General features: G+C 37.9%; 2 protein-coding genes across 2 annotated transcripts; both read left to right on the forward strand.

Annotated features, from left to right (window-relative positions):
- On the forward strand, window positions 3,541–10,773 carry LOC109227473 (V-type proton ATPase subunit B 2). Its single transcript, XM_019392649.1, has 15 exons — window positions 3,541–3,679; window positions 4,144–4,209; window positions 5,274–5,329; window positions 5,447–5,545; window positions 5,693–5,752; window positions 6,183–6,294; window positions 6,374–6,582; window positions 7,068–7,196; window positions 7,317–7,454; window positions 7,626–7,776; window positions 7,873–7,955; window positions 9,655–9,702; window positions 9,791–9,844; window positions 10,002–10,085; window positions 10,186–10,773. Exons 2-15 carry the CDS (start codon window positions 4,152–4,154, stop codon window positions 10,369–10,371), a joined length of 1,467 nt encoding a protein of 488 aa, XP_019248194.1. The 5' UTR covers window positions 3,541–3,679; window positions 4,144–4,151; the 3' UTR covers window positions 10,372–10,773.
- Window positions 11,793–40,098, forward strand: LOC109227474 (transportin-1-like). Its single transcript, XM_019392650.1, has 29 exons — window positions 11,793–12,284; window positions 12,689–12,976; window positions 13,327–13,416; window positions 13,526–13,603; window positions 13,687–13,767; window positions 13,950–14,000; window positions 14,446–14,531; window positions 23,291–23,360; window positions 23,465–23,521; window positions 23,615–23,644; window positions 23,737–23,796; window positions 23,896–24,009; window positions 27,757–27,870; window positions 28,133–28,231; window positions 29,031–29,156; window positions 30,518–30,592; window positions 30,673–30,744; window positions 30,917–31,027; window positions 33,167–33,250; window positions 33,735–33,842; window positions 34,263–34,364; window positions 34,491–34,553; window positions 34,638–34,718; window positions 36,796–36,867; window positions 37,061–37,185; window positions 37,975–38,026; window positions 38,570–38,638; window positions 38,731–38,790; window positions 39,152–40,098. The coding sequence occupies exons 1-29, from the start codon at window positions 12,099–12,101 to the stop codon at window positions 39,233–39,235; spliced, it is 2,688 nt and encodes an 895-aa protein (XP_019248195.1). The 5' UTR covers window positions 11,793–12,098; the 3' UTR covers window positions 39,236–40,098.

Raw genomic sequence — 72,089 nt, forward strand, 5'->3', positions numbered from 1 at the left:
TACCAAATGAATTAACAGCAAATGATGTATCATACCAAATAGTCATATACCCTATAAAAACTCAAAATTTTCAAGATCATATATTGCTAAATAATTAGCTTCACTTTTTTGGATCCTCATTGACTTCTACAAATGTCAGTAAAGCATCTCTTATTTATGGAGCTTCAAATCTTGTTGCTCTAATACTCGGCATCACAATTTGTGTGATGGTGTTTGACTGGGACAAAGTTTAAAAATGAAAGAAAAACTTTTGAAACTTATAGTAAAAAGATAATCCATTGAAATTTTTGTGGCCGTAAACCATCATAATTAAGGATTAGATGAAAAGGTTAAAGTTATATTATTAGGAAATATAGAAACTAGAAAGGTATCTTCATTTTGGGATTGACTAAAAAAAGAGTCACATAAATTGTAAGAGATTGAGTAAAACTTTTCACCTGAAGAAGAAAATATTGAAATATTAAATGTTGTACCACACCAATGAATAATATGGATGTACTATATGAATTAGCCATGCCATAAAGTACCAAATTTTTGGGATGAGATGCCCGAAGAGCGGAGGTGGAGTACAATAATCCGATTGTATAAGAACAAAGGTGATATCTAAAATTGTAACAACTATATGGGTATCAAGTTACTTAGTCATACTATGAAAGTTTGGGAGAGGGTGGTAGAGGCGGGTAAGGAAGATTATGTCTGTATCTGAAAATCAGTTCGGATTCATGCTAGGACGTTTGACTACGACAGCCATCCATCTTGTTAGGAAGTTGGTGGAGCAGTATAGGAAAGGAAGAATGATTTGCATATAGTGTTTATTGACCTAGAGAAAGCATACGACGAGGTCCCTAGGGAGGTTCTTTGGAGATGTTTGGAGGCTAAAAGTGTTCCTGTCGTGTATTAGGGTGATTAAAGACATGTATGATAGGGCTAAAACTCGGATGAGGACAGTGGGAGGAGACTCGAATGATTTTCTGGTTATGATGGGGTTACACCAAGGATCTGCGCTTAGCCTATTTTTATTTGGCGATAGACGCATTAACGCGCCATATTCAAGGGGAGGTGCCACGGTGTATACTATTTGCAGATGATATAGTATTGATTGATGAGACGCGAGGCGATGTCAATGACAACCTGAAGGTTTGGAGACAGACCCTAGAGTCTAAAGGGTTCAAAATAAGCAGAACTAAGACATAATACTTGGAGTAAGTTCAGTGACGCGACGGAGAGAGAGGACATGAACGTGAGGCTCGATTCACAAGTCATCCCCTAGAGAGCAAGTTACAAGTATCTTGGGTCTGTTATCCAAGGAACTGGGAAGATCGACAATGATGTCACACGTCGTCTAGGGGCGGGGTGGATGAAATGGAGGTTAGCATCCGGCATCTTCTATGACAAGAATATACCACCAAAACTTAAAGGTAAGTTCTACAGAGTGGTGGATAAACCGACTATGTTGTATAGGGCAGAGTGCTGGCCAGTCAAGAACTCCCGTATCTAGAAGATAAAAGTAGTAGAAATGAGGATGTTAAGATGGACGTGCAGTCATACTAGGTTTGATAGGATTAGGAATGAAGATATCTGGGTTAAAGTGGGCGTGACTCCCATAGAGGACAAGATACGAGTTGCACATGTAGAATGCTCATGTTTATTGTCCTTTACTGATGTCCGAGGAATATTTTTGATGCATAAATGTATCTTCATACACATTTTCATCTCTTAATTACGCTATTTTCGCTTAAAAAACCTACTAATTGTGATTGATTTTTTGGCAAACTACAGGAATATCAAGCCAAAGAGTATTCTACATGGTTAGGGGTGGCAAAATGGTTAAAAGAAAACAGTTAACTACCCATATTATCCATTAAAAAATGGGCTGGATAATGAACTTTTTAAAAACGGGTCAAATATGGATAAGAACCATATTATCCATTTAGAAAATGGATAACCAATGAGTAACCAATGGATAACCAATGGGTCTAACTTATACATTTTTAAAGCCTCAAATTAGGGGTTCCTCAAGTTAGGGAGACTAAGAATTCTCCCAAAAGTGATCATATATATACAAGAAGTCATGGATAATATGGGTTACCCATATTATCCACTGGCTAACCCGTTTTTTATCCGAATTAAATATGGGTCGGGTCGGATAATTGATCCGTTTTTTCATTACCCGTATTCGACGGAGAAATTCAAAAATAGCCAGATTTACCACTGGTTGTTGAAAAATAGCCAAGTTTCAAAAGTCATCAAATTTAGCCACTTTAAATCTGAGCGAAAACACTGTTCAAAATCCGGAAAAATACGCCCGCAAATTTTACGGGAGTTCCAGCATAAGTATGCTTGAACTCCCGTAAATTTTACGGGAGTTCCAGGATAACTATGTTGGAACTCCCGCAAATTTTACGGGAGTTCAAGCATAATTATGCTGGAACTCCCGCAAATTTTACGGGAGTTCCAGCAAGTATAATTGTCCAGTATAATATACTGGAGTTTGGAGCACTGGTGCTCCTGGACCGGTCCCTGTTGCAGCAAAATAGTGGCTATTTTTCATTGACTTGATAAACGCTGGCTATTTTTCATCGACCAGTGTGAAAACTGGCTATACCATGATATTTTAACCGTTTTCGATCCGAACCATATCCGACTCGACCCGCCCGTTTGCCACTCCTATACATGATGCAACTCGCGCTATCAACTACGTCAGTGAAATATGTTTGATCGGTACACTTCGAAGATTATAAGCCAAAGAGTATTCTAAATAGTTTGCAAACGAAGGTTAAAGATGAGCCATTTGAAGACCATAAGGATATTGTTGAGGCTTTTCCCTATTTTCAATATCAACGTGCAGGTCTCACACTATGGGTCCCACACAACTAAGCAATCAATTGGTTGGGGGCCTGATGCAAGAATCACGTGGCCGTAGGTGTACCAACGGCGAAATTACACTTGTCTACTAGCGCTTCACTTCCATGGTTTTACCGGTGGATAACCACAAATGTCCTTGTCTTTTTTTGTTTTTCCTTGTATTACATCCTTGTCAATTGTTTGAATGTTGAATTTATGAAGAGTTAATTTAATCAACTTACAAATATATTGAAAATTACCACTTTTGTGTAAAGTTTTTCGGTAAATATTAGTTAAGATGAAACAATATCATATTTTAATATGTTAAAAAGAATATCATATTTTTATATAAACTCTAAAAAAATATGCTTTAGCATATTGTATAATTTTTAACTAGCTTTTCATTTTAATTTTAATATTTTAATTTTACTTTCAATGACATTCCGTTATAGAAATAGTATTACATGTTTAAGACCGTAATTTTAAAAAAAATATTTTTAACTTAAGATATTAAGATTCTAAACTATTATTATATTTTTAAAATTCATATTCAATCAAATAGATACAAAAAGGAGGGAGTAAATGAGAAAATGTCATCAAATTCGGAATATTACTTTAATTTCCAATTTTAACAAAACAAAACCAGTACTAATGTTATTACTAATAACATAACAAAACTACCTCTATCTTCTCATTTCATTTCATTTACAAACTGCTGGAGTAGTATTAATTATTTATCTCCACCATTAGATCTCAGTTCCATTTCTCTACGGTCCACCTCTATCACTCTCTCCTCTATTCTCTTGGCTCTGTCTTGGATTCAGAAGCAGAAAAGGTACTTACCTTTTTCTTACAGATCCATTCTCCAATCTTGGATTTTTCACCTTTCCATTTAGTTAACGCAATTTACAACCCTTCGATCTCACTACGACACATCTCTACACAATCCACTGCCTTTGACTTTACTCATAATAGTTTCAATTGTATATATCTCCTAATTGCTCTGTTTTATTACTGTTGATATCTCTGTTTGTTACTGCCCTAGCTTTCTAGGCCTTTGGCTCACGCTTTATGTATAGTTGAAAATTTATCTATACTAAATAGTGAGTGTGGTAATAATTAATATTTAGCACCTGCTGCTCATTTAAATTTTTGTACCCGTCTCTGCTGCTCAGCTTGGCATTTTGATGCTTTCTTGTTTATGTAATGAGATTTGATCTGATGATCAATTGTAAAGTGATTTATCAGTACTTGCGGGAATAGGATGTTGCTTCATTTTCTTTGTTTGTTAATTTTCAGGTTAAAATATGGCCGCGGAAAACAACAATATTGACATGGAGGAGGGAACCCTGGAGGTTGGAATGGGTATGTTTATTTCTTCTTCTTGGCTCGCCTTCTGTTCAGAGGCGGATTCAGGATTTGAGGTTTATAGGTTCCTACCGGAATTTCAAATTAATATGCAATAATAATCGTGTTCACATTTAGATATTTACAAATATTTAGTTAATTTCTTAATATAAATACATGGTCTAGCCAAGAGTTACTGGGTTCCCGGGAAACCATAGTCAATTCTCTAGGTCCGCCCCTGCTTCTGTTTGCTAGAGGCTTATTTGACATGTTCCACTTATGGTATGCAGATGTGGTAGTTCTTTTTTCTTAAGTAACAAGTCTTGGAAATGAGTCCTTAAACCCGTGTTAGCACTTTTTCAAATGAATCAAGGAATTCTAGGAAGACTGAATTGATGAATAGGCGATTCTAAATAAAAATATGTGGTGCGGGTTCATTATGATTGCAATGATCTTCAATTATAACTAGAGCTGAGTTACACATGCTATATTGAACTAGGACTAACGAGATGAATGTCTCACTTGTGGTCCTAGTTAGTTTGTAGATTTAAGAATTAGAGTGTTCCCCAGGTGGCAGAGAACTGTTTTCAAAGCCCGTGTGATGCCTTCTGCCGATGATTGGGCATGAACACGTATCAGCAGTTGAAACGCTGATGGCAGTAGACCTTTTTTCCCTTATAGTTTCAGTAGGTATTAGGATTTGATGGGTATACTTAATAACTCTAGGACTCTTGAGAATATGTTGTTTGGTTTTATCCGCCCAGCAACTGAAGACTGAAATAAATATATCAAAATTTTGCTGTACCTTCTGTCTATACACTACAAGGAGGATATTCCTACTTTTTGAGGTTTCAGGATTCAATATATCCATTGTCATATCCATTTTCAGTAACATGGCAATCTTGTGGATCATCACATATAAGTCCACATCTTTTCTGGTTTTTTGGTAGTTTCTACTCAATCTAAAATCAAAATTTACTAAACTTGTCATTCTTATCAAAAAAAAGAAAGAAAAAACTTATTCAACTTGTCATTTGTCTAAGATAAAAACTGCTGACTTCCAATACTATGTACAATTGCAGAATATAGAACTGTCTCAGGTGTTGCTGGACCACTTGTTATTCTCGACAAAGTTAAGGTAATCCTTGTACACTTTGCTATACATTTTTATTATTTCTTAAATTTGATGTTGTTTATTGTTGCATGTTTCTGTTAATGCTTTAGAATAATGTGTGTGTATATAATCTCTTGTCAGGGACCCAAGTACCAGGAGATTGTTAACATTCGTTTGGGAGATGGAACAACAAGACGTGGACAAGTTCTGGAAGTTGATGGGGAAAAAGCTGTTGTTCAGGTAGGTTATCTTTTGGCATCACTCTTTGCTTGATATAATTGTTTGGAATTTTCAAATATGTATCATCTACTTTAACTTTTAATATTCACCAATTTTTCCGTAATTCAATCTGCTTATGGGATGGTTATTTTCCCTTTTTCTAACCAGGTTTTTGAAGGAACATCTGGAATTGACAACAAATACACAACTGTGCAGTTTACCGGGGAGGTATAGTGTAGCTCATATTTGCTCTAACTTCATTGCATAGAACCCAAAAACGTATATCACTGGTACCTAAGTTCCATGAATTGGTTTCGTAATCCATAGATAAACCATGGTCTGGAAATACATGTTTGCTCCCTTACTTTAGCCTTCAATCTTTTCTTGCATTTTGCCTTTTATCTTTTTAAAAAAAAACCTAACTCTTGTTATGTAGCACGTGAAATGCTCATATGAAGTTTATCAATAAACTTGAGAATTTAAGCATGTAACCATTCTCTATTTGCATGTAAAGAAAAAGTCTCAGAGATGGCTTCTATATGAATAAAAACTTTTAGTTTATTAGTCATGTTTCTGGTAGATGATGTGCTGTTTTATGCTTCATTTGTTTTAACATTTGTACTGTTGTCTAAGAGCGCTCTTGGTAATATGTTTGCAGGTGCTTAAAACACCGGTCTCACTAGATATGCTTGGACGTATCTTCAATGGTTCAGGGAAGCCCATTGACAATGGTCCTCCAATTTTACCCGAGGCTTACAGAGATATTTCTGGCAAGTGCTGAGCTCTAATATGACCTAATTCGGATGTTCTTGTGATTCTCCACTAATATTATGCTAATGCCAATCTTAGGGAGTTCTATCAACCCTAGTGAGAGAACCTATCCTGAAGAGATGATTCAAACAGGAATTTCAACAATTGATGTCATGAATTCAATTGCTAGAGGACAAAAAATCCCTCTTTTCTCTGCTGCCGGTCTTCCCCATAATGAAATTGCAGCCCAGATCTGTCGTCAGGCTGGTTTGGTGAAGAGGTTGGAGAAATCTGAAAATCTTCTTGAGGTACGTAGTATTGCATGATGATTATATTTCAAATGCCTAAAATGCTGATATGGAAGTCTGTTGCATTGCTTAAAAAGGTCTTAAGCATTTGGCTGCCTCTCTAAGATATCAAAGCATGTTTTGAGATTTGACTAGTATCTTAATAATCTTACTACTGCCATTTGACATGGTAGCCTTATATTTACTGCATTGAAGACAGACATAAACAAAATAGATTTCTGCATTTATTTTTTCTTTTTTCTTTTGGTCTTCTGAGGAAGTTCATTAACATATAATCCTTGAAACAGCCTCCTTTTTTTGTCCTAACCGACTTTAGTTCACCCTTTTGCGGATTAGGTACAGAGGGTTGGTTCATTGTCTATTCCTTCTTTTAGGCCACCAGCAAATAGCTGGTAGGCACATTTCATCATCCATTTTCGTTTATTCGTGGTGATTCAATTGTATTTATATTGATATAAATCTTACTTTTGTACTTGATGCTACAGGGTGGTGAAGACGACAACTTTGCCATAGTTTTTGCAGCTATGGGAGTCAACATGGAAACAGCTCAATTTTTCAAACGTGATTTTGAGGAAAATGGATCCATGGAGAGAGTGACACTTTTCTTAAACCTGGTAATTCTTGCAATTTTAACATGGATCAATAAATTATATTTACACCCCTTCAGTTAATAAAATGATTGCACTTCTTTAACCTGAAGCTCAATCTGATCTATTATGCCATACTTCTTGCAGGCCAACGATCCCACAATTGAACGTATTATTACTCCCAGGATTGCCCTTACAACTGCCGAATATTTAGCATATGAATGTGGCAAGCATGTTCTTGTGATTCTAACTGATATGAGTTCATATGCTGATGCTCTTCGTGAGGTATTCTTCAATAAGTGCATCTGCATCTTTTTTATTTTGTATTCTTATGATTTGGTCTAATTTGATCATCATTAAATCTTAAGATCAATACCCATGGGTTAAGTGATGTTGCAAGTATTCTAAGCTTTCTTTAAGACTACTGGCACCATATAACTACATATCCTATTACAGGTATCTGCTGCCCGAGAAGAAGTGCCTGGAAGGCGTGGATATCCCGGTTATATGTATACTGACCTTGCAACCATTTATGAACGAGCTGGACGTATCGAGGGACGGACGGGATCTATCACACAGATTCCAATTCTGACCATGCCTAATGATGGTAACAAACGGCTAGCCATATATTTTGGATATTATTTCTGCTTCTGCTTGATTTTTCTTCTTATTGATCAATTTCTATCTTATGTTGTATGGACAGATATTACACACCCAACTCCAGATCTTACTGGATATATCACTGAAGGACAAATATATATTGACCGACAACTCCATAACCGGCAGGTATATTATGGAACTCTCGGACTGAGTACATATTCACACCAGCAAAGGGGCATAATACTTCATGTTATAAGAGATCTAAGTAATGAATGAGCAACCAATCAAATTGAAGCAGTGGTACTTTAGGTTCTTTTAACTAAAAGAAGAAGGGGTACTGTAAATTCTTTGCGTTCTCGATCCGTTTCTCTTGCTGGCAATGGGGAAGTATTTCATGCTAATCAGATTTTAAGTCCAGATCATCTCAATCAGGTGGCGTATAAACTGAAATGACTATTTGATAAACTGGATAATCAAGTAGGAAGAGAAAGCATCATCAAAATTCGCTTGTCCTTTTTGTGCGTGCGCATTTGGGAGGGAAATTCCATTGTCATGTCTTTTTTCGGTCTCCTCATTCTATGCTAACTTATAGAAAGACCCTCCAAACATTTTCTGGTGATTCTAAGAGTTATTCCTTTTTCTTTTGATGTTGAGTCACTGCATGATATTCTTTCTCATTTATCATAATTTCAAGTTGTTTGCGTACTTCATAAATCATGCCGCATACGCTGAAAATAGATTGAAGGAAAGATAGCTTTTCGGTTTTTCTATTTTAAATCCATTTCCTGAATCAACTTAACAGGCTGACTTCCATGCCTAGGTTAGCTTACAGTTACCTTGGAAGGCGAACACTGTTTCTGCTTTTTCTGCTATGAACTTTCTGAATATTATTCAAATAAGCTTTTGCATAATTCCTTTTTTCGTCTAGGTTGTTTTATGGTATTATGTTAGTGATAAGTTGTGCACTAATAAGAAATAATATTTCTATTATGCATTTATGCATCACCTTACACCTTTATGAATTGCATGGCACCATATCTTGAAACTTAGGTTACTTTCCGGTTGGACTTGGGGATGAATTTCACTAAATGACCAGTAGGATCTAAAGCAATTATGATTTTTTCTTCTGGGAAAAATGATAATAATAAAAAGATTTATGATACTTGTATGATTATGCTAAGGCCCTATAGTGACAAGTTTTTTTTTATCTTAGATGAAGCCCTACAGTTACCACTTACCAGATTTTGCTTATCCATTCCATGAAGGCCTTAGTGCCATAAACTTCATCAGATATTTGGACTTACCCAACAGTTTCATTCTTGCATTTTATATCTGAACAAAATATGTTTTATATGTGTTTTGCACATACTGCCTGGAAATGTGTTTAATAGAATGACATATAGCATAGGAATCCTGTTTTAACATATCATCTGCCAATTGAAAAGAATGTTGCAAAAGTAAAACCAAACACATTCAACTATATTTGGATTCTTGGAAAATTAAGGAAGTTCCACTTTATAGTATTACTAGTCAAAAACACATCCACGAAACACTCCATTGGTTTGTAATATTTCTATTTGCATATTTGGAATTGTGTCACATTTACAATTCAATTGTGGACAATTTCATTTAACATGTATTCCACACATGGAATATCTATGATGTCTTGACTCCTGAGTCACTGTAAGCATTCTGTTGCTTGCTGAGTCGAGTATTTCTTGAATTCGGCTGTGTCACAGCAACAGAAGGTTGCCTTTTTGTGATTAGCTACTGTTGAAGCTTTTATGACTGTGGATGGGTTGAATGTGTTTACTCCTTTAAAGGCATTGGGCTTTTGAAGAAAAATGTCTAAAACATTTTTTTTTCATTGTCTGAACTGTAACAGATATACCCACCAATCAATGTACTTCCATCCCTGTCTCGGTTGATGAAGGTGAGCATTCGGATCCTTTTGTTTTCAGTCCATCTAGATGCTTTTGACTAATTGATATTAGGACGACTAACCCTTAAAACTTTTTCAGAGTGCCATTGGTGAGGGTATGACTAGGAGGGATCATTCTGATGTATCCAACCAGGTAAGATCAACTTTCGGAAAGCATGTTTTTTGCTGTTCCCTTTCATTTTCATTTCTTCAGGCAGACTTGATACATTTTTACTTTGTTTGCAATTGATGGCTTAATGTGTGTGTTCTTTCTCCTTTTTCTTTTTGCATTAACTTCTAAAAAAATTCAGCTGTATGCAAATTATGCCATTGGAAAGGACGTCCAGGCAATGAAAGCTGTTGTCGGAGAAGAAGCACTTTCTTCTGAGGACTTGGTAATTTGACTGAGAAAAATATTTGAATTAGTTTACCTGTGTTTTGGCGGGGGTTATCATCAAGTCAAGATTACTAATAGTCTTCCTATAAATGAAACAGCTGTATTTGGAGTTTCTTGACAAATTTGAGCGGAAATTTGTCGCTCAAGGAGCCTATGACACACGCAACATATTCCAGTCACTTGATTTAGCATGGACACTCCTTCGCATCTTCCCTCGTGAGCTACTTCATCGTATCCCAGCAAAGACCCTAGATCAGTATTACAGCCGCGATGCATCTAATTGATAAAAAGGGATGCCAATGGGAAGGACGAGCTTTGTACTTTCGTCTGTGTAATTGCCTTGGTACGAGCTTTGACAATACACTATTTTTTGTGCGGTCTGTTGTGTATCTCCTTTCATCTCAATAATAAAAGCCCTCTCCAATGAGTTCCAAACCAAGGCTCTTCAGCATTTTGAAAGACATTGATATTCTTTTGAGAACCAATTAAACCGTGTAATCTAGTGTGTTGTTTTAGCCAAAAGTATTGCAAGGTTTGGTTTATTTACTAAATTTCAGTAATAGTAGGCGCTTGTAGGAATTACAAAGCCTTGTCATATAGTTTCTGTTTTTTTTTTTTTTAAATTACTCTATGGCGTGTAAGCTGATTCTTTTGGATTATTGGTGAATAATGCTGCTTCCTTGTAAGGTTTCTCTGGAAAACTGGAAACTATGAGATTTAGGATATTTCACAACTTGTTTGTTGATATATTTTCTCCAAAAGTACTTTTTCGAAAAGCATTTTTGAAAAAAAAAAAAAAAAAAAACCTCTGCAAAATTAGCGGATTTTAGAAGTTTGGCCAAATAAGCGAATCAAATAATTGGCTTACTGGTGCATTTTAAATCTTGCATGGGAAAGCGCTTTGCACTGGACACTTGTTTGTGGTATCAGTTGTTAACATTACAATTTCCTGCAAACTGACAGACTTTTCCCTTAAACTTCCATCTGGGTAAAACCTTTAATAGCTGAAGAAAATTAAAGTGAGATAGGATAAACTTCTCTAATCTTTAATTACATAATAAAATCACTTCAGTGGTGTCCAAACCCAGACCCCAACCCCTCGACTAGTCGACTGTACCTGATTAAAAAGGAGAGAATCACTTTGTGGGGAAATTAAAGTGGAGAATCATGGGTCAAGGGAAATTAAAGTTAGTATAGGTTCAGCTTTCTCCCAGCCTGTTTCTGCCAACCCTGCATACTTCCACCAAGCTCGTAGCTTTCCATAAACATTATATTTTGCTAAAAGATAAAGTTAGAAACTTTTTGAATTACAATGCTAACTTCTTGGAATTATAAAATCAGCGGTGTTAAAAGCATGTGTTGTATCATAGAGTATGGCCTAATATCAACAAAGTGGGTGCAATCTTAATATTAGGGTTCAAATTATAGTTGAGATAAAAAATACTTTATATCAAATTTTAGAATGCATAATATTATGTTGGTGAGAGTTAGTATGTATATGAGAAGGATAATTAAAGTGCACATGACGAGCATATTATTTATTTTCACATTTTGAAAGTTTTAGTTTTGTACTTGAAAGATCATCTACTTTCAAAAAATAGCTTTCCTAATCATGTCACATAAGTATAAATTATAATTTAATTTTTCCTATTCTATATTTAGAAGTATTTTTCAAAAAAGGGTCGAAACGCGAGGAAAAAGGGAGAAATGGGACTGGTCGAACAAAGCAAAAGTGGCACCTCCAGAGTACAGTAGTATCCACCATCCACCGCTAAATGTCTGAATAGCCAATGATTGATTCATTTGGTGCTGGGTCCACACACCACTTACACTGCATCCGTACACACCAGATCCATATTCGCTCCAAACCCCCCTTCTTCTTCTTCTTCTTCTTTTAAACATTAAACACACACATTCGTCGTCATCGGCCCCTCCTTTTGTCTCCCGTTCACAACTTGTCCGAAATTCCAAGTATTCTCCAATCTTCTTTGTTCTTGTTCTAGAAACTTCTATGGCGGCGACGGCGAGTTCAACATGGCAGCCGCAGGAGGAAGGGTTCAAAGAGATCTGTGGATTATTGGAGCAACAAATGTCACCTGCTACTTCTGATAAGTCTCAGATTTGGCAACAACTTCAGCACTACTCTCACTTCCCTGATTTCAATAACTATCTCACTTTTATCTTCGCCCGTGCTGAGGTCATTCTTCATCACTCTTTTTCACTCTCCCTATTAGTTGCTGACAATTTCATTTTATTTTGCAGATTATGCAACTTCTAGTTTTAGAGAACTCGTAATTGACTTAATTTGTTTAGTAGTTGATTGAAATGTGCCTCGAATAGAGTGGATTAATTATGTAGGATTTATGTAGCTGATTCATTATCTTAGTTTTTGCTTTAGTTTTTAGTTTCCATTAATACATGATTTTACTCAATGGAAGAAATGTATATATAAAATTGGACGAATTATAAGTGGCTAGGATTTCCTTAGAACAGAAGTGGTCCAAATTTTGGTCCGAGTTTGGTATGACTTTTTATTTTATTTTTAAAAGCTGCTATCTTCAAGCAGTGTTCACTGAACAATCTGGTTGGTCCTTGCAACAGGGGAAGTCAGTCGACATTCGGCAAGCAGCTGGGTTGCTTTTAAAAAATAACCTGAGAGCTGCATTCAAAAACATGCCTCTCGCCAACCAGCAATACATAAAATCAGAGTTGTTACCTTCTCTAGGGGCGACAGATAGGCACATAAGGTCTACAGCTGGAACCATTATAAGTGTTCTTGTACAAATAGAGGGATTTGCTGGATGGCCGGAGTTGCTGCATGCTCTTGTCAGTGGCTTGGACAGTAACGACAGTAATCACATGGAGGGTGGCATGGATGCTTTATCCAAGGTATGAGCTTCTAGTGCTTACTACATCAGCATAGTATGTGGGGCGTATCGTTGTCCCATAGGGTACCGTTTAATTCATGGTTCTGATATCTAAACAGCTGGATGATTATAGGAGAAGCGAACTACTTTCTCTGTAATGTGGTTAGTAAATTAAGATCCCATGATTGCTATATTCTCCACCCGATGGTTATTGCAAGGACAATCATTTTTGTCTTTCTTGTGGATTGTCATTCAAATATAATGTGAACTGGAACTACTATTGGTAGAAACTGTTGTAGTAGTACATGATTCAGACCTTCCGTTCGTGAAAATAACAGAAAATTGGCATGCTAAAGATCTTGTTAAATGCAGATATGCGAGGATGTGCCAAGTCTTCTTGATTCGGATATACCTGGATTATCTGAACGACCAATAACTATTCTCCTTCCAAGGCTTCTCCAGGTGAGATAGTTTCCCCCCTTCCTTTTGTCCACTTTCTTTCTAATGTTTATTTGTTTTATTTAATGCTGCACTCTTAGTATCTTCTCTGACGAGATCTGTCTGCAAACAGCTTTTCCAGTCACCTCATGCTTCTCTCAGAAAGCTTTCATTGAGTTCTGTGAATCAATTTATTATGCTGATGCCTACAGTAAGTACCACTTTGTTGACCTCTCCAGCTGTTGCCCTTTATCCTGTTCCTTTTGTGCCATTTTCACTTCCATGTTGTTGTAGGTTTTACTTTTATCTATGGATAAATATCTTCAAGGGTTGTTTCTTCTTGCCAATGACCCTGCTCCAGATGTGCGGAAGTTGGTAAGGAATTGCTGTGAACTCTGATAATTTTTATGCGTGCCCTCTCCTTACCTACAGAAAACTTGTATTTCATAACGTTCTTATGTATCCACTTTGTGGAACTCCGCTTATGCGATAATGAGTTACAGTTTGAGTAAGTGAAAACTTCTGCCTTGTACTTAGTTTTCTTGTTTTTTAAACAGGTTTGTATGGCATTTGTTCAACTGGTTGAAGTTCGTCCTGCATTTTTGGAGGTCAACATTTTTCCCCTTTCAAAATTTGGTTTGAGGCCTCTTATTGGTCATATTTGCTTTTGTTTTGTATATGGGGAATGGTTCCGAGGGACCAAAAAATGCTCTAAATAGGCAGAAAATAGTTTGAAGAAATTAACATTCAACTGTAAGTGTATTGGGATTAATATTTTAATTATTTTGGTTTAATTTCTGGTTGTCGGATTTTCGAGCGGATGGTTACAAGATTCAATTGTTATATATGCCCTGTTGGAAGTTCAATCCCTTACTAGACGTCAGATCTGCTGGTTCAATTTTATTATTCTGTTTTATCACGTAGATCATGCCATTCGCTGCTTTATTGAAAAATGAATCCAGTCTGTTAACTTAAGTCGACTTGTCTGTACAGAATATGGAAAGATATATTCCTCCTTTTGCCTGTTCTTGATGTTCTGGTTTTTTCATGCAGCCTCACTTGAGAAATGTCATAGAATATATTTTGCAAGTCAACAAGGATCCCGATGATGAGGTGGCACTTGAAGCCTGTGAGTTCTGGTAATGTACTACTTCCTCTGCTTCTTGTATAGATATTGATGTCGCTCAGTGCATCTTAATTCTGTGGAAGGAGGAAATCATTAATTTGCTTGAGATGATCTAGTAATTAGATTAGATAGCATCAACAATCATTAATATCAAAAACTTATACCTTTTCCTTTAATTTTTCTTTTGTAATAACTCAATTTTGTACTCATTAAGATGGAGTACCATGTTAATGAATATTCTACAACAACAACAAAAAATCCAGTGCAATATTAATGAATATAATAAGTTCTAAAAATTACATAAATATTATACATAAATATGGTTGAGTTATAGAATAAAGGGAGAAGGTCCAAAATTACCCCTCTACTATGGTATATTGTTTACTTCTGCCACCCGTTATACTTTTCGTCCAAATCTATCCCTACCGTTAACAAAGTTTGCATAATTGCCCCTAACCCTAACGGATCTACACTGTGGCAGCTGACCCCTTCAATTTTCTCCATATCAGCTGCCAAGTCAGCAGGTCCCACCCAACCCCTCTAATATTCTGCATTTGAATAATTGACCAAAAAAAGTTCCCATTTCCTTACCCCAGCCCCTAAAAATGAAATCCTTCCCCAACACTTTTTCGTTTTTTTTTCCATTCTTTCCCTTTCTTTTCCATTGCAGAGATTATACCTCCACTAAAATGAAACCTAGTCTTCTTCTCCCATTAACAAATCATCATTGTTGAAAATTAGGGTTCATCAAAAATCATAATTGAAGACCTTCAATATGTCAAACAATGGTGTTCTCCAATATTGGCTTTTGAAACCCACTATGGTATATTCTTTGGGTGTCTAAAAGTTCGAATTCCACTAAGATTAGTTGATTATTTATGGAGGAGATCGACTGGTTTTTTTCGTTTTGAGTTTAAAGACGAGAATCAAACACTGATTTCGTGGATTTGAGTAAAAAAATACTTGAACTATATTTTTTTGGTCGTCGAAATTCAAAGCTGGAAAAAGACTCAAGATCCTGAAATTTCTTGCTTCTTTTATACTGAAATCTAGTGGAGAAAACAAAATTTGGATCTTAAAAAGGAAAGAATAACACTGGTGTTCAAAAATTTGAAAAAAAAAAACGAAAATCACCATTGAAGGAGCTGTAAGAGAGCTCAAAAACATAAGATGGGTATTCTGATTTGCTGAAGTTTGAGCCAACTGTTTTGGAGTTTGTTGGGAATATTCATGTGGAGAAGTTGTGGACGATCTGAGTCTGTTTGGTTATAAATTTTGTTTGGATCGAAATATTTGAAGCAAAGATGAAGAAGCATTGAGCAAGAAGAAGAAGCAACCTTTTTGGGGATTTTTTTAATTTGCTGATTAAGTAAATAAGTGTAATAAATAAAATATATTTTTAAATAGTGACATGGACTCTTACGTGGCACTTCAATAAATGCAATAACTAAGATATTATTAAAAGTGGTGATATGGACTCCACCTTGGTATTTTATTTGGTGGGGACCTGCTGACTTGGCAGCTGACATGGAGAAAATTGAAAGGGTCAGCTGCCACAGTGTAGATCCGTTAGGGTTAGGGGCAATTATGCAAACTTTGTTGACGATAGGGATAGATTTGGACGAAAAGTATAACGGGTGGCAGAAGTAAACAATACACCATAGTAGAGGGGCAATTTTGGACCTTTTCCCTAGAATAAAAGTTAAATAAAAAAGTATAAATTTCTAAACATAATGATTGTTGATCTTTTTTAGTTAAATGGAAAACAATCTCGTTTGCCTCTTTAGTACAATTATTTGCTTTGTCATGAAATCAAAAAGTCATATTTACTGGTTACTTTGTCGCATAACTGATTTAGAGAATTATATGCTTCAGTTGTTACTTGTGTGGGAAGGCAATTAAGAGAATGTTACCTGCATCCATACAGTTCTAATGATTTTTTGGCAAATAGGATTTTATTTGCTTTGGTTTATGAAGACATCATATTTATTTTACATATTTGAAATAAAGAAATGACCAATATAAGCTAAAATCTTAATTGATTTTAAAGTTTAAAATATAGGCGTTCCTACATATTTCAAATAAGAAAAGACTTGGTAATCAAATTTTTAGTTGCTTCACCTGTTTCGTGATACTACAATAATAACAACAACATACCCAGTTTTATCCCACACTGTGGGGTTTGGGGAGGGTAGTGTGTATGCATACCTTACCCCTACCTTGTGAGGATAGAGAGGCTGTTTCCAATAGACCCTCGGCTCAGCTCAGGAAAGCATAAGCACCACATTAATGAATCATGTGAGGAGGAGGAGCACAGACGCCCCGGTGAGGAGGTGTGAGAGGTTGATATTGGAGGGCCAACGAAGAGCTAGAGTTAGGTCAAAGAAGAGGAGGGGAGAGGTGATTGGGCAAGACATGGCGCAGCTTCAGCTGACCGAGGACATGACCCTTGATGGGAAAATATTGAGGTCGAGGATTAGGGTAGTAGAGTAGGTAGTCTAGAGTGTTCATAACAGTAGTATTCGCACGCAGTCTCGCTTTCTGTTGGTAGTAGGTTTTTATGATTAACCGTTATTTTCTTTCATTATTGATCACCTTACTGTCTTGTCCCTAATAGGGGCCACACCCACCTTGTCGCGAATAACCTCATTTCTAATCCTATCTAATCTGGTGTGCCCACACGTCCATCTCAACATCCTCACCTCTGCTACCTTCATCTTCTAGACATGAGCAATCTTGACTGGCCAGCACTCAGCCCCATACAACATCGTTGGTCTGACCACCTCTCTGTAGAACTTACCCTTAAGTTTCGGTGGCACTTTCTTGTCACACAAAATACCGGAAGCCAGTCTCCTTTTCATCCATCCCGCCCCAATACGATGTGTGACATCTTCATCAATCTCCCCATCCCTCTGAATAATAGACCCAAGGTCACCTGCTTCGTTATAAGGAAATAATTTTTTGTTGATTCAAAATCTTAATATTAGCTCATCCAAAATTGTAAATATTTTGTTATAAAGTGTTTAGCTCAATTTTATATTTATGATTTGATGTATAACATGTCTTCATATGATTATTTGCTAAACGCAATTTTTTAGTGTTTGTTTGAAAATACGATTAATTGTCCAAACAAAAATATTCAATAAAGCTAATAGGTAAATATACATTATACATTAACATTTGCCTTTCAAGAGAAGAGATAATCTTGGATCTTCAAATTTGAAATTACAAACTACTCCACTTCATAAGAGTTTTTAATTTTCAGCAGGCAAATATTAAAATAAAAATAGTCCATGTTATGCTATATATATATATATATATATATATATATATATATATATATATATATATATATATATATATATATATATATATATATATATAGATAGATAGATAGATAGAGAGAGAGAGACGAAAACTAATATTCATGATTTGGTACCTTTGACTTTACATGTTGTCTTTGTGGTGAGATTTAACACAAGCATGTTTTGGTAGCCTAAACAACAAAAACAACGTCTGCTCAGTTATCTGATAACTGGTTGTCCATCTGCCTGAACGCATCCAATAACAGATTTTGTCACATCACACCTAAACAACCTCTCTCCCGTTAGGGGTAAGATCTGCGTACACACTACCCGCCCCAGACCCCACCTTGTAGGATCACACTGGGTTTTTGGTTGTTGTTTTACACTTCTGCATGTTTAAATTGTTGAAATGATATCACCTATTACGTCTGCCCTATTTTATGAGGTCATTTAGCTTGCACGGGGATAAATGGAAGAAGTTGGACTGGATGATTTTATTAGATTAACAGTCAGTAGGATAACAATAGATGGGATGTATGATTTTGTGGTGGTTTGTGTCATCCCAGGCTAATATGAGATAGTGCATATGGACTTATCCAAACAAGAAATCCATGTTGGAAAAATTCGAACTGTTTCAGGATAAAAGAGAGGGAAAATATCCCAATTATATGGCATGGGAAACAGGAAGAGCGTTAATAGAAGAACAAAAAATTAGAAAGAAAAAGCTGTTAAGACAAACATTAAGGACTATAAGTAGCCAAGAATATGCTTCCCCTTAGATGAGCAAGGGAAGGAACATGGGAATTGGATAGATTTCCTGGTAGAAAGAGAATTGGATCTTTTGATATCTTGCACGTTATTAGGTTATAGAATTTATGCAGGAAGAAAAAATGCAGACAATTAACATATAGGCTCTGTTATAGGGCAGCAGTATGATAGATGAAACACCTATATTGAAATCGGATGGTCGAATGAAGGGAATTTATTGGAGCTACAGCCGTAGAAAGTTATTTACTTAAGTGAAAAGTAAGCTTTCTAGAACAGTTGTGAGACCACCAGTGTTATATGGTAGTGAATGCTGATCTTGAAGTCCAACATATCCAGAATAATTGTTACCAAATTTTGGATGTTAAGATGGATGTGCGGTGATCACGCCCAACTATGCCTTATAAAAAGGACTAAGCGGTCGTTGCAAATATAATCCGGTTTACAAGTCCGGAGTCGAATCCCACAGAGAACTAAGGCTTAGCTACAGCTGTTCAATATTGCTAAGAAGACAAGCTTGAATAATTCCTAACTTATAGATATTAAGATTCTTGTGTTTAACTAATTAACTAACAAATTAAAATAGTAAATTATCAACTAAAGATACTAAGGGTTAGAGACAAGATTAAGGAGGTCTAGAGTTATGATTTCCCCTATTGTCGGAATCCTTCCCGCTATGTTTTCTATAAATTCGCCTAAGTATTCTCTACCGATCGTGAGCGCTCTGACTGTCGTAACTCTTTCCCGAGTAATTACCACAATTTACTAGATATATTCTCCCGAATTACGCTATCATGCATTAAATACGGCTCCCTCGGATCGCACCAAAGGTTTCGTTATCCCTAATCCCACCTTTAAACCCTCCGTATTGATCCCTCATATACGTTAGGAGTGATGTTCAACAACTACCTAAATATGCACTCTCTCCCGAGTAATACACACTAAATAGGCACAATGTTGTCTAAGCCGCGCTTAAAGCGCGCTTAAGCCCTGAAGCAAGGCTCAAAATATGTTGAGCGCTTTGCCTCGCTTTGGGGGCGCTTTAGTATCACATCAAGGCACTAAGGCATACTTTTCCATGCCAATGAGTGTAATCCTGAAAAGGCGACACTAAACAATTGATATTTCATTTTATCATAATTCTTTTTCAATTTTTTTGTCTTTATATTTGTTATTCATGCTTATAATTATTAGTCTTGGACTACGTCTATATATTTTTACTTTTTCTCCGGTTGCGCCTTTTTTCATTAAACCCACGCTTTATTTGCGCTTTGCGCTTAAAGCCCCAATGGACCTTAGAGCTTTTTTGCACTTTTCACCTTTGATAACACTGAATAGGCACACTCAATTGAGAGCTCTTCAACCAACCACAATAATAACGTAGCTGAACAAATAGAGAAAATACTACAGCAAATCTATATTAACGTAACAGGAAAACCATCCTCCAATAGGTTCCATCAAAACCCTAGATAACAAATTAGCTATTCATAATAGTATGCATAACTACAATACTAGAATTCATAACCAATAATGAAAATAGGAAGAAGGAAGTGAAAAACTCGTAGAAGAATTCTCCGCCTTGCTCCTAGTTATTTGACCAAAATTTATCGAAACCTTTTTGATTAAATCAATTAGAGAGGATGAAGAGGTAAATCTTAGTCAAACATAATAACCTCCAAATCCATAAACAAATCGAAAAATAATGCATAAGATGAAATAGGGGCGATCAATCTTATTGATGTTTTTCATTTCTCCTTTCGTTAATCGATGGAGATAATTGTTTTACATCCTTCATGAAAGATTGCTTTGTTTTCCTCTTTGCTAAGAAAATTACAGAGGAGAGGGAAGAGAGAGAAAAAAAACCCCTCAATGGAAGATTCCCTCCCTATATATAGTTATGGAATCCTCGCTATGTTCTTGGGTCAATACATTTTCACACCACGTCCGCTTTCGTCGTTCCCTGGGTATCATTCTTTGTCGTGGCGGGTATTGTGAGTACGAAGTTTGGAGCAAACCATGTCGTCTTCCACTGTCTCGTTGCTTGGACGGGATCTCGGTTAGGCCGACCGCAGTGGTCAGATTTTGACCAATACACTGGTGTGTTCTTGCCTCTTTAGGTCGAATCCCCGGTCTCCTTAGCCTCCTTAGGTCTAAATACAAGCTTAACCTTAACTTGGGCGAGTTTGTTGAGTTTATATAGGGTTAGGATAAGTTTCCCATGCTTTACACTTTGGCCCCTGGACTTTCTTGGCATTCTCCAGATTGACCACCGCGGTCGTTTTAGACAATTCTGTTTTGCGCCTTTTTCCACCGCGTTCCAGCCGCGGCCTTACCGCGGTCGCGGTGGATTGTTGCCCATTTTTTCTTCGCCTTTTCTTGCTCATTTTCATCCGGGCTCTTCTCGATTGGCCTTGTATCTACATATTTGACCCCAAAACATTCTATATCCTCCTCCTAACTCGGAGTAGCTCCTGCAAAGCATAAAAACCTCAATTAGAGCATTTTGTTATCATTTAGCACTTAAAACATCAATAAAGTATCGTTAACTTAGAGCATAAATAGCATCTACATGGCATAATATAGGCTAATATCATGTCCCAATAATTTTTTGCAGTACCTCCTCGGTACTTCATTAATGAAGTTTCTTATCTTATTCCAAAAAAAGATGGATGTATGGTCCCATTAAGACTAGATAATATTAGAATTGTTCTCATCTATTAAAATATTAGTAGCACTCATCAAGAATAAAATGGGAGAAGGCTGCTTTTGTGATGGTTTAATATATTTTTCATAGACCTCCATATAGGGCTGGGCATAATTTGGTAAATACCGAATTACCATACCGAAACCGCAATTTTGGTATTTGGTATACGGTATTTTGGTTTAAGTTTTAAATAAAAATGGTATTATGTATGGTATTTGGTATTTTAAGATAAAATACCGAAATATCGGTACCGTACCCGAAATATATATTATATTACACAAAACATATATTATCAATTATAACAAATATAAAATATCTAAAATTTTACTTTCCTTTATTCTCAAAGTTCATCAATTAACTCTAAACAAGTAACAAGACACTTCTAATGATCAAATATTCTTTTATGTAAAATTTTCTCTATTTGGGTTGATATTTGCTAGTTTTGGACAAAATTTTTGTCAACAAACATTTTCAGTTTTGTATTTTTGAGTACTTTAATTAAGAACATTAGAGTGTATGGCTCTATGCACTAGTTAGTATTCAAACCGAATAAATCGAAGTTACCGAACCGAATAAACCGAAACCGAAAGGAGAAAAACCGAACCATACCGAACTTAATTAGGTACGGTATTGGTATAGGATTTTAAGAAACCGAATACCGAACCGAAATGTCTAAATACCGTACCATACCGACCGACGAGCACCCCTACCTCCATATGCAGTGATTGGTAGATGATCGAAGGTGTTAACTGGGATGAGGTAGACCAAATTTAGGTGGAGGGAAGTCATCCAAAAGATCTGCAATCTCTTCGAATCCATGTGGACAAGCGAAAAATAGAACATAGCTAAAGCAAAAGATCCATATATGTGATACAGACTAGTTGAGATTAAAGTTTAGTCATGTTGATAGACTTACATTAGGTTAGGTGCTTGCCTGAAAGCTTTTCATTTGCTTAGAGATTTGTATGTCAGTAAAAATGTAGTGAACCTCTACTTAATAGAAAAAAAAACAAAAAGGAAAAAATGTAGTGAACCTCTAGCGTTCGAGAATCTCTACTTTGTCTTAAAAGACAAATTATTGGGCATTGGAATAAAATAGTTCCAAATGGAGCAAAATGAATATTGAGAATTCATATAGCTACCCCAACTTAGTCTGGGATTAAGGTGTAGTTTTATTGTTATTCCTCTATTGAATCGAATCAAAATGTGGCTGTGTAAAAAAGAGTTGAAACTAGAGATCTCCTTTTGTTGCTTTATGTGTACCATGTATATGCTATCATGGTACAATTTCGTCTATCTATTAGACCAGATGTAAGCTTGTATTGCCAGCTAGAGTGGAGCATGGATGAAAATTTAAATAGATAATCCATAGTTTCAATCCGTTGTATGTATTTCTTTTTTTGGATGACCGAGAAATCCGTCTGGGGCCGATCCTTTGGACCAACCGCAGTCTTCGAAACTTGGTGGATAATGGGCCCGCCCCTCTACCCTTCTCCACTTAAATACCAGGCTTTGCTTTGCATGGTGTGGGGGCTTGAACTTGTGACCTAAGACACAAATCCACCACCCTTTGCCACTTGAGCTAGGCCCTGGGGTCTGTATTTGTTTTTTCCTGGTTAAAGTTGCATGATAGCTGATAAATAATATACGTTGGTCGAAATCTTTTGGTTTCAATGATTGTGTTTGCCTTGAAGGGGAGCCTTGGTGTAACTGGTAAAGTTGCTGCCATGTGACCATGAGGTCACGGGTTCGAGCCGTGGAAACGGATTCTTGCAGAAATGCAAGGGAAGGTTGCGTACAATAGATCCTTGTGGTCCGGTCCTTCCCCGGACCCCGCTCATAGCGAGAGCGTAGTGCACCGGGCTGCCCTTTTTCTGTTTGCCTTCAACTTCTCAGGTCACGATTGATAGTCTCTTGCTTTCGTGTGAACAATTGATGCCTCTTTACTATTTGACTTGTTTTGTCTATAAAATTTTATTTTATGGATTTCATTGACAGGTCCGCATATTGTGATGCTCCTCAGTTGCCACCTGAGAACTTAAGAGAATTCTTGCCACGTTTGATTCCAGTATGCTTCATTCTGTGTCTATCTTTTTTCATGCCAATATTGGATGATGTGTCCATTGCATGAGGAGTGTTCTTGTTTGTGATGTTTTCAATACAACCTTTTAGGTTTTGCTGTCTAACATGGTATATGCTGATGATGACGAGTCGCTTTTGGAGGCAGAGGTTTGTTGTTTGATTCACCTTTAGATGTCCCTTAAGTTTGAAAAATTTGGTATTAGTGGCTTTACCTAACCAAAATTACTTTGTTATCCTCAGGAGGATGGATCTCTCCCAGACCGTGAACAGGTTTAGTTGTCATTTCTTGTTGTTTTTCTAAGAAAAAATATGTAACAATTAACTCACTTTGGAATAATTATGCTGGAAATTATGGTGAACAGGATCTCAAGCCTCGATTTCATTCTTCACGTTTTCATGGTTCAGAGGATGGTGAAGATGACGTATGTTATTTTGTTTTTGCCATAGGGCAATATCTTTTTGATTAGTGCACGCTATTTGAGTGGCTTTTGAAAATTTGATGCTTCTTGTCTTAATTGCAGGACGAGGACATTGTAAACTTGTGGAACTTACGTAAGTGCAGTGCAGCTGCTCTAGATATTCTGTCAAATGTATTCGGGGATGACATTCTGCCGACATTGATGCCTGTGGTTCAGGTGATTGTTTATCCATGTTAAATCAAGAGCTGTTGTCTCCTGCCTTTCATGCCTCTCTTCTCTCTTTTCTTTTCTCTCTATTTCTAATAAAAAATGTAATGCAATTTGTTGCCAGATTAGGAATTCAGTGGGAACATTTATATTCGTGTTTCTTGTTTTGTGAAAAGGAAGTTCTTTTTCCTCAGATCCAATGTGAATTTGGTGTTAGTTCTAAATAAATTGGAAAAGCTGCTAAATTTAACTCGTTAATTTTCTCTTAATTAATTCATTGCTGTATTAATAGCTTTTGTGAATTCTAACTAAAACTCGGACAGTTAAACTGCAAGACCAGTATCTTTTATATGCATCTCTGTGAGTATATATATCGATCATGGTCACTATGGTGATATGTGGTTGCTACTGTGAGAAATAATACATGGGAAAAAAATATTATTGACCTATTAACAATGATAGAATGAGCCCTATGTATAATACATCTACTCCTACTACATATGGGACTAGAACCTAAGTTGCTCGGACTTCACTTTTGGTGCCGCACCCGTGTCGACACGACATGGGTGTGGGTGTGGGCGTGGGATCCGTACTGGATCTGATCAATCAATTTTGGGTACTTTGACCAAAATCGACGGAGAAATTCGAGACAGATACAATGATTTCTGAAATCAAAACAAAAGCTACGGTACAATTGAAGAAAATGGAATACCTTATATATAGAAATTTCTATGTCGGTCTTTTTAATTTTATCTCCATCTTGGATTCTCCTCTGGAAATGTAGAAGGCCTACAAGTGCCCCTTAGAAAATGCTTTTAAAAAAGGGCCGCCCAGTGCACTAAGCTCCCGCTATGCGCGGGGTCTGGGCAAGGGCCGGACCACAAAGATCTATCGTACGTAGCCTTACCCTGCATTTATGCAAGAGGCTGTTTCCACGGCTCGAACCCGTGACCTCCTGGTCACATGGCAGCAACTTTAGAAAATGTTTTTCTGTTTTCTTATTTGCTTAGCTCAAAATGGTAATGTTCTAGGGTTAATGAACTTGTAGTCCTTTCCTGCACCCTACAAGCACTATGTAAGTATTTTACATATTGTTTCATAATTCAGGCATATATTTATAACTCTATTTTAAGATATTTGAATTATTTTTAGCCGAGGGGTATAAGGACAAGATGTCTGATGAATAATTCCTTGAAAAGTCATAAACTACTGAAATTGAGAGGATAAATATTATAAGGCATTATCACTGCCAAAAATGCGAATAAAAACACCAAATTGATTTTTGTTTTCAGCACAAAAACTCTAGAATATAGAAAACAACTCAGAACGATCTTTCATTAGAAAAACAGATTGAACTACAAAGAAAATAGACTCTATCAACATTACGCTGAAAGGTGGCTCGGGTATGTTTCCAAGCTGACACGACTAGCAATCTAATGTAGACAAACTAGGCACCTTCTTCTGAAGCTTGGATAAACTTGGATGCCCTAAACGTTTGCGAATTAGGTCTGGAGAATCTATAACTGGACATGCTGTGTAGGGATTGAGTGAGTAAAGGTAGTAAAGGCTTACACCCTATGCCAATCGTCTGTCCCGTACTGCGATCCTGCATAATAAAAAATCATCAATAAAATATATACCACACAATGGAGGGCACGAGTCAAACGATTGGCAGATGCAAGATTAAAAGGGCAGCCAGTGTCGTAAAGAACGGAATCTAGAGTGACAAAAGATTGGGGTAGCTTATCCAATTCCTATTGCTTTAGTTTGGAACCAATTGACTAAAGTAACGGCGGGAAGAGAGTGTGAATACACAATATTCGATAAAAGGGCAGCCAATGTCGTAAAGAACGGAATCTAGAGTGACAAAAGATTGGGTTAGCTTATCCAATTCCTATTGCTTTAGTTTGGAACCAATTGACTAAAGTAACGGCGGGAAGAGAGTGTGAATACACAATATTCGATAAAAGTCATTTATTACCATAGATATGATCAGAAGCGCCCGAGTCCATGACCGACGGTCCAAGAGTATATACCGAAAACAACAAGCAAAAGAATTACCAGCAACAAAAGTGTTAGTCTGAAAAACTGAGGCTACTTGTGAAGATGTCTGCTTACTTGCTAGATACCAAAGGAACTCATTATATTCCCTTTTAGATAAAGAAAATCCCTGGTTACCCGTAGTCTTGGTTTGAGCAACATAAGCATTTTTGGGTTGTCGACCATGTAAGAATAACACACTTCACGAATGTGTCCAAGTTTATTACAATAAGAACACTTGGGTCGAGATATTCCAAAACGACCTCTTTCTCGTCTATTCTCCATAGTTTGAGATGCCTGATTTTCCACTCTCTGGAATGCGAGAACAGAGGAGTCAAGTGTCTGTGATGAGATCACTGGGTGACTGGATGCTGCAGCAAGGGTAAGTAATTGAGAGAATAATTCATCAACTGTAGGGACAGTTGAACTAGCCAAGATCTGGTCACATACTGAATCAAGATCATTTGGAAGTCCAGCGAGTGTAAGAATTGGAAACACCTTCTGTTGTTGCTCTTGTTGCTTTTCAATACTAGCAGAAACTGACATCAACTTCTCAAATTCTTCCATGACTGCCTATACTTGTCCCAAATAAGTACACATATCCAATTCCTGTTTCTTCAAGCTTGTCATTCGTGATATCAAATCGTAGAAACGAGATATGTCATATATTGGTGTATAAAGTACGAGCCTTTTCCCAAACTAAATGACATGCCTGGAATGGACGAAACAAAGGGATCAACTTGGAATCAATAGATTGCCATAGGATACTACATACTTGAGCATCAATCTTTTCCCACTATGCTTTGGCCTTTTCATCTCCCTCACTAGCCTTTTTGGTTTAGTGATCTTGAACACCTTGACCCTTGCACCACAGTTCAACAGAGGAAGCCCAAGCTAAATTGTTTGAACTTCCCATTAACGGCTCTGAAGTAATCATGAAGCTTGAATTTTGAGAGCCTGTGTTTTTAGAACCAAATATATCAAATCCCAAAGACATAGTTGGGTTGGAGAGAGGTCTTGAAATAAATAATAAAATTAGTCAACTGTATCTTGCTGAAACAAGGAAGGAAACACTGTTTTTGCGGAAAAAATCACTGTAGCTGCCGGGAAAAATTGAAAGTGATCGGAATAGTAAGAAAAGATTATGCGTAGGCTCGAAATTACTAGGCGATCAAACTGTCCAAAAGAATTTTTTTCAAAATCTAGCGGGAACAGGCCTCGCGCCGGCCATGGGACAGATGTGCCGCCGGTAGCGCGTGGGAGGGTCTTTGCCGGAGAATTGCACAACACCAAGGAAAAAGGAGGAAACGCAACTCAGCCCTGAAAAGGTCGCCGGAATTGAAGCACGGGAAAAAATATTATTGACTTATTAACCGTGATACAATGAGCCTTATATATAATACATCTACTCCTACTACATATAGGACTAGGACTAATTACACACATACATATTATAATAGCTACCAATGCAATAGCTGAATTCTTCACTAATAAGCAATAACTTAACCAGTGAATCAATACGAAGGCGAATAAATAGAATGTATTGTCTTGCAAGAAACTATGTTAAAAGTTGAGAGGAAACAGGAGATACAATATAAATGGTGCTAACTTTTGATTCTTTTGATTGAACGAAAAAAACTCTTGTTTCTTTTGTTGTTTGGTTTAGTAGCAAGTCATTAATGGATCTAATGTTTAGAAATTGTTGTATCGGGACAGGCTAAATTGTCTGCTACAGGAGATGAAGCTTGGAAGGAAAGGGAAGCAGCAGTATTAGCTCTTGGTGCCATAGGTGAAGGCTGCATAACTGGACTCTTTCCTCATTTGTCAGAGGTAATCCTATCACTTGCTAGCTCCTTCATATCGATTGGCCATGTTTGAACGAGTCTCTTTGAAAATCATGAACGCTTATCATTTTGCGGCCACCTCCTTATGTCTTTCTTTGCCAATTTGACTTTGATTGAGAATCCTGGTTTATTTGTGGGAAGTGATTTAACTCCATGGATGCCACCAAATGACATGTTGGGGCATGTCGACATATTTGAAATATCTTCTCTTCTGGAAGAAAATAACTTCTTTTTTCCCCCCAATTCAGATTATTACGTTTCTCATCCCGCTTTTAGACGACAAGTTTCCTTTAATACGAAGCATCTCTTGTTGGACTCTATCACGCTTCAGCAAATATATTGTTCAGGTTGGTGATCACTGCCCTATTTATCTTCAATCTGTTTATCGTGATTGTGAGTATACTAGTCTTTGGTAGAATTTGTACCATTCCCATCCCAACCCTTACTGGATCAAATTTGTTAAGATGCTGGGTTATTTTCTCTATTTGGGATATAGTAGTGTTAACCACAAGCAGGGGTACATTTGATATGGTGTCCTTGAGCAATCAAGGTTTGGCAGATGAGTGATGCCATTCTGTAAGATGGGAAAGAGTTGTGGCCTTGTGCCGACAATTTTTGGTGGAAGCAGGAGATGCTGCTTATGTCACTGAGATACATCAATAGGGGTGCAGTTACTGGTTCTTGGTCTTAATGTTACTACTGTGGTGATTCCTCTATGAATTGGTCAAATATGGTCATTGCATGCTTGTCTAACATGGTGGTCCTGAATCAATTGTTAAATTAAGTTCCTAAATTAGTTACAAATTAAAAGTAGCTGGTTTCTTAATTCTTGTTTCTTTCCGTAGTTATCAAATAGTGATGTACATTTCCATTTGTTGTGATATCGACTTGGTGAATTGCTTCTCAAACAAAATAATGAATTGCTTAAAAAAAAAAAAAGAGAAAAAAAAGAAAGAAGAAATATTGACTTGGTCAATTTGGCTTGCACCACTTACCCATCTTGTCTGACCATCATAAGTTTAAGTGAGCTATTTGAGTTATTTCTTTCAGTACCCTTTTTGGTAACTAAACATTCTTGTTCCAAAATGATTTTGTTGTCATTAGGTAGTGTTCCAGTTTTCCGCCATTTAATTTACTTTCTTTCAGGTGACGGATCATCAAGAAGGACGTGAACAATTCAACAAAATTCTAATGGGTATTCTGCGAAGAGTATTAGATGATAATAAACGAGTGCAAGAGGCTGCTTGTTCAGCTTTTGCTACCCTTGAAGAGGTATTAAAGCTAAAGCTGCTTATAGCTTAATGTTTTCTTAAAATTTAGGCCAAATACATAGGGGGCCCTTTAAAGTTGCACAATTTTCATTTAGGCACCTTAACTAGGGGTTGCTCAGAGACACTCCGACATGCTCCAAAGTGTGCCAATTAAACACAAAATATTGATATGGCAAAATAAGTGGTCCAAACTTTCCTTAAGCGCATGAACTGATCCTAATAACCCCCCCCCCCCCCCCCTTCTTTCCAAACAAATTTTCGTTTCTTTTCTTTCTCCTTCATCTTCGCCGCCACCACCTATCTCCCACCAGATTTTCTCCTTCCTGGTTTTCTTAAGACTCATTCCATTCCCAACGATGATAAATTCATTAGTTCACTTTAAAGATACAATCTAAGATTTCAAATCTCATATATTTTGACTAATATAAAACACTGTTTCTTCCGGCAAGGAGAGCCCGGCTCGAGTTTTTGCAGACAAAAGAGTAGAGTTAAGTAAGGGTTAAAGTTTCTGACCTCAATCAAGCAATTTCAACAGCAAATAGACATCAACCTAGTTGGGTTAAGGATTCAGAAAATAGCCACAAAACCAATTCAAGAAAATATAAAGAAGCCCAGTAAGAAAAACACAGAATTCCACCTACCCAAAAATCAAAATCGAGTCTTCACCTCAAAATCAAGCAATTCAACAAAAAGTAAATAAGTGAGACCAGAAATCAAAATTTATCCAGGAAGCTATTTCTTCAGCTCAGCAAATTGTTAGCACTTCTTATGTGAAGATTTCTTGGGGTTACAATACTTCCGGTGTTCTTTATAGAGTTCTTCCATTTGGGTCCTTGAACAAGTTCAGAAAACTCCTTCAATTCCTTCATTTTTTTCACCAGCCATGATTCTTTCTTTATCACCTTTTTCTTACAGCAAAAGAATTTGCTTCGTTTTCTTGTGTTTGACTCCCACTAAGAACAGAGAAATAAGGTCTTTTACCCTAGTGACTATTATGATGGAGAATAAGTTGGCGAAGTAAGTTTCGTCGCCGGAATCCTAGTCATTAGTAAAGTGGGGGCTTTTCATTGAAATGGATGAATTTTTAGTTTTAATCCAAGTTGGTATTGCGTGGACTCAAAAAGACACGTGTAGATTTTTATTTCTTTGCTTTTACACATCGAAAGCATTCGTTAACGTGCACCTGAGTTTTTTTGGGACTTAAAATTTTGTGTTTAATCGGCACACTTTGGAACATGCTGAAGTGTCTAATAGGAACAAACCCTAGTTAAGGTGCCTAAATGAAAATTTGTGGCAGCATTAAGGGGCCCCATATGCATTTGGTCTAAAATTTATACCATAATAATGTTTTGATGATTGCAGGATGCTGCGGAAGAGTTGGCACCATGCTTGGATATCATTTTGCAGCACCTGATGTGTGCATTTAAAAAATACCAGGTGCTTATGTCCTATCTCATTATGACTAAATTGTCATTTCAGTCTCCGGATAGTGTCTGACATCTTTGTGGTGTCAATAGAGACGGAACCTTAGAATTGTTTATGATGCCATTGGAACATTGGCGGATGCTGTTGGAGAGGAGCTAAATCAGGTATAACTAATATGCTACCTCGTGTTTGTGTTTTCTTACCTTTTGAAATGTTAGTGTTTCTCTTGTTTCATGATCACAAGTTCTTCTCCATAAAGCTTTTGCATACAGAAATTTGGTAGGATTGTGATAGTTTATTGTTCCTTATTAATTGTTCATTCGGTGGTAATTACAGCCCAGGTACCTTGAGATTTTAATGCCCCCATTAATTGAGAAGTGGCAGCAACTTCCAAATTCAGACAAAGATCTTTTTCCACTGCTGGAGTGTTTTACCTCGATAGCTCAGGTAGTTGTTACTGCTTTACGGACCTTTAACTTTATCGAGTCAATGTAGTACATTTTATGGTTAATTTCTCCTTGTGAGCTGATATATCAACAACAACAACAACCCAGTGTAATCCCACAAGTGGGTTCAGATATATCAGTGATAGATAATATAAAACCGTCTAGTTTGTGGTCTCTTTTAACTTGATAGTAATTACAGTGGACATGAAATTTGGGGTAATTACCCCAGGAGAATCAGAGATTCAGGAAAATGAAGTTCGAGCCACAACTTGTTTATGTGACTTGTGTATAATGTACAAATTACTTGAGTATTTTCCTCTGGTATAATTTTTAAGAATTTTTTTAGTTTTTTTTGTTTTGTTTTTTTACCTCAATCCTTGGCTTAATCCAAGATTTAACTTAAAGCTAGAACACCCATGGTGGGTGGCTCGGTTGCACAAGGGCAGAGTGGTGATTCAATTGGCAATGCTAACCCACCCATGGTGGGTAGCTCGATCACCAATGGCAGTCTTCGTGTTAATCTTTGATTTTAAAGCCAGCGCAACCCAAATGGCTGTTTGAAACTCCCATGGTGGGTGGTATTAGTAATCTTTAAGAAAGTTATGCTCTCCATTTAACAGTTTTTCCATTGTTTGAAGTTTGAACTATATGGCTGCTTGTTGCCCTTACATTATACGAATCCATGGCTTGAAGTTTTCCATGCAGATTTAGATGGATATTTGAATTTAAGAGTTTGGTTTATGGAACTTATGATTTTCTGGTTTGTGCCTGAGTTGCTACTTGTGGGATATGTTGAATTGAGGCATTTGGATTTAGAAACATTGTTCCCATGGAGTACTACCTGTCTGATCTGTGTTTTGAGTATTCCTGTGGGATAGTTGAGTTTGAGACATTAGGTTCATTCAAGGGCTCCTTGAGCATCAAGAGAACGCACTGCTGTAAAAACTGTATTTGCCAACATATAGGACATTAACTCTCGTGGCGCGACGGGATTACATAACTGCCTCTCTTGGATACGTAGCATGCATTTGGTCTTGATGCTCCTTGCTTTTGTCTCTTGGGTTAATATTTGGTGGATTAGCTGTTATGATGCTTTCCTTTCACAAGTTTCAACCTAATAGAAGTTGTTTAATGTGTTCTTTTTTTAGGGTAATCTTTTTAATTGTAAGTCATTGAATAGTGAAGTATGGTAGGTCACTGATAGTGAATCTACTATGCCTCTGAGTCCCATTTGCCTCTTAAGCTGCGGAGAATTATTAGAAGCACTTCTTTAAGCCTTATCCTCCTTTCATCCTATGTATGCTTCAGAGTGGCCTTTAGTATTTTATTGTTTGGGCGTTTTAGATACTTCACCAGTGTAGAGAGAAGAAAGGGGAACATTACTTAAAGAATCTAATTGATAAAGTTTGAACACATTTTAAAGATAATTCTGCGCCTAGGTGGTAGGATGTTCATCAATCTAAGGACTCTAATAAGGTAGTATAGGTACTAAGTTGCTCGGACTCGGGTGCGGGTATCCGATACGGGGATGGATTCGAGTATCGGATTCGGCAAAATCTAAAATTTAAGATTCGGGGGTGCGGATTCGAATATGGATACGGGTGCGGAGATTTGGCTAATAAAAATAGAGCTATAAAACTATTGTATATTTTGAGAGATATTCTGTGAAAAACTTACATGAATATTGAATTTCATTCTCCAAGATGGACATTATTCTTTCATTCTCCTAAATCTGTTTTATTTTTGATTTTGAGAAATCAAAATCTCAATTTTTCTCCCAAATTTGTCGATGGACTCCGGTCAAAGTGTCCGAAGTCAGTTGACCGAATCCGGGACGTATCCCGCTCCCGCTCCCGTCCCGTCTCGTATCGGGATGGGGACGACACCAAAATCGAAGAGTCCGCGCAACTTAGTATAGGTATACATTATAGTCACCAGAAATCTTAACTTCTCAGTGTTCAGCAATAGTTGAGTGCTGAATCCTAACCAGACTTGCTAAATTTCACACAGTGACATTTGCTTTAATTTATTATGTGAGTAGCACTGAATGTAGCTTTGGCAGACTTTTTTAAAAAGGTGTTGATGGAAGTAATCTGCTATGGAATGCTATGGTATAGATAATACATTTTTCTTCTTTCAGGCTTTGGGTACTGGATTTGCACCATTTGCTCAGCCCGTGTTTCAGAGGTGCATAACCATCATTCAGTCACAACAATTGGCAAAGGTTTTTCTTGATATGATGTCTTAGTTGCTTTTTAAGGCTCTGTTTTTTTCTTTTATTTCATCCCGTGATAACCATTAGCCATTGCTTCATAGCAAAGGCAAGTTTCTTAGCACTAATGGTGAGTTGCCGTTAGAACTGTTTCTGTTTAATGGTCCAATTCACGCAGCCTCTCCTGCATGCATGAAAACATGGACAAAGACGCACTGGGAGGGGGGGGGGGGGGAGTATTGTAACTGTGATCTCCATATTCTCGTGTTTGTTTCTTTTACTCTCTGGGCTTTCTAAGTTTCCTGGAACTTTGTCGTCCTCTTCGGAGTTCTGTGTTTGGTTTAGGATTGAACGTTTTGTTGCATTAACAGTTGGGTTTAGCCTTTCTTTTCAAGGTCAGAGGGTAGCCATGCTTCTTTCAAGTGTTTGCTAAGCAATTTGCTTATATTTTGTTTTATGAGATATTCTCTCTTCACTTTTTAAATTCCAATTGCAGGTTGATCCTGTTTCAGCTGGTTTTCAATATGATAGGGAATTCATTGTTTGTTCTTTAGACCTGCTCTCTGGACTTGCTGAAGGTCTTGGTAGTAGTATAGAAAGCCTGGTAATTCCTTTTCCTTCTAAACTGACTATAGATGTTTTTCTGTGTGTTTTATTGTTGCTGGTTGTTATCACAAATTATTGGAGGTGAGAGGAAGGGACTCTAAAGTTCACAAAGAGGGTTTACGTGAAGCCTTTGAGTTTGAAGTTGCTTTGTTATTTACGCAGGATTATTATTTGTTAAACTGAGGTGTATCTGGTGTAGTGGCTATTTTGATCAATGTGTATGTTTGGGAAAAAATATATCAGGGTATTGTTTAATGAACAGCTCTTTTGATGCCAACTCTGATTAAGCATTTGATGCTATCTTCTTTCCATTCATAATACATGCCAATGTTGATCTTTGACACTTCTGTACTGTCAGCATTTAGATAATAAGCGGCCTGGACATTTTAATTATGCTCAATTAGGAATAACTTTGCAGGTTTCACAAAGTAATTTAAGGGATTTGCTTCTGCAATGTTGCTTTGATGATGCTCCAGATGTTCGGCAGAGTGCCTTTGCATTGCTTGGTGACCTTGCAAAGGTAAGTTATTGTAATTCACCAATACCGATTATAGGGTGGTTACATTGAATTTCAATGACAACTCGACTGCTTTGGAAATGCAGTCTTGCATTTTAATTCACTGCTATCTTTGGTGATTGCAAGCAGGTTTGTCCTGTTCATTTGCATCCTCGTTTGGCCGAATTTCTTGATGCTGCTGCTAAGCAACTGGTGTGTGTAATATTTATATGTCGATCTTTGATTAGTTCTCAACATTTCAGTTTCTTGTATTTTATCTATGGTATGCTTGTACAGAACACTTCCAAGCCAGTTGAGAAGGAAACGATTTCTGTGGTCAACAATGCATGCTGGGCAATTGGAGAATTAGCTATCAAGGTAAGTTTCGGCAAATTGCATTGCTTCCTAAGGTCATCTGACCTAGATAAGCTTAAGTTATGAATGTAAATAGAATGTGAGTTATACTTGAACACAAGAGAATGTTATCTGTTTGAGTTTTTGAAAATTTAGGGATGCCAATGGGGTAGCGTGAAGCCTTAGTGGGGCGAGGTGGGACCGGAAAGGTTTTTTTTAGGGGGGGGGGGTATCAAAACTTTTTATCTCTCTCTCTTTTTATTTTTTATTTTTTTTATTTTCAATTTATGAACTTCTAATTTCCCATCTTTCTCAATTTCCATTTAGGACATCTTTATTAGTTACATATAAATTTTCTTTTCAAAAATTTCAGCTTCATTTAATAGTTCTCCAATAGAGACTGGCTTATTACTAAAGGAGGTCTCTCCGATACAGAATGTACAGTTATGAGTTGTTCTGCAATGTAGACTAACACATGTTTACTGAAAGCCTAAAACATTTCAACTGATCTCATTGTTGAGCAACACATATGGATCAGAGTATTTCTACATTTATCAAAGTAACTGACAATTATTGATGATCTAGGGGTTACCATCAGAGGAGTTAAGTCACACTTAATCGTTCTCTTTAAATTCGTTAATAGGTAAATTGTTTGAGAAAATCGTTTTCTCCAACTTCCATATTCTTATTGTTAAAAATTAGACAATTTCTGGCATCACTTTTTGACTATTATTATTAGTTAGTAAACCACCGCATAACATACTTCTCCAAAAAGGAAAAAAATAAAATAAAGAAAAGGGTTGAAAACTATAATGATGAAACAAGTATCAAAAACCAATGAAGGGCGGCCTAATGCACAAAGCATCCCGTGTTCACGCAAGATCTGGGGAAGGGTCGCACCCCAAGGGGTGTAATGTAGGTAGCCTACCTTGACGCAAGCATCAGGGGATGATTTCACGACTCAAACCCGTGGCCTGTAGGTCACATGGAGACAACTTTATCTTTGCTCCAAAGGTCCCCTTCTAAAAAAACAATGAAAAGAAAAAAAAATAGTATGGAAAGAGAAGATAATCTAACATAATGGGCCGAAAAGGGGGGACGATGCTCTGGGTGTAAATAGGAAAAAGAGTTAAGGGGAGCAGCTGAGCAGGGTACGGCAACATTATGGAGGAAGGTCTCGCCCAACGCTTTCGCTCTGCGCCGTTACAATACAACAACAATAGAAGCCATGCAAAAGAAGCAGTAACAACAATAAAATAATAAGATAATCGAAGAGAAAGAAACAAGTAGCGATAGAAATCTAAGAATAAGAAAATACGAGAATAGGTACTAATACTACTGGTATGGAAAAGAAGAATGCTCAATTACCTACTAACCTCCTACCCTAATTCTCGACCTCCACACCCTCCTATCCAGGGTCATGTCCTTAGTAAGCTGACAATGTGCAATGTCCTGCCTAATCACCTCTCCTCAATACTTCTTCGGCCTATCTCTACCTCTCCTAAGACCCACCATGGCTAACCTCTCTCTAACCTCCGCATTGGAGCATCTGGGTCTTTCCTCTTTACATGCCCGAACCATCTTAGCCTCGCTTTCTGCATCTTGTCCACCACGGAGGTCACTCCCATCCTATCCCGAATATCTTCATTTGTGATCCTATCTCTCCTAGTATGACCACACATCTATCTCAGTATCCTCATTTCTGCCACTTTCATCTTCTGGACATGAGAATTCATGACTGGCCAACACTTTGCCCCATACAACATAGTCGGTCTAACAACCACTCTGTAAAACTTACCTTTAAGTCTTGGTGCCAGTGCGCCTTTATAATCCCTACTTTTGAAATGCGCTTGTATTACATAATTCTGCAACACAAGGTGCTGTTTGGATTTACTAGTGCTGCTACTGCTTTTTCTCTAGCATTTTGGTTTCTCACAAATGACAATGAGTATGAAGTAGTTTATGTATCTTTGGCTGCAACTATTCTGATTTGACTATAATTGCACTCCCTGTTTAACCCCACATTTTTAACTTGAACTTTCCTGTATATTTTTTTTGAATCGCTTAGAATTTGATCATATATGGGATGTCATAATTTCAGGTTCCCAAGGAGATATCTGCAATAGTCTTGACTGTAGTATCATGCTTAGTGCCAATTCTTCAATATGCTGAGGTAATTATCTGTTTTAGCTGTTGAACATTTTTGGTTTCTAAATGATATTAATTTAGTCATATACATGACTCAGTTGATGTGATTGATCAAAATTACTTGTGTTTTTTTGAGATGATAACACAAAGTTATTTGTTTTTGTGCCCACCTTTTGTTGTGGATTGTCATTCTCATTGAATATATTTATGGTGCCAAGGGGCTCAACAAGTCACTGATAGAAAACAGTGCTATCACCCTTGGAAGACTTGCATGGGTTTGTCCAGAGCTTGTATCACCCCATATGGAACATTTCATGCAAGCTTGGTGTATTGCTCTGTCAATGTAAGTGACTTCAACCTGCTCTTCTTCTAGCTTTCCCTACGCGCTGAAGTATAAAACTGTCATATTTTCACACAAAAGAGAGATTCTATAAACAACGTTATGATTTATTTATTAACTAATAAACAATGTTTTACCAATGTACTCTAACCCATTAAAGGCACTTGTTGAATGAGAGTGAATATGGATATAGTCGAATGAGAGTAAACGCATTTAAAGGCAGTTATTGGAAGTAAAGTAGGCGTTGATTCCCCAAAATACACCAGTGAAAAAAATCTGCTTCATTGTTCCAAGTCCAAGATAATATGATTTGGATCAAATTGAATGATTTGGATGATTGAGAGCTCTTAGTAAAATGTGAGAATGTATTCTTCAAAGCTGCTACTGCGTTTCTTTGTATTTTTTATACCTTACCAGGAATAAATTCACTTATGGAGGTCGAAGACCAGGTGGTTTGATTGTTTTGGTTTTTTCCTTTTCTAAGTTTCGTTGAATTTTAAAAGATGAAAGTGTAAGGTGAAAGAAGTCGTTGAACTGGATGGTGTTATGTATAAGTTTTAACATTCTGAAAATTATTACCAGGTCCTGCTTTTTAATTCATGAAAGCAATAGTTAGTGTCTGATTCTTTGAGTAAAGCATCCATTACTGTTTCTTCCACTGCAATCCTAGTCGTTGTTGTGTTAGTCATGGTTTTCAACATTGAACATTGATGTGCCATCTGGGTTCAGCTTATCCCAATATAAAAAGTGCCTCTGTCTGATAACCTACAATTGGTGGTCATTTTGTGGCAGGATACGTGATGATATTGAAAAGGAGGAGGCTTTTCGCGGTTTATGTGCAGTGGTATTTTCTGTCTTTTCCTATTTTACCCATTGGTTCAGGTCATAATGAACTTGATATTGGTATATGAATAAGTTTTTTTCGTTTTAGGAACAGAAAAATTTGATTATTCAACTTCACATGCTGGATTTGATTGACAAAACTGAATCCTGAAGTTCATTAAGTTAAACTTGTGTTTCCTCTTAACTTGATCATTCATACATGGCAGTCACCTAAAAGGACCTATCTACTGCACCGCCTATATGCTCATTAACTCTGAAAAAGGCAGACTAGATATGTAAAATGGAAATTTGTACTAGAAGTGCTCTATGAGTTGTATTATCAACAAAAGATGTCAAGACAGAAACGCTTTATCATTTCTATAATCAGAAAATGTCTATGCAAAGATGCGCTGGCATTTGCAAAACCAACGAATGGCAGATCTCAAGCTATGGTGTTATATAAAATTAATATGATTCTTCTACAAAAACAAGCAACCCTAACTTGCACACGGTGACAAGTTTTGTTGTTAACTACTCCAGAACTTGGTTCTTTTGATTGTTGCAGGTTAAGGCCAATCCAGCTGGTGCTTTGAATTCACTTGTCTTCATGTGCAAAGCCATTGCAAGTTGGCATGTAAGTACTCCGTTTTCAATGCTGTATTCTGACAGTGGAAAGAAATTTGGAGATTATTTTGTATTGGTCTTGATGTTATGATCCCTTTTCAGGAAATAAAAAGTGAAGATCTACACAATGAAATCTGCCAGGTTTTGCATGGATATAAGCAAGTAAGGGCTTCTGCAGTTCTTTCCTGTCATCATTAGAACTTTACTTTACATGATATCATCATTTCGAAGTTGTTTACAACTTGCTTCTATAGTTTATCTGCGACCTTTTAGATCACTAGTTGAGCAACTGAGCTTGATAAAGTTGATTTTTTATTGCTTGCACGCTTTTTCTATCTTTGTGTTGTTTGACCTATGGTTTGATAATGCATGGAGAAAATGAAATGGAGGGAAGAGGCTCCTTTGTGGGGTTTGGGGGGGGGGGGGGAGAATCAGTAGTTGAATTCTTTGTTAGTCGTTTGCGTGCAGTGGAAAGATTGCTTCCATACAAAGATATCTAATGCATTATTCTGGGATTGGTCAGATGCTCAAGAATGGTGCTTGGGAACAGTGCATGTCTGCCTTGGAGCCCTCTGTGAAGGGCAAGCTGTTAAAGTATCAAGTATAAAAAGTATAATGTGTCCAATGCTAGTGCTCATCGCTCCTGTGTTGCTTCAGAGCCACGCATCTCTCCGATTTATATTGGTGCCAGTTTACCATTGTCTGATTGTTGTTGAAGTTGAACAATGCATGTTGGAGCAAGCACGAGTTTGCAGTTGAATTGTCATCCTGGAGAAATATGCTCTTTGAAGATTGAATCTTGCTATACTTCTCCAAATTTCAGGTGAGCTGGTTTGTCTGCATAGCTGTTGTTTGGAGCAGAGAAGCAAAGGTTTGAGACATCTACTGTGCAGGTTGCTTTATGACATCCATATTTTAGCTTCTGTCTGGGTCCTGAAAAGGCATGATGGCATTTGTCTTGGGTAGTTAGGTTTCACCATTTGCTTCTTGGGTCTAGAAGTAATTTTTCTTCATTTTAAAGTTTTCTTGGTAAGGTTCCATTGGGTTGGATTAATTCAGCACCCACGACAGCTAGGTGTCTCATACTTTAATGATCTACCTTTTCTTTTAGGAGGTTACGAATTGGTGGTCTGTTAGGAGGGAATGGGATATTGTTTAGTTAGATGGGTGACGAGAGAGCAATAATAGTTAGATGGGTGATGAGGTTCGAATTGTGCCTATTCAAAAAGGTAAAATGTGCATCTTTTTATCCTGCCATAATTTTTGTCACCTTTTATAGTAATTGAAATTTTGACAGTCATAGAGTTGTGACGTGATGCCTAAAGTGTATGTTGTATGTAGAGTGCTGTACTGCTGTATCATAATTCTGAGTGTAAAGTTCCATTTGTACTTTTGTCCAGCAGTTGTTTCTGCACCTATTCAAAAAGGAAGTAATTTCTTTTCTTGAAGTATGTTTGACATTCTTTCTTATATGATCAGCTTTCATGGGGCGGTACATTAAGAATTTCCATGGTTATTAGATTTAGCCAATACTTGGGGAGTTATTGACTTTGGTACAAATGTATGTGGATATTTTGTTTTCATTTGGATGTTTCGGTGAATGACGTGTCTGATGTGCTCGCTGATGGTAATGGCCAATAGTCACATAGTTAGCAATGTTTATTAACATTTCGAATATAAATCTAAGAGTGATGCAATGCAGTAGATGTTTCTGCACCGTAGGTTCTTTTGAACTACCGGAGACTGTTTTCTTGAATAGGAAAGTCGCACTTGCTTTTGTTTTATTTTTTTGGGATCTATTTTTGGATCTTACTATTCTTTCCCATAGTTGGTTTATTATCCTCATTTCTTCTGCGTCTGTAGCTTCTCGAGTTTCTAGCTGTATAAGGCACTTGGACCGACAGAGGACGGTTGAAGCCCTTCCAGCATTCCCTTTCATATTTTCTGTCAGTTGAACACTTCTTGCGACGCTGCATTAGTTTCTTCTCCACCCTTCTACATGACCTGGAAATACCTTCTCCATTACATCTATGCCATGTTGCGCAGTATTTTTCATTATCCATGCCTATTATGCGCATTCAGCATCTAAAATCAGAACACTAGGAGACTATCCCCTGCATTTGTTACTCCAACCAAACTGCAGAGCAACATAGCGAGTGGTAACGTTATTTTTTAAATGGATCTTTATTATCATACAGTGTAGTAATTTATTCTTTCTATACACAATTAGAAGGAATCATTTATTTTGCCTCTGAGTTCCTACTGCTGACATACTATAATTGTGGTTCACAGAGGAAGGATTAGTTCCTTACATAGCTGGAACCTGCAGTATTTACCAGTTCTTGCAATTGTTTTGTAAGCAGCATGCAATTTCTCACAGGTCAGTGTGTCCAAGTTGCCACTAATGACAAGTTCACCAAGCTCAGGCTCTTTCACAAATTGAGATATACAATAGGCAACTGCATGTCGTAAACTTGCATTCCTTAAGGCTTAGTGCGTAAGGAGACGGGAACTAAGAAAAGCTTGTACTCTTCTTACGTTGGTCAGAAACCGTAGCAGACAACGTTAGACAACGGGTGATAGTAATTGTCTTTGAGTGTCTTTTTCAGAGTTCTAAAGTTGGAAACCTTGTGACTCTTTAGATCCCTGATGTGAAGGTGATTCCTGTGGATCAGTGAGAGTGCGAGTGTAACAACAGCAAGAAACGAGAGAAAGTTCAGACAAGACACGAGTTCACACGACTAAACAGTACACTTGTCCTGCTAAAGACCAATTTTCGTCTCTGCGCATGGACCCCACTTCACTGCACATAAGTCACCTAAAAACATCATTCTACCTCATTTCTTCCATCTTCTTAGCTTTTCACTAGCAAAATTACCCTTCTCCTAAAGTTCAGCAGTAGCTCAGTTGCATACAGAATTAGTACCCCTCTTCGATCGGTAGACAAAGCCAGCTAGCTGGAACATTTTTTATTAGTCCTTTGGAAATATGGAAACTACTTTAATAAAGTCATTCTCTGATTTTCGCTGCGACGGCTTCCATAATAAGGCCAGTGTGCAATTCGAATTCTCGGACATAGAGATGGATACTCTTCAATCACTGGCCTACATCAGCCTTAAGGACATCATGCCGGAATCACCGCCGTCGATTATATCACCAATGATTAATCGCAAGGAAAGCTGGAGAGAGATTCCGATGAAGGACCCGCTCTTACAGCAGGCGGCGTGGGCATATCTACAGCCAATCGGAATTCCGGAGGCCGACCGGAGTTTGTTGAACAAAGTCAAAGAGAAGTGCTTTTGGTTGTTTGGGTGCCTCGGCGGCGCCCTTGTTGTCATTTTCAGGAGCTGGTTTTCTATGGCTGGAAAGAAGAAAAAGTTAAAAACTTGACTGATAATTACAAATTATTATGATTTTCGCAAAAGCTGTCATTTTTGAAGCTTCTTAGTTTGAAGGGTTGATAAGGGTGCTCTTTCATGCTTCATGTACATAAAATTTCTGCGTTGACTTTAATGGTTTGTATTCTCCTAATATAAGCAATGAGTTTGAATGGAATAACATGTATAATCAAGTAATTGATTTTCTTGATATATATATATATATATATATATATACTAGTTTTTCGACACGTGCGTTGCGCGTGTATGCCGAATAAAGTAATATACAGTTTTATAAATTAACAATAATAATAATATTTTTAAAAATGTATTGAGTAATTATGTAATTATACATGAAAAAATAAGATGCATGCATGTTTTGGTGAAATATAAATATGGATTCTTGTACGATGACTTGTTTATCGAGGTCAAACTGATTGAAAATCATCTTAATTATGAAGATGAACTGTGAAAATTTAATTAGATAGATATTATTTTTTACTTAATTAGATTTTATTTTAATTTTCAAATTTCAAAATATCGAATGATACATCTTTAGCTAGCAAAATAATTATGTGTACGGAGTTTCATTGATTATTTGCCTGATTTTTTCCACGACTTTCTCTTATAAGTTTGTTTCTGGAATTTAGACATCTTATTGCACAATTGTTTAAAAAAGTATAACTAAAGAAATATGAAGTTTTATCACTTAGGGATTAATTTCTGAAAGATCGTGATATATTTGTCTTTGTCCTTAAATGTGTAAATTTCTTTTCTTGAAAATTTCATTCATTTATCAAGCTTATTTGAAAAAGGTAAAATTAAACCAAAGATATTATTAAATGCTAGGATATTTTTGTGAAGTTATATATCTTCCAATTACAAATATGGTTTAATTTGATATATTCCCTCGCAAAATAAAATATATATTGAAAGCTCAGAATGAAACTTCGTAACACAAAAGATTCATTTAGAACTTTTTGCAGCTTATAATTAACTATATAATGATGATTAATTGTAAGTAATGTCTCTTAAATTTCACATAAAAAAATATTGTACAATTGATAGTAAGACCTAATATTTTCTAAAAATGTAATAAAACAAAGAAATTCAATCCATAAGGTATGGCGTTAAACATATCTCCAATTTCGTATTTTGCTGATATAAAGCCTTAAAAACCAATTTATATTAGGGAAACTTACACAAATGTTCCAAATAAATCTCAACTTACCAACCTCTAGCCATTAGTCATAGACTTACCAAAACTAGCCAACAAAAATTAAAAAACCAAATAATAGGGTTCTTTCTATCAAAGAATCACATGCAAAAATCACCATCCATATTTTTAAGCGTGATTAGCAATATTAGATACAAGACGGAAAGGAAATTTCATGGACAGGGTAGCAAATAAGGTGATGAAATACAAAAATCTATACAATATTCCAAAAATCTAAACAAAAAAGGAATTTTTTCAATGGGTATAGTTGAAATTCATTGAAAATATATAGATAAGTCTATATACAAAATTTGAGGAAGATTGGAGGTGATTTGGGCTGGTTTTATATCAAAATTCGTAATTAAATCAAGTCCAAAAAAGTCTTCTGCGACACATGTATCAAACATGTATCACGCATGTATCTCACACACAGGTATACATGGATATACATATGATACACAATTGATACAAATATGATACATATGTGATACACATATCATTTTTTTTCATGTTCAGCTTTTACTTCGAATTTTCAATTCAAACCACCTCAAAACTTCACCAAATCATCCCAAAACTGAGATTCAAGCTCCTTAAGTTGTCCCCAATCTATTCTAATAACACCCACTCAAAACAAAGCAAAAATTTGATATTTTTTTGCTACAAATAGCTAATTGGCTAATTTGGCTAATATTAGTAATATTTTTTCAATTGGCCAATTTTTGTAATGAGCTACTTATAAATGGACATTGCTGGTAATTTCCCTTTATATTATGCTTTTCCGATCGCATTTTTTGAAATGATACATCTTTTATTATTTGGGTCAATGCAATTTAATCCTTTATTATGCCATTCCAAATAATATTTTTTCTTCAATCTAAAAGGAAATATAAATATTTTGTCACAAATAAAGTATCGTAAGTACATATTATTATTATTTTGGTATAAGTAAACATTATGTACATATATGGACGCAGACATACATATACAATGGACTTTATTATTATACTTTATTTTGAGTGTATAATAGATAAGGCATGAATTATATTTTGAAGATGTCTTTATGGTAATTAGCGAGTCCATTACTTAAATGGCCACTTACCTATTCAAAATTATCTAGTAAAGTCATCTTTCGTTCGTTTGCAACAAAAAAGTAACGCTCATAATAGCACTCAGAAGGTCAGTCAACCAGATTTCTCAAACTTTTGATTGTCAAATACTGAAATACCTATTTTACCCTCTAAATTATNTGCCCGAAATCCAAAATTTCTCGAAGATAAAGGTTACCCATGACCTTAGGAACTCAAATATATGATTTTATCTTAATTCCATACTCAAAATCGTGGCTAAAATTCAAGATTATAATTTTCTAGGTTTTCCACCAAAACCCCAATTTTTATACTAATTTTCATGCCTAAATCCATGTATAATTGATATATTTAACTCAAAAGTGATAGGGATAACTTACCTTAATCATTGACGACAAAATCCTCTCTTGAATCCTCCCAAAATCGCCAAAGTCATGAAAAATGAGAGAAATGAACCCCCAATCACGATTTTAAAACAAGCCTACTACCCAGCATTTTCGCTTCAGCGGGACCCTGGCCCGCTTCAGCGGTTCCGCTTCTGCGGACGCTTGCCGCTTCTGCGGCTCCCATCCACCCTAGGCCTTCCGCTTCTGCGGTTAGCCAACTGCTTCTGCGGTTCCGCATCAGCGGATCAAGGGCCACTTCTGCGGTCCTGGCTGCCCTCGCCCTCATCCGCTTCTGCGGCTTCTTCTCCGCTTCTGCGGGGCCGCTTCTGCGGTCCCATTTCCGCAGAAGCGGAAATACCAGATACCAGATCCCTTCAGCTGTTCTTCAACTTCCAAATTTGATCCGTTAACCACCCGGAATTCACCCGAGGCCCCCGGGACCCCAACCAAACATACCAACCAATCCCAAAACACATTACGGACTTGCTCGAGGCTTCAAATCATATCAAACAACGCTAAATTCATGAATTACACCCCAATTCAAGCTTTATGAACTTTAAAACTTCAAACTTCTATTTCCGATGTTTAAACCTATCAAATCACGTCCGATTGACCTCAAATTTTGCACGCAAATCATATTTGACATTACGGACCTACTCCAACTTTCGGAATTGGATTCCAACGCCGATATCAAAAAGTCAACCTCCGGTCAAACTTCCCAAAAACCATCAAATTTCTATCTTTAGCCAAATGGCTTCAAAATGACCTACGGACCTCCGAATTCACTTCCGATCGCGCTCGCAACTCCAGAATCACCATACGGAGCTACTGCCAGTCTCGAAATTACAAACGGACATTGATAACACCGAAATGCACTTCAAACCAAACATATGAGATTCCTTCTAAAATACTAACTTCCACAATAGGCGCCAAAACGCTCCCGAGTTATCCAAAACCCAATCCGGGCACACGCCCAAGTCCGAAATCATCGTACGAACCTGCTGGAACCTTCAGATCCCGATTCTGAGGTCGTTTACTCAAAATTCCAATCCTAGTTCATTCCTTCATCTTTAAGCTTCCGAAATGATAATTCTCTTCCCAAATCAACTCCGAACTTCCCGAAATTAAATTCCGTCCACGCGTACAAGACGTAATACCTGAAATGAAGCTGTTCATGGCCTCCGACTACTGAACGGAGCGCTAGTACTCAAAACGACCGGTTGGGTCGTTACATTCTCTCCCACTTAAACATACGTTCGTCCTCGAACGTGCTGAGAACTGTACTGGAGTGGTCTGAAATCACTGTTTAGCACCTCATGCAGCTTCCCGTGCTACCACAACTTAGCTGAGCACATAAGCTCGATAAATTCTAAAGATATTCCCTTTATTTCAAGCAAATAAGCCTTAGAGCCCGATTCCAACATTCGGAATCCTATGCCAGGCCTGTTTCCAACATACGATCACCATATCAATCACTACACGCTGTACTCAAACACGATTGCATAACTTTGTTGAATTCACACTTTGCATTACCCATTCGTAGGGTCACAATAACCTTTTTCTGATCCACTTAGTCAAAATCCTACTAATCTGGTGCTCCCATTGCACCCCATGACGTATACAGGTCTTACTCTAACCTTTACCATATCGCCATGACGAAGAGATGTACNCAAATGCTTAAATACTATTTTATTTTTCAATTTATTATTAAAATATATTTATTCTATAGGTAATTGATAATTTAGAGAGTAAAATCGATATATTGGCAATCAAAAGCTTGAGAAATCCATTTGAGTGATCTTTTGAGTGTTATAGGCATAGTTTAGTGACTTTATTGTTACAAACGAAAGAATGATGACTTTAGTAGATAATTTCTGATATTGAGTAACCATTTGAGTAATTGATTCGGTAATTAGCTGCATATGTTTGTCTAAACAAGTAAAATATGACCGCTCAGTATCTTCGGCATGCACATTGTGCTTATCAATAAATAATACAAAATCACATAAAATGCTATTTAATAAAATGTTTGGCCAAGTTATAAAAGTTGAAGAAAGTATAAGTAGAGTTCAAAGCAATCAAAACATGAGGTGCAGTCATATTCTTAGACCAGAAGGTGCAGTCATATTGCGAGACCATGTAGATGTCCTAACTCAAGTGAAAAGAATTGCGTCCGGTATGAGGTGGAACATAAAAATTAATGGTGGATCATGAGGATGGTCCTCTGATCTCTGAGAAGGTGCTATTTGCTGTTAAAAAATACTGGGCTGTAAGGGATAACAACTCAACTGTCTCAGAGTCAATAGCATTGGCTTAGCAGCATTTTTCGAGTGAAGAACACTCTCTCTAGGAATTTCAATTTTGCTCTCATTGCCATATACCACACTAAACAAATTTATGTAGTAAACATCTCAATATTTTTTTTCCCTATACTCGTAAGCGAAATGGGGTTAATTATAGATACAATACATGCGTTGTTATGATAATTAATTTACTCACAAAAATTTAAAGTCTTTCGACCGACTGCAGCCTAATCGTTCTTATTGAATCACTGCCTTGATCATATATTAATACTTTCTAATGCATCATAATCAAAAAGAGAATAAATTATTTTGCCGTTAAATTTATATTTTGTAATTAATTCTTTTTGAATTGCTTGATTTATAAATTTAGAAAAAAGCAGAAAGAAGAAAGATGTGAATGGAGAACTATGGAAAGATAAAAGTCAGCAATGTTACAGACATATAAATGTCATGTCATTTGACTCGTTACCGTTATATTGGAAACAAGATGAAGAAGAAGTGCTAGACATGAAATTGTTTAAAAAAAATTATTGTAATACTTGTTCAATTTCTTCGCTTTTGTGTATCAATAGACACAAACAAAGAAAGCACCCTCTACAAATATGATTACAGATGATATTATGGATATAAAAACTTTTTAACATTTCTTTTAAATGGGGTTATGCATCTAATAGTTGCTTGTGGCTTGTGACCCTTCATGAAGGGGTACGTAGGTTATTTGCCATTAGTTTTTTTTTTTGGTTAAATGCTTAAACTTTATTTAACCAAGAAATAATATTTACATTCGCTAGTTCTTTTTTTTTTTTTTAAACTCTAGAACTAGATTCTATCTATTACAATTCTGAACATTCTCAGCTATCATTTTCTGTTTACTCATCTATTCCTCATTTTCTATACTCATTCTATACTATACTTGGATAATTCTTTCGTCTTGCTAGTTCTTTCTGCCATTTCCTTTCATTCTGTCCAGCCAGGTGCAATTCCAGAGCTATGTCTTTTATCTTCTGCCTGGCTTCTACTGCTTTTCCTTGGAATCTTCTGCTGTTCCTCTCTATCCAAACATGATACACCATGGCTGTGAATAAGAACACTCGTATTTCTCCACAAGTTCTGCTTGGATATCTGCTTGTCAGCCATTTAATCTCATCATCCCATGTACCAATATGATATTTTTCATGCAGCCAATTAACCAGTGTATACCATATTGTTTTGGCATATCTGCATCCAAACCATATGTGCTCCATTGATTGACACATTCAGTGTCAACTATATTGCCCCATCTTCTTAGTCTGTGCACTGTGGCTAGTTTTCTGTGAGCTGCTAACCAAAGTATGAAGCTATGCTTTGGTATTGCTTTCGATCCTGCTATAATCTTCTTCCACCAGACCTTCTGGAACTGAGGCCTCATTGTAATATATAGCTTTTTGATGCTAAACTTACCATTTCTTTGGTATTGCTCCAACTCATTTCTTGAGTGTGTTTCCAGAAACCATTGCCTAATATCAAAAACTTTTTTCACTATCCAACATGCTTGTTTAGTAGAGTCCATGACCATCACATCTTTATCTTTTACATAATAACTATGGACCCATTGAATCCATAGTGTATCTTTCTTTGCACTAATGGCCCATAACAATTTGCACAATGCAGCTTTGTTCCATGCATAGATGTCCAGAATATTTAATCCTCCTGCTGACACTGGCATACATATTGTGTCCCATGCTACCAATGGTCTCCTTGAAAGATCACTTTTCCCTGTCCACAAAAAGGTTCTGCATACAGTAACAATCATCTTGAGTATCTTCTTTGACAACAGAAATACTTGTGCCCAGTATGTTTGCATCTCAAATATCACACTCTTCAGTAATTGGAGCCTTCCACTATATGATAACCATTTTGTTGTCCAGCAGTTTATCCTTGTCGTTATCTTTTCTATCAAGGGCATACACTGCTGCACTGGCAACTTTTTTGAGGAAAGTGGAACACCAAGATATCGAAATGGTAATTCTCCTAGAGTGAACTGCATCTCATTCAGTATCCTCTCCTTGAATTCCTTTGTAACACCTGCAATGTGTAGGGCACTTTTCTCTAGATTGGCCTTCAACCCTGATACCTCTGAGAAGTGGTTGAAACTTTCCAGCATCAATTTGATAGACACTTCATCTGCTCTTGAACAAAGAATTAAATCATCTGCAAAACAAATGTGAGTAATATTATTCCTGGAACACCTTGGATGATGATTGAAGTCTGGATTGTCTTTTAACTTCTTTAGAGCTCTGTTCAGGTACTCCATCACAAGTACAAAAAGGTAAGGAGACATTGGGTCTCCTTGCCTTAGCCCTTTCTTCCCTTGGAATCTGTTTGTTAACCCTCCATTTAAGATCAAAGAGTAACTAACAGTAGTTACACATACCATAATCAGCTCCACAAACTTCACAGGCATACCATACTCTATCAATATCATTCTAAGGAAAGGCCATTCAACTGAGTCATAGGCTTTTCTGATATCTATCTTGATACAGCATCTAGGTGACACTCCCTTCTTATTGTACCCTTTTACCATCTCATGTGCTATGATCACATTGTCCAGTATGTTCCTTCCTTCGATAAAAGCTGACTGTGATTCTCCTACAATTGAGTCTACCACCAGTTTCAATTTTGCTGTGATGATTCTTGATATGATCTTGTATATAGTTGTGCAGCATGTAATAGGTCTAAACTCTTTGACTGAATTTGGGCTGGCTACCTTTAGGATCAGTGTTAATGTTGTACAGTTAACACTCTTCAATAGCTTCCCATTGCTAAAGAATTCTAGTACTGCTGTTCTGACCTCATCCCCAATTGTAGACCAATATTCCTTAAAAAATTCTGCAGTAAAACCATCTATCCCTGGTGCTTTGTCATTTGGTAACTCCTTCACTGCTTTATCAACATCTTCTCTTGTTATTTTACAATTCAGCATCTTCTATTGCTCCTTTGTGAGACAGTGTCCATTCTTAGCTATGTCCAGGTCAATGCATGGTAGTTCAGTTGCTGCACAGCCCAGTAAGTTCTGAAAAAAGCTTTTGAACTCATCTTCAATCTGCTTTGGCTCTGTTACTCTTTCTCCCTGCTCATTACAATGGAAGCAATTCTGTTTCTAGCCTGTCTGTTCTTTAGCTGAGCATGAAAGATTTGGAGNAGTCCGAAATCATCATACGAACCTGCTGGAACCTTCGGATCCCGATTCCGAGGTCGTTTACTCAAAATTCCAATCCTAGTTCATTCTTTCAACTTTAAGCTTCCGAAATGAGAATTCTCTTCCCAAATCAACTCCGAACTTCCCGAAATTAAATTCCGACCACGCGTACAAGTCATAATACCTGAAATGAAGCTGTTCATGGCCTCCGACTGCTGAACGGAGCGCTAGTACTCAAAACGACCGGTCGGGTCGTTACATTCTCTCCCACTTAAACATACGTTCGTCCTCGAACGTGCTGAGAACTGTACTGGAGTGGTCTGAAATCACTGTTTAGCACCTCATGCAGCTTCCCGTGCTACCACAACTTAGCTGAGCACATAAGCTCGATAAATTCTGAAGATATTCCCTTTATTTCAAGCAAATAACCCTTAGAGCCCGATTCCAACATCCGGAATCCTATGCCAGGCCCGTTCTTAACATACGATCACCATATCAATCACTACACGCTGTACTCAAACACGATTGCATAACTTTGTTGAATTCACACTTTGCATTACCCACTCGTAGGGCCACAATAAACTTTTTCTGATCCACTTAGTCAAAATCCTACTAATCTGGTGCTCCCATTGCACCCCATGACGTATACAGGTCTTACTCTAACCTTTACCATATCGCCATAACGAAGAGATGTACCAACATTCATAATCAATTGCCGAGTCAACAAATCATTAGGTCTATACTCCTGACAAGGCCTTCACCTCATTCTGTACCCAATAATGGTCTTATCTCCATAACATACCTCACATAGCTGGATTGCACAGAATCCTAGATTGAGGGATCTCGTCTCATCCGATACAACTACTCAGGCAATAAGCCACCCCAGAAATTGTTAAAATCTCATATGATGCTAACATGCGCCAATAGGCCACCAATCCGAACACAACACAAATAGGAAATCGAACTCTGGAAGGAATTATCTAAACCCCGCACTAATACGGACTTTCCTTAGAAGATAGGAAGCGAAACACATAAAGGAATAGCATATGGAAAACTAGACTCGACATCACACTGTTGCGGCGCGCAATAGGATCCAAATAACATACCAATGGCGGCTTGCCACCCAATTCACACATAGATCTCACATAAGGAGATTGCACTTCGAGCTAAATCTGCTCATTACAATAATATATCGAATTTCGATCGTAAGCACGCTAAGTACATAATACCATCCCTGAGAAAACACATAGTGCTATAGGCTACAAAACTCAAGCACAACTGAGGTGCGATACAAGATCTAAATCTCAAGAGCCATCCTGCTCACATAACATCATCGCCACTCGGAACCTTAACACATAAGAATTTACCAAGCCGTCTCACAATTCATACGGCGCAATACATCGTTACCTGGACTAGCTGATGACAAAAATGACACTGACTGTTCCTCCATAGGGAACGCTCGCTGAGATGAATACAACTGACCTAATATAAGGCCCTGTTCACATATATAGTTCAATCCATTGATCTCTAACCGATTTCTGATTGCACCCACTTGGCTAATAACCTTTCAAAGGTCCATAGTAACTCCCTTCTTGCCTCATAACACATAAGAACAACCATCATAACTGGAGCAACCTCCTCAGTTCATAACCCAGTAAACAAAGTGCCCTCCAGGCATAATTTCTCAAACTAATGTTATTACCACAATCCCCATACTTGCTTAAATCTTTAGTCTATCAAGTGACTATATGCCATACTTACACAATCTTCCCGTGGGACACGCTCCCACAATCTTCTGAAATAAATATCGGGTCCGTACATTTAAAGCTTCGGCTACACTAACGCTGAAAAGCGATCATGAATCCTTACCAGGATGCAAAGCCTTTATCACAAAACATCGATCCTAGGTGACGCTGAAGACAATACCAATTTACTTTAATCATTCAACCCCTTCCTTGCTCATCCGAGCCTGTGACATCCTTGTCAACACCGAACTGCAACCTTGATCCTCACTTCGTATTTCCATTCTACTCACTGCACCCAACGTGCCAACATACGATAGAACACGATTTTCATCGTAACTCTGAAATCGTTGATATTTTAACACTTCATCATATAAGAACTTTGCACTTAACTCACTTCAGGGGAACCATAGCAACACACAGGTAAATTCCCATAACCATGGAATATGCAAATCTGCAAGTAGTGGTCCAAGCCACCATAACCCTTTCCGGAAATCTGTTTCCACATAACAAGCCATAACAATAGAAGGCTTCTGAATAACATCAATTGCGGCGGCCGACAAGCCTCACACGTACCGCTACAAATCATACACATAATCTGATCACGCCGAATGAACTGATCACAGATCCCAACATGCCAAATTCAACTATGGCTAGTCAATCCCTTTCCTTCCAATTTATCCTTGCTTGCCTTAGAAATAATACTAACTCCATTCGACACATAACATACTCCATCTACACTCACCCCGAGTGACCTTGAATTACGAGACCATGCTGTCTCAAATCCTATGAACCATTTCGTACCTCCCAATTGCTGCATCACAAGCCAAACTTCCCGGAACATTCTGTGCCTCTTCTCATAAGCTGTTACAAAGCCTGATTCTTATAAGCTCGACATCATTATGCACCACACTTTACCTCTTGAATTCACTAGGATTGTTACTGAGAGCCACCCGTTCTGACTTGGCCCCGAATTTAATCAACTCCATAAATCTTATAACACACGAATACTCTCTCGAAGAAGCACCCGGCGAAATCATTTCCCTGAAACCTGCCTCTATACAAGGCATAAATCCTGAATCTCTTCCCAAGTTCGATCATGAGCCAATAGGGCCAACGATAGCCCACCTTTAATACCTCATTTGCTCAAATTGCCACAAATGGTCTTTCCCCTTAGCTGAAATAGTCCAGCTATATGCTAATAGCCAAAAATTCTCGCGAGTAGTTAACTCTGCAACCCAAATCATAAGCGGTGGGACTCTCCCACTTAGCTTGAAGCCATTATTTCAAATTCTAGAATTCACCAAGATTCCCTAGCCTTTATCGACATAACCTTGTGCGATCAATCGCATAAATTCTCGGATTCTCTCCGCAAAACCCCAATTTGATATTCTAAATCATCATCCACATTCGTACGGCCGATCTCTTTGCCACATAACATGTAACAATACTTCGCAGATACCTTGCCAACCACGCGACTGCTAACCTCTCGCTTGGGTAACCCACCCATAGAAAACTCTCCCTGGCATCTTCCAACATTGCTGCACAGGGTACAATCACTACGACATCAATGACCCTTCCTGAGCCCGAGCTCACTCCCCAGCTGTACCAGTCCATTTACCCCTCATGGACATCCATTAAATGTGCGACAACATCCTTCCACTTCAAAGTCATGCTACATCTTTCCTCATTTCAAGCAGCTCCTTTCCGTCGTACCAAATCTCCGGCCGCATAACAACCCCATGCTTCGAATTAAATCTACGGACTTCCATTGCCGGTCGCTAAAATCCCAGATCCTTCCAAACTATTCTTAGGCGCGTAGTCATCCTACTACTAGGCCCTATACAGCTCCGCCACTCTCCCACTTTGGGCAAACTCACCCCTTAAATCAACTGCTCGGCCTGCGCTCCCTAAGCCTGGCCTTTTAGAAGTTTAAAACTCCGCCTGACACTTCCCACATGTCTTTCTCATCTTTTGCTGCTCAGTCGCCTTAATAAAATTCACCTTCATAAAACTTGAATCCGCAAATCGCTACCGACTAAAACCCCTACGAAGGTCATCTTTATCGAACCGTCAACATTTGCAATACTGATTAAATCTGGAACCGCCGCACCATACGATATCTGATAGTTGTATCTTCAATAGTATCTCACAATATCCCGCCATAAGGCGATTTGTAGCAGATTATAACATCAACAAACTTAAAGCGTTCAATTAGGACAACAGCACCCCCATATAGAGGAGAACTCCGCCACACTTGCAATTACCACGTCTCATTTCTCCCACCAGTCCACATCTGACCATCCTTAGTTCGATTGACTTTCCCCTGCTGAGAATAAAATACGGAGTCTCTTGATCACGCACTGAGTAAACCTCCCTTCAATTCATTCACTGCCCCAACACGTGGGCAAACACCCTACAACTACACTGCGGAATAATCGCTCATAAGCATCGTGGCAACCTGTGCCTAGCCTCAAGGCTCTTAGAAGATCTGTTACAGAGCTAAAACAATGGAATATCCCTCCGTAATGTGACTATAATAGTCCATTCAACTATAACGGGTAAATCACCCCGCACCACACTTGTAGTGCCATTACAATCCTTCAACTTTCGATTTATAACAAGCGCTCGCGTCGCGTAAGATTAAGTGGAAAGGAATCAAAGGCATAAGCCTCAAAGGAATCGGACCGCACGATAAGGAAATCAAGAAGGGAAGTACTCCTAACAGTCCTGCAGCCTCTCGAGAATAAGTACAGACGTCTCCGTACCGATCCGCGAGACTCTACTAGACTTGCTCATGACTCGTAAGACCGACGGGAACCTAGTGCTCTGATACCATGTTGTCATGACTCAAAATCCACTAAGGGTCGTGGTGGCGCCGGACACCTCTGTCAGGCCAGCCAACTAAATTTTCAATAAATTCCCCTTTTAATACTTTTGAAACCTAAGGTTTTTCCTTCCATTTTTCATAAATAAAAGTTCACTACTTAAATTTCAAATTTAAATAATAACAATTAGTCCAAATCCGTTGGAAACCATCCCAGAAACTCGGTGTCACAAGTGCATGAGCGACCACTGATAAGTAAAATAAAATACAACATCTGTCCGGAATACAGTGGACAGGGAATAAATAAAAAAAGTGCAGAAAGGAACTACACTAGCTGCGGGTCGCCTCGCAAATTGCAGCTCACCTAGTCCCAGAATTATCCATGCTGCTACGCCCAATAGACTGCTAGAAGTATATATATATATACCTGTGCAACAAAAATGCACAGAAGTGTAGTATGAGTACGTAATCAACGTGTACTCAGTGAATATCCCGCCTAATCCCGAAGGGGTTGAGACGAGATGGCCAACTTCGACACTCACTAGACGTCAATAAACAATATTCTGTAAGTGCGAGAATAATCATGGACTTATATAGAAGTTCTAATTGTGAAGCCAGAAGGCAGGTAAACACCTTCAACAATAAAATCAAGGGCTTCCTAAGTCTACTCTTTATTATCTTATCAACTTATATCAAGCTACGTAGGGCCAATTCCACATTTACAAGTTTTAAGTAATAGATAAACATGCGCAAATCACACCGAGGCGACGGCCCGCTCCAACAGGAAATGTAAACTGTGCACTGCCGAGGGTCGAGCGGCACGAACCATAGATGCATCTATTCTCACCGAGGCGTTCGGCCCGTTCCATAAATAAACATATATCCTTCTCGCGAATCATCCGTGCGACGCAAGAACACATAAAATACATGCTCAAGTAGGAAATTAAGAGTTTATCGAGGATAATCATCCAAATATCTTTTTGACATTTTAGGGAAAATTAATACTAAATCTCTTTTTAAATCCCTTTACCAACTCAAGGTGATTTAAACAATTCAAACTATCAATGGGTTCACAGTAATCCAAGTATCACATGCTTTTTGGGTCCTAGACTACCCGGACAATAATATAATAGTAGCTACGCACGGACTCTCGTCACCTCGTGCGTACGTAGCCCCCACAAATAGGAGCACATAATCATTTTAACTCACCTATGGGGTAGTTTTCCCCTCACAAGATTAGAAAGGAGACTCACCTCGCTCCGAAGACTCATAACCGGCATTCTACATTCTTCCGAAGGCTTGAACCAACGCACAATGCACCAAAACTAGCCAATTAACGACAAACTAATGAGAGCATGCTCAAATACTTGTTAACAATTCAGATTATACAAATTCCCAACTCCGCTTAGTGAAATAACCAAAATGCCCTCGGGCCCACGTGCCCGAAATCCAAAATTTCTCGAAGATAAAGGTTACCCTTGATCTTAGGAACTCAAATATATGATTTTCTCTTAATTCCATACTCAAAATCGTGGCTAAAATCCAAGATTATAATTTTCTAGGGGTTCCACCAAAACCCCAATTTTTATACTAATTTTCATGCCTAAATCCATGTATAATTGATATATTTAACTCAAAAGTGATAGGGATAACTTACCTTAATCATTGATGACAAAATCCTCTCTTGAATCCTCCCAAAATCGCCAAAGTCATGAAAAATGAGAGAAATGAACCCCCAATCACGATTTTAAAACAAGCCTACTACCCAGCATTTTCGCTTCAGCGGGACCCTGGCCCGCTTCAGCGGTTCCGCTTCTGCGGACGCTTGCCGCTTCTGCGGCTCCCATCCACCCTAGGCCTTCCGCTTCTGCGGTTAGCCAACCGCTTCTGCGGTTCCGCATCATCGGATTAAGGGCCGCTTCTGCGGTCTTGGTTGCCCTCGCCCTCATCCGCTTCTGCGGCTTCTTCTCCGCTTCTGCGGGGCCGCTTCTGCGGTCCCATTTCCGCAGAAGCGGAAATACCAGATACCAGATCCCTTCAGCTGTTCTTCAACTTTCAAATTTGATCCGTTAACCACCCGGAATTCACCCGAGGCCCCCGGGACCCCAACCAAACATACCAACCAATCCCAAAACACATTACGGACTTGCTCGAGGCTTCAAATCATATCAAACAACGCTAAATTCATGAAGTACACCCCAATTCAAGCTTTATGAGCTTTAAAACTTCAAACTTCTATTTCCGATGTTTAAACCTATCAAATCACGTCCGATTGACCTCAAATTTTGCACGCAAATCATATTTGACATTACGGACCTACTCCAACTTTCGGAATTGGATTCCGACCCCGATATCAAAAAGTCAACCTCCGGTTAAACTTCCCAAAAACCATCAAATTTCTATCTTTAGCCAAATGGCTTCAAAATGACCTACGGACCTCCGAATTCACTTCCGATCGCGCTCGCAACTCCAGAATCACCATACGGAGCTACTCCCAGTGTCGGAATTCCAAACGGACATTGATAACACCGAAATGCACTTCAAACCAAACATATGAGATTCCTTCTAAAATACTAACTTCCACAATAGGCGCCAAAACGCTCCCGGGTTATCCAAAATCCAATTCGGGCACACGCCCAAGTCAGAAATCATCGTACGAACCTGCTGGAACCTTCAGATCCCGATTCCGAGGTCGTTTACTCAAAATTCCAATCCTAGTTCATTCCTTCATCTTTAAGCTTCCGAAATGAGAATTCTCTTCCCAAATCAACTCCGAACTTCCGAAATTAAATTCCGTCCACGCGTACAAGTCGTAATACCTGAAATGAAGTTGTTTATGGTCTCCGACTGCTGAACGGAGCGCTAGTACTCAAAACGACCGATTGGGTCGTTACAAATGAACTCATCTCAACTAGCTAAGGTTGGTGCATAAGTGATGACTTGGTTGATATGAAACTATGACTCATTGTAATTTCATGTAGTTTTTAAAGTATAAGTTCTATTTTATAAAATTTAAAGATTAATGTCTAAATACACATTAAATTCAAACGGCGGTCGCACTTTTTAAATTATATATATGGTCAGATGGAGTAGTATATATTAAAATATTAGTACGCTTTTCCCTGGTGTACACTTAATCATCGTGTTTACACTTTAGGGTGGAAGATGCTGCAATAGCCAGCCATGTGTCGTGTTATCGTTTGGTTTAAAAGGTCTAATGCAGAGAAACACGGAAAATGTAACTATTGTCGGTAGGTTCTAGTTTTGTTCTTGACATCATCAAATATGCTGTTTGTTACTTTAATTAATTAATGTGGTAAAGATATTACAGAGAGCGACAGTATGTTTATGTTATTACTCTAAACATATCGATTTCGTGACATTTGCTAATGTCTATTTCTTGTTTGATGATAAATGTTTTGGTCTAATGGACAAAAGAATGTTACACAGGGTTTTTTTTACTTCTCCATATGACTAGGTCAACCTTTGTCTCATCAAATAAAACTTCAGGACGAAACAACTCTTTGGGCTCTGCTCTCAGTAATTTTCGGCTGATTAAGATGAAATTGTTTGGTGGAAAAGATTAGCGATTCATAGCTCTAGAATTTTATTTTATGTGTCGTATAACCAAAACTACTTATGTAAGGCTCTCTATTGCTTGAAAAGTGGAATCATGAGTCCCGCTAGCTTACTTTACAACATAAAATTTACTTTTTCTGTTTTAATTTAAAAGACACATTTCACTTATTGAGAGTCAACTTCACTTAACTTTAAATTTAAATTATATTAGTTTAACTCAATATTTTAAAATTAAAAATTAAATATTCAAAAAATATACGAAAAGTATTATAAGTTGTAATTTATGAATAACTATGTCAGAGCATATGGATCTTGTACGTACTAAACAATAGTCAACAAACGATTAAGCCTGTGCAATTGTTGGTTGAACTACCTCCAATAATTGGACAATTTATAGTTATTACCTGCATAATAATCTTGGAGAACAATATAACTATTAGACGCTAAGGTCACCCTTTAACGCATCAACACCATTCTTTATACCGATATATGGCTATACGGTACAAAAAGAGTTCAATAAAATAATTTGGAGTTTTTTCTCGAGTGAAGATGATTCCGATGATGTCTTAGATGAATATGCCAAGAAGATTAGAGGATAAAGAGCTCCAAAAAAAAAAAAAAAAATTTGTGCCAAGAGTTGAAATTGCGCTCTTCAGCGTACAAAGAACAAAGGTTAGCGAAAGTTGATCCCTAATACAAAGGCAAATTCAGGTTCTTTAGAGGATAAGTGCACTATTACACAGAGATGGAACCAAGATATAAATCTTAATGAGTTTAACCTTTATGTTTTTAGTATTGCAATAGTTACACTTTGAAAATTATAGGTTTAGAAGAGTTCTCTAAAATAGTAATTTATTATATATATATATATATATATATATATATATATATATAATCTATGCTCCGTATCTAAAATGCTGGAATTAGTTGAACCCATTGATTATATTCTGCATCATCCATGTGAAATGAGCCATGCAATCTGAGTGATTAGGCATTTCTTAGAGTAAAAGAAATCGAGTGGAAGAAGAAGAAGGAACTGTATTATATTCTTGCAAATGAGGCTGATACACAGCTTATATACAGACCTCTTTCAGCTCACACACGTGCACATCACATGACTATTAACTAACTTTAAAACTGATTTGTAACAACTATCTATGCCAGCTAATCATAGTTAGTGCTAGTGCTAAGTGCTAACATCTAATGCTCTGCACTACTCTGCTTCTGCTTCTCTTCATCTGCTTCTCTTTATTTCATTACTCCCCCTCAAGCAGGAGGGTGAAAGACATCGAGCACTCCTAGCTTGGATAGAAGAAGATGGTGTTGACTAACTCCCAAACCTTTTGTTAGAAGATCTGCAAGTTAAGACTGTGTGGCAATGTAGTTAGTCTCAATAAGTCCTTCCTTTACCTTTTCCCGAATAAAGTGATAATCAATATCTATATGTTTGGTAGGCTCATGAAAAGTGGGATTTGTAGCAATCTGGATGGCTGCTTTGCTATCACAGTGAAGTTGAATTGGTTTAGAAACAACCACACCTAAGTCTTGCAGTAACCCAACTAACCATACAATCTCTGCCACACTTGCTACCATACTCCGATATTCAGCTTTAGCTGAACTTCGACTGACCATGTGTTACTTCTTTGTCTTCCATGAGACTAGAGAATCACCTAGCTTAATCACATACCCTGTGACTGATCGTCTAGTATTGGGGCATGCTGCCCAATCAGAGTCGCAATAGGCAGTCAATTGAGTGGCTGGCTTATGGCTGAGAAAAATTCCCAAACCAGGGCTGCTTTTAATATATCTCACCATCCTTAAGGCTGCTTCCTAGTGTGGTTTCTTGGGCTGCTGCATGAATTGGCTAAGGACCTGAACAGGGAAGCAAATGTCTGGGCGTGTGATAGTTAGATAAATCAGTTTACCCACCAATTTTTGATAACCTGACACTTCTTCAAGTATAGGGTCATCAGTTGCTCCAGTCAATCTGTCAAATTCAACAGTCGTGAGTCTTGTGCTTGCTTCAATCGGTGTGGAAGCTAGGTTTTGCACTACTAAGCCCCACATCTGAGATCAGTTCTAAAGCATACTTTCTCAGATTGAGAAGTATGCCCTGTTTTGACCTCAACACTTCAATCCCTAGGAAATATTTGATTTCTCCAAGATCCTTGACTTTGAAATTGCTATGTAGAGTTTGTTTTGCTTCTTCAATGAGGTGTTTGCTGTTCCCAGTAATGAGAAGATCATCAACATAGATTAAAATGATCACTGTATTGTCTCCTTTCCTTCTAGTGAATAATGAATAATCATGGGGGCTTTGACAATATCCTGCTTCCACCAAAACAGATGTGAGCTTGATATTCCATCGCCTCGACGCTTGTTTGAGACCATACAAGGATTTCAAGAGCTTACATACCCTATACTCCCCCTGCCTGTGAAAGCCTAGTGGCAAATCCATATAGACTTCTTCACATAAATCCCCTTGAAGAAAGGCATTATTGACATCCATTTGGTACAAGCACCAATTCTTCGAGGCTGCCACACTGATGACTGTTCGAGCTGTGACCATTTTTGCAACGGGAGAGAAGGTTTCATGATAGTCTAGACCCTGTCTTTGTGTATATCCCTTTGCTACTAGTCGTGCCTTGTACTTGTCAATCTCACCATTGGCTTTGTATTTAATCTTATAGATCCACTTTGAACCTATAGTTTGCTTTCCCTAAGGCAATGGAACTAACTCCCAAGTTTTGTTCCCTTCCAGTGCATCAATTTCCTGTTGCATAGCCAAAATCCAATTGCGATCTTGAGAAGCTTCTTTGAATGACTTAGGCTCAGTGGATGCAGAGAAAGACCCCAAGTAAGCTTGATAGTTGGGATGAAGATGAGTGTAGTTGACATGCTTGGATATAGGATAGGAGCAGTGGGCCTTTGATTTTCCAGCAGTAATGTAATCACTGAGCCAAATTGGTGGTCTAATTGTTCTGCTTGGCCTGCCATGAGCTGTCCCACCTTCTTCATGTTGTTGGACTGCTTCAGGTGCTAATTCCACTGGTTGTAGTTCAGCTTGATCTGATCCAGGAGGTGTGGGGATTTCAAGGTCTTGCTGGTCATCCATCCCAGCATCTGTGTCCAATGCTGCTTCAGGTACTGATGAAATGTCCACTGCAGGAACAGTGTCTGCATGTTCAAGTGGTGGAGTGTGTCTGCAGGTTCAAGTTGGGATTCTGCACTATGTTGATATTGGTAATGAGCCTCTCCTGTGTGTGGCTGAATGATACCTGCATCTGTAGTGTTTTTAAACAAGAAAAGGTCACTTAAATCTTCTACAGCTTCAGTTTTGAAAGGAAATATAGATTCCTTGAAATGAACATCCCTGCTAATGAACATTTGATGATCTTTAAGATCATACAACTTGTAACCTTTTTGTGTTTCTGAATAGCCCACAAAGACTGTCTCCCTGGCCCTTGAAGTGAACTTATCACCTCTAGGCAACCTGCTAGCATAGCAGAGACATCCAAAAACTTTTAGATGAGACAGTTGACGCAGCTTGCCATGCAGCAACTCAAATGGTGTTTCTCCTTGCAGTACTTTAGATGGCAGTCGATTGATCAGATATACAGCAATCCTCACACAATCTCCCCAAAACTTTATAGGCGTTGAACTCTGAAATGCCAAGCTCTAGCCACCTCTAGTATGTGTCTGTGCTTTTTCTTCACAACTCTATTTTGTTGTGGAGTGTATGGACAGCTGCTTTGATGAATTATATCATAAGAAGACAAAAGTCATCACACTTTGAGTTAAAGAACTCACTACCATTATCTGATCTAAGGATCTTAACAGTTTTATCAAACTGATTCTTTATTAAGGCAAGGAAGTTCTTCAACACTACAATCACTTCACATTTAGATTGGATCAGGCAAACCCAAGTATATCTACTGTAATCATCTACTATGGTAACAAAATAGTGTCTTTTATCATATGTAGGTTTTTTGTAAGGACCCCACACATCTAGATGCAACAACTGGAAAACACAGTTTGAAATACTGTCACTAACAGGAAACTTTAGTCTACTTTCCTTTGCTAAAGGGAAAACTTCACAGCAGCTTAACTGTTCAATATCTAGTTTATTTTTGACATCTGCAATATGTTGCATTGCTCCAATAGAGGGATGTCCAAGTCTCCAATGCCATAGCTTTCCACAATCATCATCCTTATGCACTGCTGCTCCAATTGCAGGTTTTATTCTTTCTTGAAGTATGTAGAATCCTTCCTTTTCTTTACCAATCCCCAGAACCTTCCCATTGAAGAGCCCCTGGAACATACAAAAATCAGGAAAGAACAAAGCCACACAATAAAGTTGTTTGGTTATCTTGGACACTGAAAGCAGATTAAACTTAAAATCTGGCACATGATCCCTGTATCCACTGTATAAGGGACACTGCTGCTCCCTGTATCTATTATCCATTCACAAGCAAAGTTGTTGGATAGCAGTGAGGTCATACCTGCCATGTTACCTGTTATGTTATCAGCATTATCACTAGATGTTGGTTTGTTCAGCATATTCAGTATCTGCTTGTATTGTTGTTCAGTGAAGAAGTGACCTTGTGCTTCTGATGACTTCATGCTTTCTCCCGCTACTGTGGAATTGGCATAAGGTCTGAATCCACTGGTTTGTGATCCTTTCATTTTGCTCTTAAAATCCTGTGGGTAACCAACAATTTTGTAACAATTTTCCTTCAAATGTCCCTTATAACCACAATGCTCACAGATTATACCAACTCCAGGCTTCTTAGGCTTAAGACCTTGGTAAGTTCTCCCTGCCAGCATTGTCAATGGCTCCTTGTTAACTTCCATCACACCTAACAACCTTTGGCTCTCCTCCTGAGAAACAGTTGCATAGGCGTCATTTACAGACACTATAGGCCTTCTTGCTAGTAGATTACTTCTTAGATTACTGTAGGTTTCATTAAGTCCCATAAGGAATTGCAGTAATCTCTGTGATCTCAAATGGACATAAGGCAGGGATTCTTCACAATCACAAGAAGGAAGTGGAGCTAAGACATCTAACTCACCCCAACAATCCTTCATTTAGAGTAATATGAAGTAACAGACTCAGTTCCTTGCCTCAAAGTGGCAATTTCAGTCCACAAATGAAATATCCTAGTCAAATTCGGTCTATCAAATCTCTCTTCAAATTCACTCCATACCTTCTTAGCATTAGACGCATACACAATACTGGCCATCAATTCCCCCGCAAAAGTGCTTCCTATCCATGACAGAACAATAGCGTTGCACTTCTCCCATTGCTCCGCTAATTCACCCTTGTACATGCTTTTAACACAGGTTCCATCCACAAAACCTAGTTTTTCTTTTCCTCGAAGAGCTAATTTCATTGCTCTACTCCACAAAGCGTAATTGTTTGGTCCTGTGAGCTTCAGCTGTATTAGGATAAGTCCAGGCGAATCTTCAGGTTGAAGATACAGCGGATGATTGTGATCTAGTGAAGTAACCTCATTTCCTGCCATTTTTGCTGAAAATCGAGCTTCGCGATCCTCTGCAATCAGTTAGGAAATTACACAAATTATGCTTTGTGTTCTTCTGTAGATCTCGATCTCTTTCAGTAGATGTTTTATCCTCAATTTACCCGCTTTGATACCATGTGAAATTGAGCCATGCAATCTGAGTGATTAGGCATTTCTTAGAGTGAAAGAAATCGAGTGGAAGAAGAAGAAGGAACTGTATTATATTCTTGCAAATGAGGCTGATACACAGCTTATATACAGACCTCTTACAGCTCACACACGTGCACATCACATGACTATTAACTAACTTCAAAACTGATTTGTAACAACTAAATGCCAGCTAATCATAATTAGTGCTAGAGCTAAGTGCTAACATCTAATGCTCTGCACTACTCTGCTTCTGCTTTTCTTCATCTGCTTCTCTTTATTTCATTAATCCACGGCTAGCTAGTTTTGATATTTATATTTGGTTTGATTGTAATAAAATTTTACGGTGACAAAAGGAGGATATAGATTTCAATGTGCCGGATTTGAATTTTTTAAAAAATAAACCAAACAAAAAAAGAAAAAGAAAAAGAATACTTAATTAAAATGCAAGAATTGATACTAGACATGCCCATCCTTGTAGCTGGGCCAAATTCTTAAAAAAAGAGAAGGAAAAACAACAAGATAAACATAAGATTTAAACTCCGAACCGCACTTAGAGAGGTGCATCCGATAATTATCGCATCAAATAATACTGTTGGCCCAAGAACATGTGAAGTTTTGAAGAATGACAAATGAACTCAGTCATGGACCAGGTCCATCATGTGATGCACAATGATGATCAATCTACGCATGTGAGATGCACGTGAAGGAGATAAGTCTCATTGATCAAGCAGCAACATCTCCTGAATCTGATCGAAAAGGTTGCATATTGGATAAGGGGAGAAAGTCTCCTTATGTGAAGAGAACACAATTCGGATAAAAGATAGTGTTGGAGTTTGTGCTGTTTAAGGACTCAACTTTGATGGAAGATCAGCAATTGAGTCTCAATCAAACTCTAATTACTAACTCATTAAATAACAATGATTGTTCTCTTTTATAGGGATTGCACAAACGCAGAAGTAACACTAAATTGAGAGCAAAAGAGCGAGGAAATTTTGCAAGCAATTTATGTGAGATTTGAGTGTGCATTCTTGAAGCTACTTGAACGAGATAGAAGAACCAATTCCATTGCGTCTTTCTTTATTTCTAGTTCAATTGTAGTAGGTCATTTAAACTTGTACCTTTCAGCTTTCATAGAAGCAATTGTATTAGGTACTTAGAGTGTTCAAGTTATATGCTAACTTGAAGTTGTCGGAACAGTTGAGGCTGTGTGCTACAACGGGATTAGAGTTAATCCTTAGGTTTACAAAGAGTTTTGTAAATGCTGTTTTGGCTTAGTGATTTTAGTGGAAGTTTGGGAAAATCCTACCGAGTAGTAGGTCGTGGTTTTTTCACCTTTTGAGACAGGTGTTTTCTACGTAAAAATCTCTGTGTTCTTTATTTTATGTACTTATTATTCCGCAAACAGTAGAGTTAGTATACCTAGAAGAACCAGGTTCTTCTAGAGCGCAAAATTGGGTACCACACAAATCACCCCCCCTCTTGTGTGGTATTGACGTATAAAATATCAATTGATATCAGAGCAGGTTATCCTTGAAGAGGCTAACACCTTAGGAAAAGATCAACATGAGTGCACCACCTGGGAACTGGGAAGGGCAATCCACTGTTAGGCCTCCACTCTTCAATGGTCAGTACTATTCTTGGTGGAAGAACATGATGAGGGATCACATCATAGGGGAAGACTATGAACTCTGGGACATAGTCACTGATGGTCCCCTAGCAACCACAAAGAAGAATGCTGAAGGAGTTGATGTGCCAAAGACAAGAGCTGATTGCACTGCTGAAGACTTGAAGAAGTGGGAGAAAAATGCCAAGGCCAAGAAATGGCTTGTGTGTGGACTAGGTCCAGATGAGTACAGTAGAATTCAAAGCTGTACCACTGCTAAGGAAATCTGGGATACTTTGCAAGTGGCTCATGAAGGAACACCTCAAGTAAAGAGGTCAAGAGGAACACTGCTGTATTCTCAATATGAGAACTTTACTATGAAGGAAGGAGAAACAATTCAAGAAATGTATACTAGGTTCACTACACTGACAAATGAACTTAAATCTCTTGGAAGGATTATTCTTGAAGAAGACAAGGTTGAGAAAATTCTGACAAGGGTTCTGCCAGTCACATGGGAAAGCAAAATCACTGCCATTCAGGAATCCAAGAATATTGCTACTCTCAGACTGGATGAACTCATTGGAAATCTTACTGCTTATGAAATGAGAAGGCAAACCATGAATATGGATACACCCAAGAAGGAGAGAAGCTTAGCTCTCAGAATTGCTGAAGGTTCAGATCTGGAAGATGATGAGATGGCTATGATCACTAGAGATTTCAAAAAGTACCTGATGAGAGGAAAGGGTTCTTCAAAAGGTACAACCTTCAACAAGACAAGAGCTCCTGAGAAACAGACCAATGAGGGTTGCTACAAGTGTGGTAAGACTGATCACATGATCAAGAACTGTCCTCAATGGGAAATTGAGTGGAAGAAAGAAAGGGCTGAACGAAGGAATAGGAAGAAGGAACAGGTTCAACCAAAAAGGAACAAAAGTTCAACCAAGGCTATGGTTGCTGCTTGGGGAGAAACCTCAGATGAAGACTCAGAAGATGAAGCTGAAGAAGAGCAGCACTGATGGCCATCGGAGAATCAGATGATGAACAAGAGGTAAGTATTCTTCATCTCAAAGACAAGATTAAATTTTTGTCTAAAGAAAAGGTTGGCTAAGCTACTACTAGACTTCATTGATGAGTCTAAGATAATTAACAATGAGAAGGAAGTTTTGTCTAGGGAATATGTGATCCTAAAAGCAAAATGCAAAAGTCTAGAGTCTAGGGCTAATGAGAGTGATAACACAAATGCTGAGTTGAAGAACCAGGTTCTTGAACTTGATAACAGTGTCCTAGAACTTAGGTTTGAAAACTTAAAATTGAAACTAGGAACTGGAAAGAAGAAAGTTGATCACACATATCTCACTCAAGAGGAAAACCTAGGAAAAATGAGGGATGAATTGTATAAAAAGGATGAACTAATCAAAGTCCTAAAAGAAGATCTAGGAAAAGTGAAACATGAATTAGACAGAACTTGCAAATGGAACAAGGCCTCTGATGCACTCTCTTGGTTGCAAGATCATCACAGTAGCAACAAAAGAGGACTTGGCTAGGGGACTCAAGCACCAAAGTGGGACCCTAAAAGCAAGTACCTCACACTTCCTGAGAATAAAATATGCACACACTGTGGCAAGACTGGTCATTACAAAAATGAATGTAATGCAAAAGTAAAGGCCAGTCAAAAGAACAAAGCTTTTGTTCAAGAGAAAAGTAAGCTGCCTGGATGGGCAAGAAGGAATTTGATTTATCCTTTTGCCTATAGAAAGGGACCCAAATTAGTTTGGGTTCCTAAGACTAACCCCTGATTTCTTTTGTAGGTCCAAGTGAAAGGATGCAGCCAAATATGGTACATGGATAGTGGTTGCTCAAAACATATGACTGGGAACAAGGACCAGTTCCTTTCACTTGAGAACTTAAAAGGAGGTAATGTCTCCTTTGGTAATGGAAAGAAAGGTGAGATCATTGGGGTTGGAAAGGTAGGAAAGACAGATTCTCATTTCATAGAGAATGTCTACCTGATAGATGGCTTGAAATATAGCCTAATAAGTGTGTCACAATTGTGTGACAGAAGTAACTTTGTGGCTTTTACCTCCACCAAATGCTTTGTGATTAACCTTACCACTGACAAGATTGTTTTGCAGGGAAAAAGAGTTAACAATATTTACATTGTAGATTTGTCTAAACTCTTAGAAAGTGAACTCACTTGTTTAAGTGTGTTGGTCAATGATCCCCTCCTGTGGCACAAAAGACTTGGTCATGCAAGTCTAAATCAGCTTAACAAATTAGTCTCTAAAGGCTTGGTGATAGGGTTACCTAATATCAAGTTTAAGGAAGACAAAGTTTGTAAGGAATGTGCAAGGGGGAAGCAGGTAAGATCATCCTTCAAAAGCAAGAAAATGGTAAGTACAACCAAGTCGTTGGAACTGGTCCATATGGATCTATGTGGTCCAATGAGAACCATGAGCAGAGGTGGAAGGAAATATATAATGGTGCTTGTTGATGATTATTCTAGATTTACCTGGGTTCTATTTCTAACCTCCGAAGATGAAACATTTGACTTGTTCACTGCATTTGTTAGAAAAACTCAGAAACAATTAGGAAATCAACTTGCATCCATTAGGTCTGATCATGGAACTGAATTTGAAAATTCCAAGTTTGCTGAATTCTGTGATGAAAATGGTATAGATCATAATTTCTCTACCCCTAGGACCCCTCAACAAAATGGAGTAGTTGAAAGAAAGAATAGAACTCTTGAGGATATGGCTAGAACCATGCTGCTTTCTAGTAAATTGCCTCACAGCTTCTGGGCAGAGGCTGTAAACACTGCTTGTTACATAATCAATAGATCCATGACCAGACCTCTGGTAGAGAAGACTCCCTATGAGTTACCCTAAAGGGAGAAAACCAAACATTTCCATCTTAGGGCATTTGGTTGCAAGTGCTATCTGCACAATAATGGAAAAGACTCCCTAGGTAAGTTTGATCTCAGAAGTGATGAGGGAGTATTCTTGGGATATTCTTCACATAGCAAAGCATATAAAGTGTTCAACAAAAGAACTTTGTGTGTAGAAGAAAGTGTGCATGTAGTATTTGATGAAACTAACATTCTTTCAGAGAGACAGGAACATGAAGATGAAGCCATTGGATTGGTAAAGGACTTGACTGAAGCATCAGCCCAGGTCAAAGTGGCACCAACAGAAGGAACAGGTGATGTCCATACAGGAAAACCTGACAGGGGGAACTAATCAAAGAGGAATTGAAATAAATTCCTTGAAGGAACCTGTTCATGATCCTATTCCTCAGCAAATGGCTGAAACATCTAGCAGAAGCCAGTTGGTTGTGAAACCTCACAAGTATCAAAGTTCTCATCCTATTGAGAACATTCTCATTGATCCAACATCTGGAGTTAAAACTAGATTACAATTAAAGAATCTGTGTGCTTTTGATGCTTTTCTATCTATCATTGAGCCTAAAAATGTTGTTGAGGCTTTGCAGGATACAGATTGGGTGAATGCAATGCAGGATGAACTTAACTAGTTTGAAAGAAGTCAAGTTTGGCATCTTGTTCCAAGACCCAAGGATAGATCAGTCATTGGTACAAAATGGGTCTTTAGGAACAAACTTGATGAAGATGGAACAGTTACAAGAAACAAGGCAAGATTGGTGGTCCAAGGTTACAGCCTGGAGGAGGGCATAGACTATGATGAGACTTTTGCTCCAGTTGCAAGACTAGAGGCAATCAGACTTCTCATAGCCTTTGCAGCACATATGGAATTTACTCTTTATCAGATGGATGTCAAAAGTGCCTTCCTAAATGGCTACCTGAAAGAAGAAGTGTTTGTGAAACAACCTCCAGGGATTGAGAGCAAGGAATGTCCAGAGCATGTGTACAAGTTAGACAAGGCTCTCTATGGACTCAACCATGCCCCAAGAGCATGGTATGAACGACTGTAAAAATTCCTGCTGGAGCATGGTTACAAGAGAGGTAAAATTGATAGTACCTTATTCTTAAGGGAAAAAGGTAAGGATCTCCTTGTCGTACAAATATATGTTGATGACATAATCTTTGGGGCCACCACTGACAAGCTAAGTAAGGACTTTGCAAAATTAATGGGGAGTGAGTTTGAAATGAGCATGATGGGTGAGCTTAATTTCTTCTTAGGCTTACAGATCAAACAAAGTCCAAATGGAACCATGATCCATCAGCAGAAGTATACAAAAGAGCTAATCAAAAAGTTTAAAATGGAGGAATCTAAAGAAATAGACACACCCATTGCAATTGCCACTAAATTAGATGTTGATGAACCTGGTTCATCAGTTGATCAAAAGTTGTATAGGGGTATGATTGGTTCACTCTTGTATCTCACTGCTAGCAGACCTGACATTATTTTCAGTGTAGGGCTTTGTGCTCGTTTTCAGGCTAATCCAAAGGAGTCTCACTTGTCTGCTGTCAAGAGGATACTAAGATATTTGAAAGGCACCACTGATTTGTGTCTTTGGTATCCCAAAGGTAGAAATTTCAATCTAGTAGGATATGCTGATGCTGATTATGCAGGTTTTCTAGTGGATAGGAAGAGCACCTCAGGTATGGCACACTTCCTTGGTTCATGTCTTGTGTCATGGGCTACTAAAAAGCAAAATTCAGTGGCCTTGTCAACTGCTGAAGCTGAATATGTTGCTGTTGCTTCTTGTTGTGCTCAATTGCTATAGATCAAACAACAGCTGGTAGATTTTGGTATTGAAGTTGGTTGTATTTCTATATTCTGTGATAACAGTAGTGCTATAAGTATGACAAAGAACCCTGTTCATCATAAGAGGACTAAGCACATAGATGTTAGGCACCGCTTCTTAAGAGATAACTATGAGAAAGGATTGATCTCCATAGAATTCTGTGCTACTGATAAGCAAATGCTGACATCTTCACTAAAGCACTAAGTAGAGAAAACTTTGAGAGGAACAGGTTGGAATTAGGGATGATTAAGATCACCTAATAGGTCCAGTTCAGAATGCACAATGAAAAAAAAATTGAAAAAAAAATTATTTATTCCTTTTGGCTAGAAATTCTGAACTTTTGTAAAAATCTAGATTAAGTTTTGCTCAGCTTCATACTTTAATCAGTATACTCCTGTGACATGTGTAAATATGATTCACTGATCTCTTACAAAGTTTTTTCTATTATGATATTTGAGGCATGTTCAAGAGGATTCTATATGAAGAACCTGGTTCATCAGTATGAGTTCATATGAAAGGTCAGGTATGTTTTCAATACTTTGCATAATTAGAAAGATTAATAATTCAATCATGAGCAGAAGTCCTATACTTGCCAAATTCCTAGAAAATTCTATCCGTTGAGGCAATGAACCAGTTTCGTCTGTTTAGAACTCTAAAACCATGATTTTTGCCTAATATCTAGGGAAGCCAAATAATCATTAAAGGTATGGAATTATAGCTTGATTAGACTTCTAATTGACCCCTGAAAAGCTGTCGTTACTGCATAAATGTCCAATTCTCTTTAAATACACACCACATGTCTAATCTTCTTCATTACTCTAAAAAACCGTCAAAAATATTTCTCCAATTCCAGTTGCCTTCTTCTCCAAAAATTCCCAAATTTTCTCAATAAACAAAAATGTCTAACCCACAAGATCATCCTGATTCTCCTCCTCCACCATCTCCCTCAAATTCATCCTCATCTACTCCTCCTAGTGAATCCCCAAAACCAGGTTTCGAAGGCAGAAGATGTTGGCTCGAAAAACTGTAGCATCTGGTGCTCTGAGAAAGGTGTTAAGTGAAAGGTTGAAAGCTAGTCAAGTGAAAGAAAGCCCAGCTAAAGAGTCTGACTCCAGTTCTGAGTCCGAATCCTTTCAATCTGCGAGTGAAGGTGAAGGACATGGGTCTTCTAACACTGAGAAAACTCAAGAAACCCCTGCTAAGGTAAGTTCTTCTGTGGTTGAAAACCAAGAAACTAGGTTTGTGCTGGTTGGCCCCATTAGAAATGTTGAGTTGCCTGAGATGCGTAGGAGTGGAGGTAAAAAGAAATCTGAAAAAGAAAATGAGAGAGAGGGTGCATGTGGTGCAGAGAGGGGAAAAGGGAAAGAAGCAGTTCTTGCTATATGTGGGGTTGCAGAAGAGAGTGGCATAAAGTTAGGGGGAAGTGGTTCTGGGGAAGCAGCTGAAGGATTGGTTCATCTAAGCAAACAAAGAGATGAACCTGGTTCATCTGCTGAGGAAACTCTGGCTGACCCTCTGAAAAGGGTTGGGGCAAGTTATGATCCAAAGAAACGCAAAGCTACCTCACAAAAGGCCCCAACTGTTACCAAGCCACCCAAGAAAAGAAAGACTTCATCCCCAAAACCTACTGCCCCTTCAGTGCCTAAGGGAAGAGCCACAAGAAGCAGGGTAAAACAAAGTGAAGCTGACTTACAAAAAGCTTTAGAAGAAAGCAAGAAAAAGAGAATGGAGAAGGGAAAAGCAAAGGTTGCAGAATCCTCTGAGGTGGTAG

This window comes from Nicotiana attenuata, chromosome 6 (assembly GCF_001879085.1).
Source record: "Nicotiana attenuata strain UT chromosome 6, NIATTr2, whole genome shotgun sequence".
Lineage (NCBI taxonomy): Eukaryota > Viridiplantae > Streptophyta > Magnoliopsida > Solanales > Solanaceae > Nicotiana > Nicotiana attenuata.

Coding starts and splice junctions, on each gene's coding strand:
- LOC109227473 (XM_019392649.1), top strand. CDS start 4,152: ATGGCCGCGGAAAACAACAATATTGACATGGAGGAGGGAACCCTGGAG. Junction 4,210..5,273: donor AACCCTGGAGGTTGGAATGG/GTATGTTTATTT, acceptor GTACAATTGCAG/AATATAGAACTGTCTCAGGT. Junction 6,583..7,067: donor AATCTGAAAATCTTCTTGAG/GTACGTAGTATT, acceptor TTGATGCTACAG/GGTGGTGAAGACGACAACTT.
- LOC109227474 (XM_019392650.1), top strand. CDS start 12,099: ATGGCGGCGACGGCGAGTTCAACATGGCAGCCGCAGGAGGAAGGGTTC. Junction 36,868..37,060: donor CAATTCTTCAATATGCTGAG/GTAATTATCTGT, acceptor TATGGTGCCAAG/GGGCTCAACAAGTCACTGAT. Junction 38,791..39,151: donor TTTTGCATGGATATAAGCAA/GTAAGGGCTTCT, acceptor GGGATTGGTCAG/ATGCTCAAGAATGGTGCTTG.